Consider the following 72,089-nt stretch of genomic DNA (forward strand, 5'->3'; position numbering starts at 1 on the left):
TTATTCTAGCCATGCCAACAAGAATTATCATAGCCATGCCAACAAGAATTATTGTAGCCATGCCAACCATCTGGGCCTCAGTGTAGCAGTATGGTAATGAGATCGTTGAGGCGAGACAACGTGAATTCAAGCTCCCATTCAGCCACTTCCTGGGATGGGGTGATTTTTGTCCCATTCAAGTTCGTTCATCTGGGAAACGAGAAAGACCATCAGTACTTATTTTGGAGTTCAAATTCAAAAAGATAGCATGCATAAAGCATTAAGACAAGGACTCACAAACTGTGATATAAAAATGAATTTGAGTCCAATTTAACATCAGTTATCAAAGAAAGTATTTTCGGTTCGGAACAAAGAACACATCTCACTTTCTCTGCAAGATCTTCGGGCTCTGAATGTGAACACAACACTGAGAAATGGCAGGATGACTTGCAGGCATTTGGCACTGGAGACTAGTTTCCTGTCACAAAATACAGTTGGAATCCATAGTCATTCCCTTCACTGTGTGCTTGTGCAACTCTACTCACTTGACTTTCAAGCACCTGATCACAGCCAACTCCCAAATTAAACATTTCATTTCACCATTTTGCCATTTCAGTTTTTTCACTGAAGTTAACCCCACCCCTACAGAAACTCAGCTTCTTCATGTTTATGCTGCACCTACTTTGTACACGTCATGGCATTTATGAGTATATTCAGGTCACAAAAGTTTGAAAACCACCCACTGATTCATATATACCTTGGTGTAAAGACGACAGACAGCTTCTGGGAGCACCTGTTATTTACCAGGTGGGATGCTGACCAAACCATGAATCAATGAATAAGGCCATCGAGATCTTTAACATTTACTTCTGAAGACCAGCGGGCCCTGACTGCAGGAGCTCCACAGGAATGGGGAAAACAGAGACTTCACTCTTAACAGGTGCAGACGAAGCCTCACGCACCCTGAGACGAAGCTGAGATGAAGGGCAACACACAATCTTTTACTAGGATCCTGGATGGTGTGACCTGCCTGCTCGTCTTGAAGGATCTCTGGAGGGTGGGGGGTGGGCTGTTGCTCACTGTGGGGACGCAGATCCTGAGGGCAGAACTATGAGAGAGCACTCATCTGTGTGAGGTCTCCATCTTGGCCCAACACTGGATCCACACAGAACCTTAGGCTACAGCAATGAGGCCCCTAAGGCCAAAGGATGGAAGGGCCGGGTGCAGCCCTAACCATCAGCAGACAGGCTGTCCAAAGGCTTCCTGTACACATGCCTTTCGATGTAACTCTACCCAAAAAAAGGGTCAAGACCCAGTTCTAACCATCACTGTGCAGGCACAAGCCTCCAGACCAGCCTCACCCAGCAGGGTTGTTGGTCAGCCACTCAGCCGTGTGCGACTCTTTGTGACCCCTTGGACTGCAGCAAGGCAGGCTTCCCTGTCTTTCACCATCTCCTGAAGTTTGCTCAAACTCATATCCATTGAATTGGTGATGTCATCCAACCCTCTAGTCCTCTGTCGCCCCCTTTTCCTCCTGTCCTCAATCTTTCCCAGCATCAGGGTCTTTTCCAACGGGTTGGCTCTTCACATCAGGGGGCAGACACCAAAAGCAAGAAAAGTAGAGTCCCACAGCTTGCAAACCGAGTCCACAAATACCCGTGGGACACCACTGTGTGATCAGATGTCCTCTGGCCCTTGGATCAGGAGAAGGGTGCCTGGGATATCTCCTGCAGAGGGCCACTTCTCCAAGGTCAAGAAACGTAACTACGCTACCAGATAGATAAAAATACAAATAGTAATTTACACAAAACGAGGTGACAGAGGAATATGTTTCAGAGGGAGGAACAAGACAAAACCCCAGGAGAACTAAGTAACGTGGAGATAAACAATCTACCCGATAGAGTTCAGAGTAATGATAGTAAACATGATCAATGAACTCGGGAGAAGAATGCACGACCTGAGAACTGAGAAGTATTTAACGAAGACTTAGAAAATATAACAACCAACCAAATAGAACGGAGGAATATAGTAAGTGAAATTAAACAACAACAACAACAAAACAGAAACTAAAATGAATCAAAACAGGCTAAACGAGGCAGAAAACACATCAGTGAGCCAGAAGAAGGAGTACTGAAAATCCCCACTACTGAACAGAATAAAAAAGAACAAAAGGAGGAGTTTTAAAGAGACCTTTGGGACAATAAACCACTAATATTTGTCCTGTAGGAGTCCCAGAAGAAGACAGGAAAGATCTTCGGAGGAGAAAACAGCTGAAACCACACTAATCTGGGAAAGGAAACAGTCACCCAAGTCTAAGAAACACCAAGAGCCCATATCTAAATAAAAACTTCATAGTAAGGAGAAGCCAAAAATCTGTAACAGATACATAATCACAATACACATGAAAATACCCTCAACATCCTGAGACTGTCCACTGTGTCAGGCTCCTTGGAGCACCCACTTACCAGGTTGAATTCTGCCCAATGCATGAATCATTCAATAAAGCTAATGAGGGACTTCTCCAATGGTTCAGTGGTTAAGAATCCGCCTGTCAATGCAGAGCATACAGGTTCCATCCTTGGTCTGAGAAGATCCCACATGCCACAGGACAATTAACAGTGTGTGCTGCAGCTACTGAGTCCATGCTTTAGAGCCTGTGAGCTGCAACTACTGAGCCCTCGCATCTAGAGGCTGTGCTCCCCAACAAGAAAAGCCAACACACACAGCAACTAGACAAACCTTGCATGCAGCAACAAAGACCCAGCACAGCCAAAAATAAAAATAAAGCGGATGAGACCTTTAGGTTTATTTGATGCAATTTTTGTACAGTAATGGAAGTCGGTCTAAAATGCACTGCTGTGCTATTTGGATTACAGTCACATGAATGTCCTGGCATAGAGTGTACAGAGAGTAACTTTAGTTACAAATTATGACTATGTAACCCCCAAATTTTATGTTGTTTGATTCCATGGTGACAAGAAATTGTTCTAGACTATTTAAACCTGAGAGCCAAATGGTGCCTTCTTAGCTGCTGTTGTAAGTACTGAAGTAAGAGAAAACGGTGTTGATGGAATAAACACAATTCATCCAGGGTTGTGACACAAGGGTTTCTATTTTATTCATGGAAACAGGAAACCTTGATACATTCAGAATGTAGTTCTTTGAATACAATAGTAGCAAATGGTAATGATAGCTGTTAAATGTGATTCATACACATACACATAATATCCTGGTTCAGATCAAACTGATGCTCAAAATAATTGCTCTGTGTCACGGGACGTTCAACTTTAAGGGATCCAATATGTTGCATTTTCTTCTTTAGTGTGCTGTTTCTCAAGGAGTCTGTATTCCTTACCAGTTCCTGGAAAATAGGAACGAGCAGAGCTGCACGCAGGTCTCAGGACTGAGAACATGAGAAAGGGCACGTGCTTGGATTGCTTTCAGTGACTCCCTTCAGTGACCTTTTACTTAAAGGTAATCTATTCAGTTATGCCCCTGTTCCTCAGTATATGGAATGCTTTCTGGCCCTTTGAAGATTGTTATTTGCTTGGCTTTGTTTTTGCTCAATTTTTTACTGCCTAAAGCTGCCTTGTATGAAGATACATAAACATGCGTTTCTGCAAATAAAGCACCCTTGTTTCGAGATGTGGGTACCCTGCCTGCTTCCTTCTTCTCGTCCACTCCAGTCCCTGGGTCCCGGTCTACAAAGACTGTGACTAGTGGCGCAGGAACAAGGACCTGGTGAATGCCCTTGGCAAGCGGCCGGAGTCGACTGTCGACTGTTAGGACCTACGGAGGTCGGTAAGTTCGGGGTTATAGGACAAAAGGCTGGAAAGCCCCACCACTTTTCTACTTTACTTCATCATTTATTTAAGGTTCAAGGACTGTTGGTTTTGTGTCAGTGGATAGAGGCTTGTCTCCAAACAGTGGTTAAATATAATCCCTGGTTCCCTGATGAAAGTAGTTTCGATTTAGAAATTTGGAGCTGGGTTAAAGAAAATGTTGAACAAGCCGCAAGACGGGGAGAAAATATTCGAATAAATTTCTGGCCCTTGTGGGCCTCCATTTAAGCCGTGATCTTGCTATATCAAGGCCATTCTAGCCCCCTGATATTGGTCAACAAGCGGAACGCTCATTATACGAATATAAATTAGATGATAAGAATTTACAGAGGGCCCAATTACAGCAACATAAAATGTTTCAAAACTTTCCCACCATCCCTGCTCCGTCTGTCCCAAGTGCTCCTCCCCCTCCTCTTGTAATGGGCACAAAACCAAAGGTCCCCTCAATTAGAGGACAAAATTAATCTGATGATTCTTCTGACGCTCTCTTTGACACTAAAGCCAACAATACTTTTTTTGCTGACAATAAGCCCCTAACACACACTCATATTTATGAAAACAGACGATCCACTCATTGTCCTTCACGACGAAGCCTTTCTGATTTACTGGCTTTGCAATCGCGAGTCTCTGAGGCCGATGATCTTTTTGCCTTGTTTACACTGAAGGGCAACTAATACCACAATATGAACGCATTGATTTTTCACCCATGCAAGAGATGAAAAAGGCTGTAATTGTGTATGGCCCTCATTCACCTTTTACTAAAGAACTTCTAAACGCATGCTTGAAAGTGAAAGTGAAGTTGCTCAGGCATGTTCAACCTTTTGCCACCTCATGGACTGTAGCCTTCCAGGCTCCTCTGTCCATGGGATTTTCCAGGCAATAATATTGGAGTGGATTGCCATTTCTTTCTCCAGGGGATCTTCCCGACCCAGGGATCAAACCCGGGTCTCCCGCATTGTAGACAGACGCTTTTATACCTTTAATAAATTCATTACTCAGCCATTAAAAATGAAATTCCATCAGCTGCAACAAAATGGATAGTCCTGTAAGTAAAAGGTCACTGTAGGGAGTCACTGAAGGGAATCCAAGCAGGTGCCCTTTCCAATGATCTAAGTCCCGAGAACTGCATGCAGCTCTGCTCGTTCCTGTTTTCCAGGAACTGATAAGGAACAGAGTCTCTGAGAAATGGCACACAAAGGAAGAAAATGCAACATATTGGATCCCTTAAAGTTGAACGTCCCCTGACAATTCCCCCTTTTTTATTTTTTCATAATTGGGGGTGACTGTAGACACTTTCGGAGAAGGCAATGGCACCCAACTCCAGTACTCTTGCCTGGAAAATCCCATGGATGGAGGAGCCTGGAAGGCTGCAGTTCATGCGGTCGCTGAGGTTTGGACACGACTAAGCGACTTCACTTTCACTTTTCACTTTCTTGCACTGGAGAAGGAAATGGCAACCCACTCCAGTGTTCTTGCCTGGAGAATCCCAGGGACGGAGGAGCCTGGTGGGCTGCTGTCTATGGGGTCGACAGAGTTAGATACGACTGAAGCGACTTAGCAGCAGCAGCACCAGTAGATACTTTTTGTGAAAAAGGCCCGGACCAATTGAGTTTGTTTAGTTTGAACAATTTTAGTTGAAAGGCATCAGTATACTACAAATATAATCACCAGATTAATTATCAGTGTTATAGCTCCAGATCCATTACTATGTGTAATGCTTTGAAACCATCCTCGAGGGTCTAGCCCAGATAATTGATCAGCTAGCTGTTCAGTGAGGTTTCCAAATTGTTGGAAGAGGGTAGACTCTTAGAGAAGGTTTCAAAGATTTCCTTTTGTAATAATTGTACATTTAAGGAAGCATTATCACATATGTTTTACAAGTGAATTTTATTTGTTCCCAAGAGCAGGCACTACAGTTGAACTGGACAGGGGTAATACAAAATTGAGTAGAATTCCAGTCACATTTTAGCATAACTTGTTTTTGTAAATCTATTAAATGATCTCTGACTCATTGGATGGCTGTTTTTATTTCCTGATTTCATCTTGAACTTCCTCATTTACCTGAGCTGAGTGGTCCACATAGTATGAGCATCTTTGGCCCAATTTTGAATAAAGTTGTGTGTTTGAATTGAGGTTTGTAAAGCAATGCCTGCGACAGCGGCAGTAGTGCAAATGGCTATTAATCCCAAAATGCCAAGAATTAACCATCCAGTGAATCATTTAGATCATCAAAGTAATTGAGTATGTAGCCAGGAGGCAGGTCCTGCTATGGGACCCTCTTCGCAGGGTCGTTAAAGATCTACTGGCAACCATAGATAACGTCGAGATTTAAGAATCAAAAGGGATTCTCTTTTCAAAGAAACAGAGGAATTAAGACAAGTATACAATTTAAAGTCTTATTAAACTGCAAGTTCCCTATAGCTATAAAAAAAGGAAGGGGAACACAAGCTTGTATGAAATATGAATGATAAAAAAAGGAATAGTTATGTTTTATAACTATTATTAAAGTGTTTTGTATTATAGTATGTTTTATATTATCATTATATGTTTTATGTTTTATGATAAGCTGGACTATGTACTGAAGGTTTCCCTGATCCTACTGACCATGATGAGTCATGTCCTAGTTTTACATTATTTACCACCCTGCCTGTTGCTAATTCACACACACTGTTGAATTTCATAATTCAGGCTGTGTGTGTTTCCAGGAAACACGGATGTGAATGAATCATATCTAATAAAGTTGGCCCCTTCATCTCACTGATTCCTTCCCAGAGACCATCATGAAACGCATGTAGCAAATGCGTTTGATCAATGTATTACCAAAGCCAAGCTCTTAGAGCTCACCACACTACCGGGGTCCAGCCCCAGCAGGATCCAGGGATACCTTCGAGAGGAATGGCGTTGGCGAAACAGGAAAGGTAAAGGGGAGAAAAAGAGGCTTGATCTTCTTTGTTTTACACAGAAAGCCAATGAATCCGTGACACCATACTTGCTCTATTCACAGAGGCCACAGGCGCCCTCTCGGTGGGGTGAAGACACAGGGCGTCCCCTCCCCTGAAGACGCTAGGCACCTTCCTGATTGAGTCTTAGATACCCGGGCAAATAAGTGAACTCAGAGGGCCCCTGTGCTTCAGAGTCATCCTGAAAAAGAGAGAGAGAAAAAGAAAAAGAATGACACGGGGATGCCAGGAGGCAGCAGGGGAGATCCCACTCATGACAAGGTCATGTGGAAGAGACCTGACGAGCAAGGTGGATCAGGACTTGAGGGACCCCCTGGACCTGCTCGAGCATCTACCCCTAAACCAGAATCTGTCTGTCTTACTATTTTGTGCCTTTCACCAACTCTTCTGACATGAACAGGGGGCTATCCCCAACCACCTTTCTCTGGAAAAAGTCAACTTACAGCTTTAATTAATAAGTCTGCTGGGCATGACAGGAGTGTTTCAATTCAAACCCCTCTGATGGCTTTCTAGCTTGCCTGACAGGTTTATCCAGACTCTTGCAGCTATGCATGTGATTGTTCACAGCTTCCCAACCGTGAGAGACATGGGAAGCCAAAACATTCTAAAAGTCCTAATGGGCATAGAGCTTTTTAAGGGGTGAAAAATTGTTAGAAGAGCACTGTGCCAGGGTCCATTCCCGGTAGGATCCAGGGATTTCTTCAGGAGGACAACGTGGGCGATAAGGAAAGTAAAAGGGGAGAGAAAGAGGCTTGATCTACCTTGGTTTACACAGAAAGCCAATAAAGTTCCTGACACCAAACTTTCTCTGTTCACGGAGGGCACAGGCACCCTCTCGGTGGGGTGAGGATGCAGGATGCCCTCTCCCCGGTGAAGATGCAGGGTGCCTTCCATATCGGGTCTTACAACCCCAGGCAAAAAAGTGAACTCAAAGAGCCCCTGTGCCCTAAGGATTCATCCTGAAAGAAAAACAGAGAGAAAAGGAAAAAATGAATGACACGGGGAGACCAAGCTCTGATGAAGCCAGGTCCCTACCTTTATTTTAAAAGGGGCTTTAATACCCTAAGTTGTACATAGAGGATAATAGGGGGTGCAGAGTCATGCAAAGTCAGCAGTCCTTGACCCTTATGGAGACCAGGCTTTCTTTCTGCAAACTTATCATATACAAAGGCTTTAGGTGATTTACATCATCTTCTGGCCAGGAGGCCTGTTAACATTTTATGACTCTTTGTTCTGATAAAGGTTACTTAACCAGAAAACTTATTTTCTCTAAAAGTAATTTTTCTAAAATTTGGCGCCACTCTCCGAAAGCACTAGATAAAGTTGCATTCCCATAGGGCAAAGGTGCAGTGGGCTGTAGCAAGGAAAGAATTTATTACCTCAAGGGTCTACAGCTGTTAACACCAAAGCCACTACTTATTTTTTCTATATACCAACTATATTAATTAAGATACTCCCAGGGACATAGTGGGTAAGGGATATGGAAACTTGGCAGGAAGCATTGGCTCAACAAAGAATATCCTTCACCAGTTCTATTCTAATAATTCTTAACTCCTCAAAAGGCTCTATACTATTTGAATATATTAAGTTTCCCATGCCTCTCATGGTTGGGAGGCTGTAAACAATCATATGCGTAGCTGTAGGAGCCTGGATAAACCTGTCAGGCAAGTTAGAAAGCCATCTGAGGGGTTTGGATCGAAACACTCCTATTGTGCCCAGGAGGCTTATTAACTAGAGCTCTAAGTTGATTTCCTTCAGAGAAAGGTGGTCAGGGATAGCCTCCCGTTAATGTCAGAGGAGTTGGTGAAAGTCGTAAAATAGTAAAACAGACAGATTCTGGTTTTGGGGTAGATGCTCAAGCAGGTCCAGGGAGTCCTTCGAGTCCTGATTCGCCTTGCCCATCAGGCCTCTCCCACATGACCTTGTCATGGGTGGGTTCTCCTGTGCTGGCTCCCAGCAGTACTGGTAAAGGGCTTCATTGTTGGGCCAATGCTTGCTGCCAAGTGCCCATATCCCTTATCCATTGTGTATCTGGGAGTGCATTAGTTAACATAGTTGGAATGTAAGAAAAACAAGTAGTAGCCTAGGAATTAACCACATCAGACCTTTGAGCTAATTGGTTCTTTCTTCGTTGTAACTCACTGCACCTTTGCTCTGTGAGAATGTAACTCTGTTTAGCACTTTCTGAGGCTGACATAGATTAGAAATATAAAGAAAAAACACTTCAAGGGAAAATAAGTTTTCTGGTTGAGCAGCCTTTATCAAAAAAGGGTCATAAAATGTCCACAGGCCGCCAAGGCCAGAAGATAATGTACACAACACGGTCTATGGGAAAGGTATGCAGAAAAAATCCTGGTTTCGATAAAGACAAAACAGATGTAATGTTTGGGCTGACTCTGCATGACTTTGCATCTTTCATTTCCCTTTAGGTACAAGTCAAGGTATAAAAGTTCCTTTTGAAAATTAAGTTATGGGCCTCTAGAAGCTTGGTCTCCCTGTGTCATTCTTTCTTTCCTTTCCTTTCTTTCTCTCTCTCTTCTTCTTTCAGGAGGACTCCTTGGGGTACAGGGGCTCTCTGAGTTCACTTTTTTTTTGCCTGGGCTTCTAAGACCCGTTTGGAAAGGCACCCTGCGTCTTCACCGGGGATGCGTCCTCACCCCATTGAGAAGGCTCCTGCAGACTCTGTGAACAGAGCAAGTTCCGTGTCAGGAGCTTTATTGGCTTTCTGTGTAAACCAATGAAGATCAAGCCTCTTTCTTTCCCCTTTTACTTTCCTTATCGCTTACACCATCATCCTGAGGGACTTCCTGGATCCTGCCGGGGCTGGACCCCAGCACAGGGAGACCAAGCTTCGGTGAGCAAGGCCCATAGCTTTATTTTAAAAGGAGCTTTTATACCCTGTTGTACATAGAGGATAATGGAAGATACAGAATCATGCAGGGTCAGCAGTCCTTGACCCTTATCGAGACCAGGCTTTCTTTCTGCAAACTTATCGTATACAAAGGCTTTAGGTGATTTACATCATCTTCTCGCCAGGAGGCCTGTTAACATTTTTCTTTCGATAAAGGTTAGTCAACCGGAAAACTTATTTTCTCTAGGGGTGATTTTTCTAAGGTTTGGCACCACTCCCCGAAAGCACTAGATAAAGTTGCATTTCTACAGGGCAAAGGTGCAGTGGCCTATAACAAGGAAAGAATTTATTAACTCAAGGGTCTACAGTTGTTAACATCAAGGCTACTATTTATTTTTTCTATATTAAAACTATATTAATTAATATACTCCCAGGGACATAGTGGGTAAGGGATATGGAATCTTGGCAGCAAGCAGTGGCTCAACAATGAAATCCTTCACCAGTTCTGTTCTAATAATTTTGAACTCCCCGAAAAGCTCTATATTGTTACAATGTCTTAAGCTTTCGTGCCTATCGTGGTTGGGAGGCTGTAAACAATCACATATGTAGTTGTAAGTGTCCGAATAAACCTGTCAGGCAAGTTAGAAAGCCATCCAAGGGGTTTGGATATAAACACTCCTATTGTGCTCAGGAGACTTATTAACTAGAGCTCTAAGTTGATTTCTTTCAGAGAAAGGTGGTCGGGGATAGCCCCCCATTAATGTCAGAGGAGTTGGTGAGAGTCATAAAATAGTAAGACAGATAGATTCTGGTTTGGGGGTAGATGCTTGAGCAGGTCCAGGGGGTCCCTTGAGTCCTGATCCGCCTTTGCCTGTCAGGGCTTCTCTGCATGACCTTCATCATGGGTGGGATCTCCCATGGTGGCTCCTGGCATCTCCCCCTTTTTTATTTCTTAAGACAGCCAGATGCAATTCAGTTGCAAGCTTTTGAGTGCTTTGTCCGAGAGTTCTAACAATACAAGGAAGAATAATTACGAGAAGCAGAATTAGAGCGGCTACAGCAGCATAGCTGAAATTAGTAGACAGAATGTTCTTTCCTGAAATAAAGTTAGAGAATGTATGGAAAAAGCCACTTGTTACTCCTGAGGCAGTAAAATCTAATTGGGACTGTTCCATGGTCTTTATCTGATTATGAAGTTTCCCTAGATCTAAACTAGTGCTGTAGCTATTCCAGACACCTGAAATATGATTTTTAATCTTTTCCCAGTTATTATCTGTCTCGTTTACTTTCAGGGGCATTACACATATCCACCGGTAGTCGGCATGACAGGACAGTACCAACTTCACTTTTAATGCCTGTAATTCAGTCCCAATATGTATTAGGGGTAGGGGGAACAATAACTTTTATATACGGAGTTCTGATATCTGTCTGGTAGGTGGGTCCATTGTGACATCTGTCTGGTGGGTGGGTCCACTTCCTGTTCGAGGTCAGCTGGGCTTCCTGTATTGGCAGAAGGAGTGGAGGTAGAGGAGGTCCCTTCCTTTTTTGTGGTCGAGGCAATGGGGGGAACGGGTGCCTGGGGGGCTGCGACATGACGAATCAGTCTGTCCGGGATCCAAATCGGAGAATCTGCGTCCTGTGGAAAAATACAAGCATATCCTCGGCCGCTAGTTAATAATGGGTCAGGACCCCTCCATAGTCCGGAGAGGAGGTCCTTCCATTTTACCAACGGCTTTGTGTTTTGTTGCTCCGGACACCAATGACGAAGCATTGCAGCGGCTCGGGACGAGTGAGCATTCAGGTTATTTATTACAAAGAGAGCATGTTGCAGGATCTGATGGGGGGAACTATATTTGAATTCCCCTTCCTGTAATTTTTGAATTTGTATTTTAATGTTTGATGTGCTCTTTCTCCTATAGCTTGTCCCTGTGGATTATAGGGGATGCCTGTGTTATGTTTTATTTGAAACCTTATACAAAACTCTTGGAAAGACTTAGAAGTGTAAGTAGGGGCATTATCAGTTTTTAAAGCTTTTGGTAGGCCTAAATATGAAAAGCAAGTAAAGAGATGTTGTACTACATCCTTATATGCCTCTCCAGTGCGAGCAGTTGCAATGATGACACGAGAAAAAGTATCCACAGTTACATGAACAAAAGACAATTTTCCAAATGAGGAGACATGAGTTACATCCATCTGCCAGAGTATATTAGGTCTGAGACTGCGAGGGTTAACTGCCATAGGTAAATTATTTGCAGTAGTGGGACAATGTAAGCAGGAACGAACAATCTCTTGAGCAGATTCTCGAGGAATCTGAAACTGATATCTTAATGCAGTAGCATTTTGATGATGGAGTGAGTGAGAGGCTCGGGCTTCTTCAAAAGCAGAGGCCACTGTGACCTTGGTTAGCGAATCTACCAGATCATATAAGGCATTTAAAGGTCCAGGCAGTCCAGAATGAGCTCGAATGTGGCCAATAAAATATGCTCGGTTTCGTTTCCAAATTTGCTGCTGTAGTTTCGTTAACAAGTAAAATATTGTAGTTTTGTTTTTGGGCAGAACCGCAGTCTCAATGCGCGGAAACAGCCTGACCACATACTGAGAGTCAGAGTAAAGGTTAAATTCCCCCTCTGCAAGCATAACGAAAGCCTCTATAACAGCTATGACTTCAGCTCTTTGAGCTGAAGTTTTCCTGTGTTTGTAAAACCTTATGCTGATTTCTTGTAACTATAGAAGCTCTGCCATTAGCTGACCCGTCAGTAAAGGCCATTTGAGCGTCTGGGATGGGGAACTGTTTGCACCTAACAGGGAAGATGACTGGGCGTCATCTAGATATAAAATTTAACAAAGCATGGGAGGGTAAATGATGCAGAATCTGACCAAAATAGTTTCCTATAGCAATCTGCCAATTTTCATCAAACATTAGTGAGCATTAAGCTGTTCTTTGTTGTATGGAATTATAATTTCTGATGGCTCTTTACCAAATAATTCAATGCTTCGCCTTCTACCTTTTAATATCAACGTAGCTATCAACCCTGGATAAGAAGCCACTACCTTTTTAGCTTGAGCGGGAAGATGGACCCACTCTAGGGGGCCGTTTTGCCATAAAACCCCCATAGGTGCAGTTGGGGTAGCCAGGCAAAGGAATTGCCAGGCAGCTGCCAATTCAGTTCTTTTCTCATAACTATCAGATAAAGCCTCTTCTACTTTGTGTAGGGCCTCCTGAGCCTCAACAGTTAATTGCCTTTTTGAAGTTGGATCAAGATCCCCACTCAGAATGTTAAAAAGAGGCTTCGGCTCAGCAGTGGTTAATTTTAAACAGGGCCTTATCCAATTAATATCACCTAAAAGTTTTTGATAATCATTCAAAGTAACAAGATGGTCCTTTCTTAATTGTAGTGGGGCATGAGTCATTGTTTCCGAATTTATAACCCTTCCTAAATAAGTTATGGATGGACTGGTTTGAATTTTTTCCAGGTCAATTTTTAGGCCTCTAACTGACAGTGCCTGAGTCAAATCTTGGAGGATGGTTTGCAAATGAGCTCTATTGGGATGAGATATTAAAATATCATCCATTTAATGAATCATATATACTTGTTCATATTTAGCCCTAATATCTTCTAGAGCGGCATTGACAAATTTTTGACATAAGGTAGGGCTATTTTTCATCCCCTGGGGCAACACCTTCCATTGAAACCCTAAATAAGGTTGCTTAAAATTTTCTGATGGCAGACTAAAGGCAAATCGCTTTTTATCTTCAGCACTTAAGGGAATGGTGAAAAAGCAGTCTTGTAAATCAATTACAATTATATTATATTCCTCTGGAACGGCTACTGGGGAAGGGAGCCCAGGTTGTAAGGCCCCCATGTCTTCCATAGCGGCATTGATAGCTCTCAGATCTTGAAAAAGTCGCCCCTTGCCAGATTTTTTCTTAATGACAAAAATGGGTGTGTTCCAGGGCTATTGGAGGGTTCAATATGTCCCAATTGTAGTTGTTCAAAGATTAACATCTTAGCTGCCGGTAATTTTTCTTTAGGCAGAGGTCATTGTTCTACCCACACTGGATTTTGAGATTCCCATGTAATGGGGTCGGCAGCAAAAACAATGGCCTCCATTATATATTTGGATACCCCAATCCAGTACGCTGCTGTCGAGGAGTTGGGCAAATTGGCCCAATTATTCCTGTCTGTTGTTTGCCTAATCCTTTTGATGGATCATAGCCCATATGGAGCATTTGGGAGGTCACTTTATCATCGGGGCTGTAAAGTAGTACTCCCATTTGAGACAAAACATCTCTTCCCCACAGGGTAAAAGGAAGTGAGGGAACTATATAAGGTTGAAAAGTTCAATGGGTGTCTTCAATCTGCCAATCTAACATTTTTGCACTCTTAACTACTGCGGGGGCTCTCCCTAATCCCACCAACTCGTTTTCAGTAGTATGTGTTGGCCAGGAGCTGGACCAGTCCTTTCCTGCAATACAAGAAACATCTGCTCCTGTGTCTCACGGTCCCACAACAGACGTGCCACTAACCAAGATAGTTTTCATAGGGCGTTTCTGAGTAATTTCTGTCACCCAAAAAACCATATCACTGGACCCAAATCCTTTCTCTTGCCTCTCACTTTGAGTAGCAGTGTGCCCTATGGCAGTGTGATAAGGCAAAAGTAAAAGTTGAGCTACTCTTTGTCCTTGATGAATCTGTGTAGTTTTAGTTGGGGGTGAAATCGTTATCTGAATCTCTCCTGTATAATCTGAATCGATCACTCCAGGGATAATTGTAAGTCCTTGCAGGGCTGAGGAGCTTCTGCCTAATATATTTCCTACCAAGCCTGTCAGTAATGGGCCTTTATCCCCTGTAGGGATTTTTATAGTAGGACTATCTGGTGTTAATATTGTTGAGGTGGTGGAACTGAGGTCCAGTCCTGCACTGCCTGGGGTTGCACTGATGAGCACTTTGATGGGACAAAGGGTTTGAATGGGTTGTGTTGTTGCCCTAATCGTTGTCGGGGCCTGAGGCGGGCCCCTCAACCCGTTTCCCGACTGCTGGTCAGGAACTAGCAAGGTTCTGTTTTTATGGAACTTTGATCTGCAGTCCTTTGCCCAGTGATATCCCTTCTGACAACGAGGGCAAGGAACCTTAGGGAGTTAGGAGTCACAGCTGTGGAGGCAGGATTTGACAGAGAAGAAACAGCTGTTTTTTGGGGGCAAGTGTGCATAAAGTGCCCCTCCCGGCCACAAGAAAAGCAGGCTTTGGACAAGCCAGCATTCCAGCCCTGATTACTGGAATAATTCTTTGATGGGTTATTCTGGGCTGTAAAAAAGGATTGAACTGTCTGTTGATAAGAATCTCCTTTTATGGCTGCAGCTATGGCAACGCCCTGCATCATTGCTGGTCCTACATCTACACATTGCCTGATGTAATCTCCTATTTCCCCAGATTTTTTATAGGACGTAGGATGGCCTGGCAGGTAGAATTAGCATTTTCAAATGCCAGCTGTTTTATCAATATATTAGCTGCCTCATTACTAGAAATTACTGTGAACTCCCTCCATAAGTCGTGACATAAAGTCCTCATATGGCTCTTCTGGTTTTTGTTTAATGTTTGAAAAGAAGAGGTTGATTCTTTTCCTTGAGGCAATAATCGCCAGGCCCCAATGGCGCAGGCTGTTACCTGTTCTAAAGCCCTTTTGTCTAAACCCATCTGATCTCCAAGTGTTCCAAATTCACCAGTTCCTACCAACATTTCCTTTACAATATGTCTCGGGCCATATCTGTGGTTAGCATCAGCCTGCTTTGGGGCAAGATCTTCACATTCAGTTCTCCAGAGTATATATTGCCCTCCAGATAGACAAGCCTTAGCAACTGTTTTCCAGTCATGAGGTGTCATCCATCTGGCCGTCAAGGCTTCTAACAATGTTAAAGTATACGGGGCTGTAGCCCCATATAAGGCACAAGCCTGTTTAAGTTCTTTAATTAGTTTCATTGGAAGGGGTTCCCAGGAGGGGACCTCTCCCCCATCCCATTCCTCAAACATTGCGGGAAAACAAGCCTCAAGGTGGGGATCAAATTCATCATTGGGGCCAGAAAGAACCCTCCTCCAGGGAACTCCTAATGGAGGCCTCTTACCCCCATAACGGGGGGGAGGCATGGGGGGATGGGACCGTCCCAAGTTTCTCCTCTCCTATTCCGGAGATCCTTTAACTGTCTGATGATTAAACCTTACAGATGGTCTGATTGGGGATGTTTCTCTTAAGCTCTTAGGAGCATCCTTAGCTAAAAGGGGCCAATCCTCATCAGAATGGTATTGAGCTGCTGTTTCCTCTAAATCTTCCTCATCTTGAAGGGAAAGCTGATCTTTCTTTTCATCCCTATTTTCAGTATGACGATCAGTGTCCATGGCAGCTAACGTGGCCCTTAATTGTCGATAGCTAGGTATAGCCTCTTCATCTTCACTTTCCTCTTTAACATGTACCTTTTCAGATTCATGAGCTGGATCTAAAGCATCTCTAATCATATTCCATAGGGAAAAGGTGTCAGTAGGGACCTTTTCCGAGCCATGCAAAGTGTAATAAGTTTTTAACTGTTTCCCTACTTTTTCCCAGGTGTCTAGGTTAACAGAGCCCTCTTCTGGAAACCAAGGACATTGCTCTTGTGCAAATGTAAAAAAAGATTGAACATTAGCTTTCTTAACTTTAAGTCTTCTTTTATTTAACAGTTACAAGATTACTCCTACAAAAAGTTGTCGTTCATTTGACTCATGGTTACCCACGTCAGAAATTTCTCTTTTTAGCTTCTGTCTACGTGAAAAGATTCCACTTCCCACTCCATCCACCCTACCTATCTTATGCAGGGGGGTCCGCGACACCCTGTGAGGGGTCCTAGCCATCCGAAAAAGGGCACAATGAGGGAGACTTACCTTCGGGTGCTTGTTCCGGGTGCCACTTACCAGGGTCCAGCCCCAGTAGGATCCAGGGATACCTTCAGGACAAACGGCGTCGGCGAATGAGGAAAGATAAAGGGGAGAAAAAGAGACTTGATCTTCCTTGGTTTACACAGAAAGCCAATAAAGTCCATGACACCGGACTTGCTCTGTTCACGGAGGCCACAGGCACCCTATCGGTGGGGTGAAGACACAGAGCGTCCCCTCCCCCGAAGACGCTAGGCGCCTTCTCAATTGAATCTTAGAAGCCCGGGCAGTTAAGTGAACTCAGAGGGTCCCTGTGCTCCAAAGAGTCATCCTTAAAAAACAGAGAGAGAAAAAGAAAAAAAGAATGACACGGGGAGACCAAGCTTCAGTGAGCAAGGCCCGAAACTTTATTTTTAAAAGGAGCTTTTACACCCTCAGTTGTACATAGAGGATAATGGAAGATACAAAGTAATGCAGGATTAGCAGTCCTTGACCCTTACTGAGAGCAGACTTTCTTTCTGCAATCTTATCATATACATAGGCTTTAGGGGATTTACATCATCTTCTGAGCAGGAGGCCTGTTAACATTTTTCTTCTGATAAAGGTCAGTTAACCAGAAAACTTATTTTCTCTAAAGGTTATTTTTCTGAAGTTTGGCACCACTCCCTGAAAGCACTAGATAAAGTTGCATTTCTTTAGGGCAAAGGTGCAGTGGGCTATAACAAGGAAAGAATTTATTAACTCAAGGGTCTACAGTTAACATCAAGGCTACTACTTATTTTTTCTATATACGAACTATACTAATTAATATATTCCCAGGGACACAGTGGGTAAGGGATATGGAAACTTGGCAGCAAGCATTGGCTCAACAATGAAATCCTTCATCAGTTCTATTCTAATAATTTTTAACTCCCCGAAGAGCTATATACTGTTAGAATGTCTTAAGCTTTCCGTGCCTCTCATGGTTGGGAGGCTGTAAACAATCACATACGTAGTTGTAAGAGTCTGGATAAACCTCTCAGGCAAGTTAGAAAGCCATCCAAGGGGTTTGGATAGAAATACTCCTATTGTGTCCAGGAGACTTACTAACTAGAGCTCTAAGTTGATTTCTTTCAGAGAAAGGTGGTCGGGGATAGACCCAGTTAATGTCAGAGGAGTTGGTGAGAGTCATAAAATAGTAAGACAGAACAGATTCTGGTTTGGGGGTAGATGCTCGACCAGGTCTAGGAGGTCCCTCGAGTCCTGATTCACCTTTCCTGTCAGGTCTTCTCCGCATGACCTTTGTCATGGGTGGGATCTCCCGTGGTGGCTCCCGGCACTACACAACAGGCCAATCAACTGAGAGACTACTTGTTGGGTAAGGAATAGTGACTTTATTCAGAAAGCCAGGAGACCAAAAAGATGGTGGACTACTGTCCCAAAGAATCATCTCTGATGAGTTAGAATTCAGGTTTATTTTACACGAAAAGATCGCTATAGCTTCTTTTCAAATATGGACTCACTGCAGTTGCTGAGTACCTGAACTAAAGTCATCAGAGAATACATACAGTGAAAAAGGTAAAGGATTTGCCACAACCACTGAGTCTGGGAAGTATGGCTCCACTATGTTCCTGTCTTGTGACTTTTGGGTAATATCCTTGCCATACACAATACATTGCTGTGTGTTTTCTCCAGGATACATACTCTGATACTACTGGCGAGATGTTGAGCTGTGAGGACAGTTTTTTTTTTTTTTTTTCTTTTTTTACACTTGTGAAATTGGTGAGGAATCTTTCTAGAATGAATTCATGTTCTAAAGACCTAATAAATACATATATATTTGGCTTCTATCCAGTATGAATTTTATCATGAAGCCTAAGATGTTGCCACACTCATATTTGTATGGTTTCTCAGGAGTATGAATTTTCTGACCAACAGTAGGGTATGAATTTTGAAGACTTCTACCTTATACCACATTCACATACGTTTCTCTCATGTATGGATTTTTTGATGTTTAGTGAGTGCTGAGACCTAAGTAAAGGATTTTCCACACTTGAAACATTTCAAAGGTTTCTCTATATGTATTCTGCGATGACTTGTAAGGTGTGAATTCCGAATGAAGAACTTGCCACACTCATCACGTCTGAAAGGTCTCTTTCCAGTATGAATTCCCCAGTGAAGTTGAAGATGTGGTTTTTGACCGAAGACTTTTCCACACTCATCACATTTGTAAGGTTTCTTACCGGTATGAACTGTCTGATGAGTTAAAAGGGTTGACATTGCATGAAAGGCCTTGCCACACTCATCACATTTGTAAGGTTTCTCTCCAGTATGAATTGTCTGATGACTTAAAAGGATTGACTTTATACGAAAGGCCTTGCCACACTCGTCACATTTGGAAGGCTTCTCTCCAGATGTAATCTCTTATGACTTATGAACTATGAAGGTTGACGAAAATGCTTGCCATATTCATTACATTTGTAAGGTCTCTCTCCAAATGAATGCTCTGATGACCAGCAAGGTGTTAACTTCAGCTGAAGACTTTCTCACATATATCACATTTAAATAATTTCTGTCCTGTATGAATTTTCTGATGTCTCCCGAGGTTTGGGCTGTCAGTAAAGGCCTTGCCACACTCATCACATTTGTAAGGTTTCTCTCCAGTATGAACTGTCTGATGACTTAAAACAATTGACTTTACATGAAAGGCCTTGCCATACTCATCACATTGTAAGGTTTCTCTCCAGTATGTAATCTCTTATGACTTATGAACTGTGAAGGTTCACTAAAGTGCTTGCAATACATTATATTTGTAAGGTTTCTCTCCAGAATGAATGCTCTGATGACCAGCAAGCTGTTCATTTCGCCTGAAGACTTTGTCACATATATCACATTTAATTAATTTCTGTCCTATATGAATTTTCTGATGTCTCCTGAGTTGTGACTTGTCAGTAAAGGCCTTACTACACTCATCACATTTGTAAAGTTTCTCTCCAGTATGAACTGTCTGATGCCTTAAAAGGCTTGACTTTACACGAAAGGCCTTGCCACACTCATCACATTTGTAAGGTTTCTGTCCAGTATGAACTGTCTGATGAGTTAAAAGGAATGACTTTACACGAAAGGCCTTGCCACACTCATCACATTTGTAAGGTTTCTCTCCAGTATGTACTGTCAAATGCCTTGAAAGGATTGACTTTACATGAAAGGCCTTGCCACACTCATCACATTTGTAAGGCTTCTCTCCAGTATGTAATCTCTTATGACTTAAGAACTGTGAAGGTTGACTAAAATGCTTGCAATACTCATTACATTTGTAAGGTTTCTCTATAGAATGAACGCTCTGATGACCAGCAAGCTGTTCACTTCGCCTGAAGACTTTGTCACATATATCACCTTTAAATAAATTCTGTCCTGTATGAATTTTCTGATGTCTCCTGAGTTGTGACCTGTCAGTAAAGATCTTATCACACTCATCACATTTGTAAGGCTTCTCTACAGTATGAACTGTCTGATGCCTTAAAAGGCTTGACTTTACACGAAAGGCCTTGCCACACTCATCACATTTGTAAGGTTTCTGTCCAGTATGAATTGTCTGATGACTTAAAAGGAATGACTTTACACGAAAGGCCTTGCCACACTCATCACATTTGTAGGGTTTCTCTCCAGTATGAACTGTCTGATGCCTTAAAAGGATTGGCTTTACACGAAAGGCCTTGCCACACTCATCACATTTGTAAGGTTTCTCTCCAGTATGAACTGTCTGATGACTTAAAAGCATTGACTTTACACGAAAGGCCTTACCACACTCATCACATTTGTAAGGTTTCTCTCCAGTATGAACTGTCTGATGCCTTAAAAGGGTTGACTTTACATGAAAAGCCTTGCCACACTCATCACATTTGTAAGGTTTCTCTCCAGAATGAACACTCTGATGACCAGCAAGCTGTTTACTTCGCCTGAAGACTTTGTCACATATATCACATTTAAAGAATTTCTGTCCTGTATGAATTTTCTGATGTCTCCTGAGGTGTGACCTGTCAGTAAAGGCCTTGCCACACTCATCACATTTGTAAGGTTTCTCTCCAGTATGAACTGTCTGATGAATTAAAAGGATTGACTTTACACGAAAGGCCTTGCCACACTCATCACATTTGTAAGGTTTCTCTCCAGAATGAACCCTCTGATGACAAGCAAGATGTTCACTTCGGATGAAGACTTTGTCACATACATCACATTTAAATAATTTCTGTCCTGTATGAATTTTCTGATGTCTCCTGAGTTGTGACCTGTCAGTAAAGGCCTTGCCACACTCACCACATTTGTAAGGTTTCTCTCCAGTATGAACTCTCTGATGACTTAAAAGAATTGACTTTACAAGAAAGGCCTTGCCACACTCATCACATTTGTAAGGTTTCTCTCCAGAATGAACGCTTTGATGACCAGCAAGGTATGCTTTTCGGCTGAAGACTTTGTCACATATATCACATTTAAATAATTTCTGTCCTGTATGAATTTTCTGATGTTTCCTGAAATATGAGCTGTCAGCAAAGGCCTTGCCACACTCATCACATTTGTAACGTTTCTCTCCAGTATGAACTGTCTGATGACTTAAAAGGAATGACTTTAAACGAAAGGCCTTGCCACACTCATCACATTTGTAGGGTTTCTCTCCAGTATGAATTGTCTGATGAGTTAAAAGTTTTGACTTTGCATGAAAGGCCTTGCCACACTCATCACATTTGTAAGGTTTCTCTCCGGTATGAATTGTCTGATGAGTTAAAAGGGCTGACTTTGCATGAAAGGCCTTGCCACAGTCATCACATTTGTAAGGTTTCTGTCCAGTATGAATTGTTTGATGAGTTAAAAGTTTTGACTTTGCACGAAAGGACTTGCCACACTCATCACATTTGTAAGGTCTCTCTCCGGTATGAAGTGTTTGATGCCTTAAAAGGCTTGACTTTACACGAAAGGCCTTGCCACACTTGTCACATTTGTAAGGCTTCTGTCCAGTATGAATTGTCTGATGACTTAAAAGCATTGACTTTACACGAAAGGCCTTGCCACACTCATCACATTTGTAAGGTTTCTCTCCGGTATGAATGGTCTGATGAGTCAAAAGGGCTGACTTTGTATGAAAGGTCTTGCCACAGTCATCACATTTGTAAGGTTTCTGTCCTGTATGAATTGTCTGATGAGTTAAAAGTTTTGACTTTGCACGAAAGACCTTGCCACACTCATCACATTTGTAAGGTTTCTGTCCGGTATGAATTGTCTGATGCCTTAAAAGGCTTGACTTTGCATGAAAGGCCTTGCCACAGTCATCACATTTGTAAGGTTTCTCTCCAGTATGAACTGTCTGATGACTTAAAAGGCTTGACTTTACACGAAAGGCCTTGCCACACTCATCACATTTGTAAGGTTTCTCTCCAGTATGAACTGTATGATGCCTGAAAAGGATTGCCTTTACACGAAAGGCCTTGCCACACTCATCACATTTGTAAGGTTTTTCCCTGTGTGCTTTGAGGTCTTGCGTTACTACTGAAGGATTCATAAAGTCATTCCCATATATATTAGAAACACTGGTTTGGGCACAAGGAGGACTTGTTTGAAGTGGTGAAAATGAGAAACTGTTGTTGACAGACCTCTCAGCTTCATTATATTCAGAAATTATCCCGCCAGTTTGAAATATCTGCAGTTTATCCTGAAAGTTAAATCCAAGCCTACTTCCAAACGGCTTGATTCCTGCATCCTTTCCATCATGTGAATCTATTCCATCAGGCACATTTCCATTAAGGCTTACAGGTGTTCCTTTGTAATTTCTTTTGTCATCTCTCCCCTGACACTCAAAGTCACACGTATTTTCCTGACTTTCCCAAAGATGAAAATGTTTGATTTCACAGCTTTCAGGTCTTCCCAGGATCAATGTTTGGAATATTTCTAGTTTATCACTGTTCACTTTGGGTTGTAAATGCTTGATCACATGTGTAGGAGAGATATCTACAAGATAAAAAGAACGACAGGTATCCTGCTCACAATAATTCAAAAACAAATCTTTCATGTTGAATATATATTACACCAAAAGTAATACTTACAACAAGTTGTGAAACACCACAATGATGACCTTAAGTTTTTAGAAACACTAAAGGAATAGAATTCTTAACTTAAGAAAGCATGATAACATAAATTCACCGTTAAGGTAGCCTAGTTTTAAAAACCATATGTGAAACACACTCATGTTGGACAATTTTAGTCCAACTATCAAAAGCACGGTATTTTTCTACCAGGACCCCTAGGAACGTATCAAACAACAGTTGCCTCAAATTGAAAAGAAAAATATTACACTATCATTGTATTCTGCATATTTACTGTACATTAATAAATTCTAAACAATATATAATATATTGTAACAGTAAAGAATCCAAAACCAATCTTACCCAATTAATAATTAACTGTTCATAATTGTTTGTTTACAATTGAAAACAAATGAGAAAATGAAGAATATGACTAAAACAATTCTTTGGAAACAGCAGTTTTCTAAATCTGCTATAGAACTACGTACCCAAAAACAAAAGGCATTTTCCAATGTTAACAAGTAGTATGTGTCAGTTGTATTGCAGAATACAGGCTAAAAGACCATCATCTGTACATGACATATACATTAAGACATAAAATATTCACCAGTTTTCTAACAGTCAATAACCAAAGCAATCTCTACCTATGCTGTTGTTCAGTCACTCAGTTGTATTTTACTCTTTGCGACCCCGTGGACTGTAGCCCACTGGACTCCCCTGTCCATGGGATTTCCCAGGCAGGAATAATGGAGTGGGTTGCCATTTCCTTCTCTATGGAATCTTCCTGACTCAGGGATCAAACCTGCATCTTCTGCATTAGCAGGTGAATTCTTTACCACTGAGCCACGAAGGAAGGCTTGTCTCTAGCCGTACACTATTCTTAATTACCTGGTTTAATGGCACCAAAATATAATAAATAAAATGTGAGTGCTTTGTGTATTTATTGACTAGGGTCAGACACAATATTGCTGAAAAATGTTGCAAGTGAAAAGCATACAAGATGTAATGTAGTTGAGGTCTGATAGAAAACAAAATTTTGTAAAGCAATAATCCTTCAATTTAAAAATTAATAAAATTTTAAAAAGATATAATGTAGATAAAGTCATATCATAAAGAACATGACAGAATATAGATATTACCTTTTTTAAACAAAAGTAAATTTTGAGTATTTACTATAAAACATGCACTACTGTAAGCCAACTGACAGCACTAATTTGCTTTAAAAGGCTTGAGGTAAATTAACATGTTTTTCTCTAAGCAGAGCAGGAGACACACCAAATCGCACACAAAGTGGTAAGAGAAGCAGGATATGAATTTGAACCTACAGACTGAGAAAACTTATTTGTAAACATGACCACCCACCGAATGAATAGATTAGAAAATATAAAAAAAAAAAAATACAAGGAACTTAGAAAGAAAATATCAAGGAAGATACAAGACAGAAGTAGTCTGTTTAACTATTATTCAACCATCGTATCTCGAAATGGGTTGTGAGTCATCATGGATGCACAGAGTGATTTAGGTTATATCCTGAGAAACTTGTTCAATAAATGACCAGAAATCTTTACAGTGAGAGTATGTAAAAGGTGGAGGGATGCAGTAGGTGAGAACAGTGTTTCCATCCATATCAAGGTACTATGTGAGGAATGGTCAGGACTAAGAAAGGGCCTGTGTGGAGCATAGGGTACATAGGTTCACGTCAGATATCAGCTTGTGACCGCATGTCTTTGTGAAGGTAACTGAGAGTGCAAACTAATATACTGACCTTAAAAGAAAACAACTGATTTGGCAAGTTTATGGGCATTATATTATGGGTATGGGACAGAAACAAAAGAGATTTTAAAAAGTGACTGTGATATATGGAGAAAGCAGGATAATGCCTGTTATACTATTTACAATGTAATGTATCCAACCATGAATTTTGTAAGTTACAATGGAATGCTAATATTCAAGAAAAACATACACAATATTCCAGGATATTGTGTAAGAATCTTATCAGCAGAAATCAGAAGGAAAATCCAGGAAAAGGCTATCTAAAGCTGGGTTTCTCTGCCAAATATGATTAACCTCTCTTTTGGACATTTATTTCATTTCTTCTTCCACACACGTTCATCTCAAGATCGAGGAGTATCAAAGAAAAGAAGGGATTGAAACTGACTCTGGAGGATCTTCCCAGTTACAAAAGCCTTCCCGAGGCATCCAACTCCTTTTTGTAGAAAAAGGCTTCATTCTCCTAGACCTTCCCTGAGTTCAAAAGAGCAGATTCAAACAGTTACTAATACATAAAAGGATCATACCATGTTCAAGTGGGATTTATTGCAGGGATGCAAGATTTCTCAATAGCCATCAGTTAATCAGTGTGATACACCACATTAACAGTTGAAGACTAAAAACCATACGATCATCAATAGATGCACAAAAGGTTCTGACAAAATTCAAGTGCCATTTATGATAAAAACCCTTCAGAAAGTCAGCACAGATAGATCCTACCTCAACATAATTAAGACTCTTTATGTCAAACACACAGCTAACATCCTACTCAACAAGGAAAAACTGAAAGCGTTCCCCTAAACAAAATGAGTAAGACAAGAATGTTCACCATTGCCACTTTTACTGGACATATTTCTGGAAGTCCTAACCACAATAATCAGAAAAGAAAAAGAAATAAAAAGGAATTCAAGTTAAAAAAAATAAGAAAGAAGTAAAACTGTCACTATGATGCTACACACAGAAAATCCCCAAGATGACACCAGATGACTACTAGACCTCATCAATGAACAAAGTAAACTTGCTGGATACAAAATATATAGAAAACTGCTGCATTTCTATACACTAACAACGATATATCAAAAAGTGAAATTAATTAAATAATCCCATTCACCATCTCAGAGAAAAGAATAAAACTCTAAGGGATAAACCTACCTAAAAAGTCATAAGAACTGTACTCATAAAGTATAACATGCTGATGACTGATACCAAAGATGACACAAACAGATGGAAACATATACCATGTTCTTAGATTGAAAGAAGTAACACTGTCAAAATGACCATACTATCCAAGGCAATCGACATATTCAACGTAACCCTTATCAAATTAACAATGACATATTTCATAAAACAAGGAAAACCTTAATTTGTACCAAAATACAAAAGACTCTCATATCTAAAACGATCTTGAGAAGGAAGAACAGAGCTGGAGGAATCATGTTCCCTGAGTTGAGACTATACTACAACTGACAGTCATCAAAGTGAAAGTGAAGTCGCTCAGTTGTGTCTGACTCTTTGTGACCCCATGGACTGTAGCCTATCAGGTTCTTCTGTCCATGGGATTTTCCAGGCAAGAATACTGAAGTGGGTTGCCATTTCCTTCTCCAGGAGATCTTCCTGACCCAGGGATTGAACCTGGGTCTCCTGCATTGTAGGCAGACGCTTTATCGTCTGAGCCACCAGGGAAGTGGTATGATAATGGCACAAAACAGAAACATAGATCGGTAGAACAGGATAGAAAACCCAGAAATAAACCAATTTACTTAGAGTCAATTATTCTATAACAAAGGAGGAAAAAATACAGAATGAAGAGGTCTCTTTAATAAGTGATGCTGGGATAAATGGATAATTAAATGAAAAAGAATGAAATTACAACATTCTCTAACACCACATACAAAAATAAACTCAAAATGCATTAAACATATAAATGCTAAACCAGATACTGTAAAATTCATAGTGGAAAACAAATGCAAAACACTGACATAAATGTCAGCAAAAATTTTTTGGATCTTAGAGTCATGGTAATAAAAGCAAAATCAAACAAATGAGACCTAATTAAATTTAAAACCTTTTTGCAAAGCAAAGGAAACCAAGCAAAGAACAAAAACACAACTTTTGGACTAGGAGACTATAGATGCAAATGATGCTACCTATAAGGGATTTATTTCCAAAATATACAAACACTTCATACAGCTTAATATCAAAACAAACAACCCAATCAAAAACTGGGCAGAAGATCAAAACAGGTATTTCTCCAAAGGAGACAAACAGATGGCCAACAGTCACCTGAAAAGATGTTTGACGTCTCTACTTATGAGGAAACGCAAATCAAAACCACAAAACTGTATCACCTCACACTGGTCAGAATGACCGCCATCAAACAGTCTACAAACAATAAAGGCTTGAGAGGGTACGGAGAAAAGAGAACCCTCCTGCACTGTTGGAAGGCCCATAAATTGGTACTGCCACTTTGGAGACTAGCATGGAGGTTCCATCAAGAACTAAAAATAGAGCTATCACATGAACCAGCAATTCCAATCCTGGGCATATATCCAGAAAGGATGAAAACTAATTCAAAATGACACATGCACCCCAATGTTGTTAGCAGCACTATTTATACCAGGCAAAACATGGCAGCAACCTAAATGTTCACTGACAGATAAAGGGATAAAGAATGTGTGGTACATATACACAAAGGAATATTGTAAAGTGAAAGTAGCTCAGCCGTGTCCAACTCTTTAAGACCCCATGGCCTGCAGCCTGCCAGACTCCCCTGTCCATGAAATTCTTCAAGAAAGAACACTGGAGTGGGATGCCACCTCCACCGCATAAAACATAATGAGGTAATGCCTTTTGCAGCAATATAGACAGACTTAGGGATTATTCTAAGTGAAATAAGACAGAGAAAGACAAATATCATAAGATATGATATGTTGAACTGAAACAAATGATACAAATGAACTTATTCACAGAATAAACTCACCAGCATAAAAAACAAAATTATGGTTACCAAAGGGGATAGGGCAGGATGGTGATGGGGGCAGGAAAGGGAGAGATAAATTGGAGTCTGAATATAAACAAACTAATATATATATAAAATAGATAAACAACAAGAACCTACGATATAGCTCAGGGAACTGTATTAAGTATCTTGTAAACTGCTGTATACCTGAAACACAACACTGTAAATTAACTATACCTAAAAAGTGGAGAAGGAAATGGCAACCCACTCCAGTATTCTCGCCTGGAGAAACCCAGGGACAGACGAGCCTGGTGGGCTGCCATCTATGGGGTTGCACAGAGTCGGACACGGCTGAAGCGACTTGGCATGCATGCATGCAATGGAGAAGGAAATGGAAACCCACTCCAGTGTTCCTGCCTGGAGAATCACAGGGGCAGAGGAGCCTGGTGGGCTGCCGTCTGAGGGGTTGCACAGAGTCACATATGACTGACACGATTTAGCAGCAGCAGCAGCAGCAGCATACCTAAAAAGAATGGTTAAAACAAAAACAAAAACACCTCTTGTGGAAATGTTTAAACGATGTTCCAAGGGTGTAAAAACCATTAAATGGGGGAAGCAGTCTATGAAACAAGACATGTTGACAAAACTGAATATCCACCAGCAAAAGAAAATACTTACAATGCAGAGAACAACAGTGCAGCCAATAGCCTCATAGATAGAGAATGTGAACTTGGACAAACTTGTCCTGGGATAAATTCCCATACCATTTACAGACACTAAAATATATGGTCCTTGATATACATGAACGACACTGTCATGGTACACTTGACAGAGTCTCCAAAGGCAGAAAATGACCTGGAAAGATATATCAGGTTCTCGTGATACTTTCTCTCTCATAATCCTAGAACATGCTGACCACTCTACTAGATAGCTTCAAGTGGTGACTTTGTACAGAGCAAGAAAATAACATTAGGAATAGTGTCCCCATCACAGTTTTCTGTTACCTAGTAAATCCACTGCACAGAGACTCAGCAGAGGCTGCCAATTAAACACAGGTGGATTAACACTGCAAGGAAACTAGATAAAATTTCAGACCCTCAGGAATATATTTCAAAGAAATTTAAGAGGTAAAATGATACAAAGTAAGGAGAATGTAACATCAGGAACGGTTGACATTCCCAGACTGGGTAGAGCAGCACAAGAGTAAAAATAATACAGCATGAAGGTCAGACATCACAGCATCTTGACATGGGACCATGCGCTCGACCTACAGATGCTCAGCTAAGAGCCCGTGGGATTCACATATGCTCCCCTCATAGGATCTGGGATCAAAAAGACCATCTCTCTACCCACTCTCCTTACATTTTTCTAAGTAACAAGCACAGAGGATCCAATCCACCAGCTTGGCCCAATCCTAAACAGAAAGAAAAAGCCCTTTTGAGGTACTCGTTTATCTTTATATGTTGTATTATTGACTATTTTTACGTCACTCCCCACTGTCCAGAGCTTTTTCCCATGCTCCAATGTGGGATAATATTCAGATCTGAAAGAGAAATTCTGGGACTCCCTGGTGATCCAGTGGTTAAGACTCTGCATTTCCAATGCAGGGGGTGCAGGTTTGATCCTTAGCCAGTGACATAAAACAGACACAGCATCTGAAGAGGGTCAGTTTAACCTTGTGAAGCTGTGTCATGCCCGAGTCACCAGAACTCTCAGATGAAAGACATCAGGGCCTCCCAAGGGGCACACAGGGAAAATGCAGATACCCAAGGGCAGCTCTGGAAGGAAGTCATCCTCACCCACAGACAGCAGGTTCCTGTAGGTCTCCAGCATCACATCCCTGTACAAGGCCCTCTGAGCAGGGTCCAGGAATTCCCACTCCTCCTGAGTGAATTCGATGGCCACATCCTCAGAGGTCAGTCGTTTCTGAAATGAAACCACATGTCACCAAAACGGCCATGAAAACTTCTCATTTTCATGCAAAAGAGAAAGCGTAGTAAGGGGTAAGGATTGACTTGGTTGAAGTATGTGTTCTAACAGATCCATGCAAGGGTATCTGGAGAAATTATTCATCTCTAATTTTAATTTCTTATGCTTTTTCATAAGACCTTATGAGATCCTCCAATTAATATGGAGTTTTCATCACTGCTCAAAATCCATGAAATATATATAAATAAAACTCAACACTGTATTGGCTATGCAGAAGTGTCAGATATTATGTTCTACCCAGTGAGCGCAATTCATTATCTAGATGAGGTACAGCATGAGTGGTGTCTTCAGAGACGATGAAGTTCACGGCACTTTTAATGGAAAGGTCGAAAGTTTCAGCCATGACACTGATAACAGCAGCAAGGACCAAAAGTGTCTGAAGGCTTCCGGCTGCTCTAAATTACTGTATATTACTCTAAACATTAAACAAGTACTTTACAGGCAAGAACCTGTCATCAATATAATAGCTCATTAAAGAACGACCTGTTTCCACCTTACAGAAGAAAAACTGTGTCACAGACAGACACTCTGAGAAACTCAACTCAGATCAAGAAGGTAAGAAACGTTATACGAAGCACCTGAACTCACAGGCTTGGGCTCAGCAACTGAAGCTTAAGCATCTAACAGTTAAGTAATACGGAGAACATTAAAAGTCCTTTGACAGAGGGCTCCTAAAGAAAACTTGAAAGAAGTCCAAGGTGAGCCTCTTCCCTGCCCCTCTTGTCTGCACGGGGAGCAGTTCTCGGGCCTTGGGCCTTCATCCCCCAAAAATGGACCTCTGCGCCAAATTCTTCTCCACCCACTTCTTGATCAGGAGAACCTCCCTGCTGTTGAGTGATCACTGTCCAGAGTGGTGGTGAAGGACGGGAGACACTGACCGATGAGAGCCACAGCAGCTTGGGAGCCCCAGGTCCCCGGAACATCTCACTTATTCCTAGCCACAGCTTCCAAACCAGTGCCATTTCAAGGGACTCTGACACAGCAGCCAAGTTCCCTGGAGCTGGAGCTGCCACAGCAGGGGTTGCTGGCTCCGGGGCTGGAAGTGGGACTTGTTTGGGACCTTCATCACTGTTAGGCCAGGAACCCTTCTCTGAAACAGTAGCTCTTCTACACCATGGGCTTGGCCCTCTCAAAGGCCATGGGGCGCTTTTGCTTGATGGTGGTCTAGCTCATCTTCTTCACGATGTGAAGGAGCTGTTTCCACCTCCCATAGTTCTTTCTCCTGTGTCTGCCCTGTATATTCCCTTTCCCATAACTCCCCAGGCAGCCTGGGGAAAGTGGTGGGCTCACGGTTTGACAGAAGGAAAACAAATAAATATTGTATTAATATGAAAAAAACACAATGTTCAAGGCGAACAATGGGGAATAGCATGAAAGGTCATTACAGATGTGGATACAGAAACACAACTGATAGTAATTTACTACTTAAAACACCAATAGGATTGTTTAGAAATTTTCAAGGCCACAGATTATACTGATCACATAATTTCAACTCAAAAAAAAAACGGTGATATGTAGCTTTTAAATAATGATGACTTCTATCTAAACTACAGACTTGCACATGAATGTATACATATCTATAAAAAATTAACTGAAATGAGAGGATGCGTCTCTTGACAGAAGTTTTTGGACAATTTTATATCATCCATTTATTCACATGTATTTCAGCATCTTTCAGACAATAAAAATGTATCCTTTGTACTCAGCTGAGTTTGTCAACAGCATTCTATACTTGGCTACCAAAAGAAAACTGGTAAAAATTAAAAAAAAAAAAATACTTGAACTAAAATCATAATAAAATTACAATATACATGAAAACAAATACAATTTTATCTACTTAAATTTACATAGCAAGACATTAACAGAAGCCAAAGACTTTCTTTGCTTTTTTTCCCCATTAATAAAAGAGTGATTTGAAATTAGAAGAATAATTAGATCATGACAAAAAAAAATTACACCATTAGTAAAGTAAAAAAAACTTCTTGGAGAATTAAAAATCATGGCAAAAAAAGAATATGAAAAAAAATATAGTTATTAAGCAAGACTATCTCAAGAACCATCATGATGGGAAGGAAACATTCAAAATATTTCTTCTGAAATTACAGTGGCATGAAAGGAGCTGTCCAGGGTGTCTGTCCTTCACCACCATACGATGCGCATGAGCAGGGGCCACTAGAAAAAGTAACAGGAGGAAAAACACAGGGCAAGAGACACAGAGTTTGTCAGAGAGTTGAAACAGGTAGTACTCACAAACCTAAGGACATGGAAAGGTGAATAGTCAAAGGATGGGAAAAGTCCATCCTAAAGAGAGCAGGGGAGACTGTTATATCAGACAAAATAAACTGAAGAAAAAAAAAGTACAATGAGATAAATATTGTATAATGATAAAATGGTCAATTTACCCAAAAGCTGTAACAAGTAAAATATATGTATATATACATCTTATATTAGATATGTTAGAAAAATGAAGCAAACATTAAGGGAAAGGAAGACAGAAATAGTGGCACAGGCATAGTATGAGATTTCAATGTCCAAGCTGAACAGGCATGTACAGATCACACGGCCCAACAAAAGCATAAAACACGGGCATCTCAAGGACACACAAAACATTCTCTATGAGACACCACAGGTTAGGCCCAAATCAACAATTTTAAGGGACTGCTACCATGAAAGTATTGAGAGGGTAACAGGCAGGAAGGCCAGGGGTCTCCAAAAGGAGGAAGGAGCCTCCAAGTGTCAGACCTTTTTCTCTGTCTTAAGCGGCAGGAGGAAACAAACTAGCGATATTTTTTCCTTCTCCATACAAATTTAAAAAGAGGTTTCTCTTAAAATACTGTGTTGCCATAATGACACTTGGCTTCACCTGAAGTTAACTATTCTCAAACCTTGAGTGAACCAATGCCTTTCTCTTATGGAAGCGTTTATCTTAAGCTATGCTAATGTACTATATGCATTTACCCCAAACTGTCTTCAAGTCGGTTCTGCCTCTTGGCTCAGAACCTACTTGACAAACCACTATGTTATATTCCGATACTGCTCCCCTAATTTATGTAAACGAAACTATTTGTATGGTGATCTGCCCTTCTTCAAGATTCAAGTTAATCATTTTACGGCCCAGGATGAACCATTTGGTGCCAAGATTCTCCCCAAATGCATCTTATGGGTGAGGGGCCTGGTGCCATTCTGAGTTTTAAGACATTCCTTTCTTTCATTAACAGACTGCTAGTGACTATAGAACATCCAGCTGAAGACTAGCAGGGGGGTACTCTTTCTGCCCCCTTCTGATGCCTATGTCAGAAGCTTTCTCTATCTCCTTTATACTTTAATAAACCTTTATTACACAAAAGCTCTGAGCCATCAAGCCTCGTCTCTGGCCCCTGACTGAATTCTTCTCCTCCAGGGCCAAGAATCCCGGCGTCTTTGCGTGATTCAACAACCACCTTTCAGGATCTTCCCTAACAATGAAATAAACACAAGAAAAAAAGAAAATTCCCCAAATGTGGACATTAAACAACTCACTTTTACACCACAAATGGGTCTAAGAAAAAAATCACATGGAAATTTTTAAATACAGGGATGAAAACGAAAAGACAACATTAGAAAATTTATAACACACAGAGAAGACTGTACTAAAAGCAAAGTCTGAACCGTTAAATGCTTACAGTAAAGAAGAGACAAGATCTTAAATCTGAAATCTATTTTTAGACCTTTAGGAAGCAGAAAACAGAAAACAAACTAAACTCAAGTTTAGCAGAAGGAAACACGTAAATAAGAAAGATTAAACCAGAGATACAGCAGAAAGAAGAAAACTATAAAAATCAACAAACCAAGAGTTGATGTTTTGAAGAAAACTGTACAGGAAAACCCCCACCTAGACTAAGGAAAAGAGAAAAAAAGATTCAAATAACTAAAAACAGATATGAAACAGGACTGATTACACCTGAGGTCCAAGAAAGTTTCTAAAGATAAGGAAGTACTATGACCAATAATGCCGATAAATGACAGAATATAGGAGATACTGGCAAATTCTCAGAAACACACAAACTCTTTTACTTATTAAGAAATAAAAACATTGAGAAGTGTTGAAAGTGAAAGTGTTAGCCACTCAGTCGTGTCTGACTCTTTGTGACCTCATGGACTGTAGCCCACAAGGCTCCTCTGTCCATGGAATTTCTCCAGACAAGAATACTGGACTAGACAGCCATTCCTTTCTCCAGGGAATCTTCCGACCCAGGGATAGAACCTGGGTCTCCCTCACTGCAGGCAGATTCTTTATGATTCGAGTCACCAGGGAAGCCCATTATACCTAGAGAGATTTAAGAAATAGTCAGAAACCTCTAAGAAAAATACAGGACCAAATTCTATGAAACATTTACAAAAGAATTACCACTAAGCCTGCTAATTCTATGGAGCAAGCATGATTCGAATAGTTTGCTGATTTCCCAAAGACACAAGAAAACTAGAAACCAGTACCCCTGACGAATACTGATGCAAAATTAAAATACTTGCAAACCCTCTTCAACACATATTAAAAAGATCTGGAGAAACAAACATAGAGAACAGACAGAGGCGGGAGGGGAGGAAGGAGAGGGTGAGATGTATGGAGAGAGTAACACGGAAACTTACATTACCATATGTAAAGTAGAGAGCCAATGCGAATTTGCAGAATGACTCAGGGAACTCAAACAGGGGCTCTCTAACAACCTACAGGGGTGGGAGAGGGAGGAAGATGGGAGGGAGGGGACATAGGTATACCTATGGCTGATTCATGTTGGTATTTGGCAGAAAACAACAACTTCTGTAAAGCAATTATCCTTCAATTAAAATAGATAAATAAAAAGATCTGACACCATGACCAAGTGGAGTTTACTCATATAAGGCAAGGAGAAGTCAACATACAAAAATCAATTAATATGACACACTACATTAACAGATTTAAGGGAAAAAAAAATACAGGATCATCTCGATGCAGAAAAAAACCATTCGACAAAAATTTGACAACCTTTCAAGATGGAACACTCAACAAGCTACAAACAATAAACCATACCAACATCAACATAATAAATGCCATTATGAAAAGAGCACAGCAATGGGGAAAGAATGAAAGATCTTTTCCTCTAAGGTCAAGAAGAAGACCAGGATGCACACCCTGCACTACAGTTCAACAAAGCACTGAAACTCTTAGAGCAATTAGATGACAAAAAGAAATCAAAGGTCAGCAAATTGAAAAAGAAGTAAATTTATCTTCTTTCCCACGTGACAAAGTTTCATACGTAAAAGTCATAAAGATTACAAAAGAAACATGCTATATCAAAAAAGATTCTTTAATAACCGAACAAAGGATCAATCAACCAATTAACTCATTATCAAAACTGCCATGGCAATCTTTGTAGAAGCAGAATAAAACATGGTGAAAGTTATAAAACTATTCAAAGAGCAAACAGCAAAACTCCTGAAGAAGGAAGATGGAGGTCTCTCTATTCCAAAACCTATTACAAGGTAATCAAGGTGATGTGGTACTGGTATAAAAACAGACAAATAAACCAAATGAACAGAACACAGTACTCAGAAATAATTCTTTCTGTATATGTAAGGTATATCCACAAGGATGTATCTACAAGATACACAAAAGGGCAAGGACAATCTCAATAACCATGATGCTGAGAAAATAGATATCCACCAGCAAAAAAATGAAGCTGAAATCTTGCTTCCATTAAAAGTTAAAACATTTCTGTGTCAAAGGATTCAATCCACAGAGTGAAAGGACACCCTCTGAAGAATGGTGGTGATGAAAATTTCCACTTGCCAGAGACTTAGATTCATTTCATAGATTAAATCTGATGATCAACTAAAAAACCCTGTATCACTGATGTCTATTTCTGAACTGTCCATTCTATTAACAATAAGGATTTAAGGAGACTGACCCACATCTTTAGCTTGAACTGCCTTAACAAAGAACAAACTGCCCCTAATTGACCTGATTCCCAGATTTCACCAGCTATTGTGCATATTAATACCTGACTTCCAAGTGCAGTTTCCTTACCCTGGTTGACAGAGAGCAGACAGAGTGTCCAGGTGGGCCCTAAGCAATCCCTGCTGCCCAACAGCACTAAGACCCCATCTCCAACCCGTGGGTGAGAAGTCCTGCCCAGGACGGTGCCCAGGGGAGCCTCCTCACAAGGGCCAGGTCACCGGGTCATGGGGAGACGGGATCTAAGTGGAGACGACAGGCCCTGAGGGAAGGCCCCGGATGAGCGTCTGTATACAGGAGTCAGACAGGATACTCCAGAGTCAGACACGATTAACAAGTCCAGAGCAGGGCATTTCAGGAAGGACAGACTGAATATGACCTTACCTGAGAAAGAGCCATGCCTGACTCCTTTTCTTTCCTCTTCCTCAACTTCAGGGCTTCCTCAGGCAACACAAGTCTTCAGAGTTCTATCATGAAAGTTGAAAACAGGCCGCTTAATGCTTAGAGTCAGCACATCCCCTTTCTGAGCCCCAGTGACACACACAGGGCAGCCCTCACTGTGTGGAACAGACAGTCCTCTGTGGCCACCGTCTCAGGAGGGACTCAGGACAGTCAACTCCCGCAGAGAGACCAACATGGGACTTTCCCACACTTTCCCTCGGATCGCAATCCCCTCCTGGTGAGGCCTCATGTACACAGCAAGCAGGGGCCACCTCTGCTGACCCCACGACCCCTTTCAGGTCACACAGCAGGCCCTGGTCCAGACCCACTCGGAGCAGAGTGCCCCCTCCTCAGCTCAGATCTCAGCCCTCAGGACTGGGAGGACTCAGAGTCCTGATGCTCAGTGAGGGAACCAGACTGGAATCAACTGGGGCACCTTAAACATTCTCGAGCTGTGGACCAACACAAGCTACCTGAAGGGGAATCTCTGGTCAGAGGGTACAAAACATGGGTATGCAAAACGCCTCATCAATGAAACGTGAAGCCTGGACTGAGCACCATTCAGAGGAGCAAAGCACCTCCCAACTCTCTTTTTCATCCCAGCCTTACTAAGGTGTAACTAACAAAAATGGTATAAACGTACTGTGTACAAAGTGATCATGTGATAGATTCATACACTGAATAATTATTACAGTGGAGTAAGTTACACTTCCATCTATGAGTACACTGTATTATTTCTCTCTGGGTGAATTTCAAGTATACAGAAACACTACCAGCAGCATGCAGTACCTCAGATTCCCAAACTGAAAATCTCTACTCTTTGCCTAACAGTGCCCCATTTCCCCCTCCACCCGGCTCCTGGTAACAGCCTTATTACTCGATGGCTCTATCAGTTTGACAAGTCTAGTTCCCACATACAGTGTCTGTCCTCCTTTGTCAGGCTTCTTTAACTTGGCATAATGTTCTCTAGGTTCATTCAGTTCAGTTCAGATCCTTGATTTTTATATACAGAGAAAAAAGTTCATGAATATACAGTATATAATAAGTATTTCCATACAACAATTTGGTTACCTATTCTTTTGTCAAGAGACATCTGGGCTGTGTCTATGCCTTGGCTACTGCAAATCCAGTCACACATATGGGACTGCAGGCATATCCCTGAAAAACCAATTGCTTTCCCTTTGGATATCTGTCAGAAATGGGTTTGACAGACTGTAGGCCTGTTCTATCAGTTAAGGAACTTCCATTTTATTTTCCAACATACCAGTACCATTTACATTACCACCAACAGTGCAGTTAAGATTCCATGTTTTCTGTACTGTCTCTGTATGTGCTTATTTTGGGAGGGACAGGAGTGGATAACAGAGAACCCAGCACTGGCCTGGAAGCAAGAGAGTTGCAGCTGCATCTTCCAGAGGACGAGCCTCCAGGATGCAGATCACTGTGGTATCGCTGCCCTCTGATTCTCGGAGCCATCTTCCCCTACGTCACAGGACTTTATGACTCTTCACAGGTTGGGCCCAGAGATCCCTACTGAGCAGGACCACCTTATAACAAGCATTCTGTGATCTTAACCTTAGTACTCCTATTTTCCCAGAGGGACTCAAACAAACTTACAAACTTTCATGGTGTCCAACAGAGTGTCCACAGAGCCCATGATGAGCCTCTAACCCTCTTATACAAACACAAAGCATTCCAAGCCCTGATAACTCACGCATGAGGCAAAATACAAAAAAGGACAGCCAAGGATCCACAGACACAAGACACCATATTTTCATTTACAGTGAGTGATCCAGGTCAAACACTGAAATCTCCAAAGACTATGAAAAAGAGGGATCATTCCAATGATGCACATGGCCCACTGAGACCTCAGCATCTTCCAAGGAAACACTCCAGATTCTCTTGGTATCTTCCCAAATGCACATGAACCTTTCTTCACCGGCAACCCCAAGTACACAATGATACCAAAGTTGATGCAAAAAATGACCTGAGATTTTCCCTGTTACTCTATGGTGCCTGCCTGCTAAAAGAGCCAACAAAAGCCAGGGCGTGGAGTGGATGCTGGGGGCACCTGCTAGAACCAGCCCCTCAAGCCCAAGGCTCCCATCCTCCTGCACCCACAGGTGCCTGCGGGCTCAGCCCAGGCCACAGTTCTAACACTGGAAAAGACTTCTCCTGGCTGAATTCCACATCCTTCATTGCTGCTCACGTGTGGTCACGAGTTGTCAAATCAAACCTCTGCAGGCAAGTGTCAGCCTCAGCACTGCTGTCCCGGGAACACGAGCTAAGGCATTGGAACCTCAAACCATTCCATGCGGGCTCTCCAACAAACCCGCTCCCAGGTTCTCCAGCCTGAACTGAGACATTCTTTTCCAACAGATCCGCACCCGCCTTGTCCCTGAAACTACACATGGGATGGGCGCACGCTCCATTCACTGGGCTCACCTTGATGCCCCCAAGTACTGCCACAAGCCTCCTGCAGACCCCACCAGGCTCCCTCCGCTTTCCCCATTTGTCTACCTCTCCTCCCTGCATGACTGGACTAAGCAAGACTAAAGTGCACTGGGGTTTCTTGGCAAAGGGGATCACAAGAGGAGTGCCCACGAGCTACCACCCAAAGGACACTGCACGTGCAGTATGAAAATCAAGACACTGGCCCTCCTGGGAAAGTCTGCCACCACCTGGGGACACTATGGAGTCCACGTACAAAGGCATTTGAGATGAGGAAGTCTCAGAGCAAGGGTCTCCAGGTCTCACTCTCTCCTGTTTTCCCCACCCACACCTACTTGGAAAATATTCTAGCCCTTGGGAGGGGGGAGGCCGGGCAGCGTCTCCTTCCTGCCCTGTTAGGTTTAGCATTTCTGCTCATCCTCAGCGCACTGAAATCACAATCGCTGACACTGAGCACATGAACTCCTAGAAGGCAAAGCTGCTGTCCATGATGGTGACTGGTCCCTGGATGGACAGAGCTTAGATCTGGGGGCTGCAGAGGACGAAACACAGCAGACTAAACATGGGGACATCTTAGCCCACTGCTTGAGGACACCAGTTCTATAAGGCTTTGGGGGATTTTCTATATTTTTTGGCTCTTCTTTTGAGTAATTAAGTAGTCACATGGGGTAAAGATCAATTACAGCTGAAATGTCCAGAACATGGGAAACATCTTCATCAGCTGTCCTGTGCTCTTGGTCATCCCTGAGGATTAGTCAACCCAACCCATAGTCCTGTCATCTAAAGACATTTCCAGTATCAGGTACTGCAGCCACGATGGGAAGAAGAGGAACACTATGAGCCCTAAAAAGAGGGGAACCAGGAAGGACACAAAATAACCCTTGAAGAAGGGCATTAATTTCTGCTGATGGCAACTGATAGAGGCAAAAAACCTGGGTAACATGAGAGAGACTGTTAGGAGGCGATGAGGAGACCTCTCTGAGCCTAGACTTGAAGGGTGACAAAGGGCCTGAGACAGGGTGACCTGAAGGTGAGAAAAGGAACTACGATGTCAGACAGAAATGGTTTTGGTATTTGGAAACAGAGAAAAGGTAAATGAGACCAGGACAGGCTGAACCACGGGCAAACGGTCAGCTTGCAGGATGAGGCTGGAGACTCTTACAGGGCCCTGAGCTTGACAGAGGGCTGTGGAGCCACAGCGAGGAGTCAAGCTTTTGTCCCAAGAACAAATGAAAGCCAGTGGACATAAAAAAAATCTCCCTTCAGATTTAGCCTTATTCATAGAAGTCATCGAATTCTGAGCCTGTGATCCTGCCTCCATTCTACAGTTTTCCTTATCGTTTTTCATTGAGGGAGGACTGGGATCTATTTAAAATTCTAATTACCGCCAGACACTCCCTCCAAACCAGAACTGCCACACACAGACACACAGCCAATTTGGCTAATCATTTCAGGGGTCAGTGTTGCTCACACTCCGAGTTTCCAGTCTAGTCTCTCATCTCCATGTTACAAGTGTGCTCCCTCGGGCCCAGATTGAAGCCGTTTATGAGAAGGTCTAAGCTGAGTGAAGAGAACCAGGTATAACTGATTAATGAAATGGGAGGCTGAAGGGCAAGGGGGCCAAGTTTGTCCTTAATGCCCATCCTATTTAAGACCAGGAACATGTGTCATGTATCTGAGCAAAAGAAACTTTTCTTTCAAGATTGGGTCAAACTGATACCGAGCAGGTAATTCTTTATTAGAAGATTGCAGTAAAATATTTTAAAAATACAGAATTGCAAATATATATCCACTGGTACAAAAAACATTAGAAATAGGATCTGAGCAATCTTTTTCATCATGAATAGAGAGGCTCTGTTGGAAGGTTCCACGTCAATCCAGCCCATCCTTCCTCATTCGCACAGAAAAGTCAAAAAGGGATCTGAGGGAAACATCTTCATATCACCTCACAGCTCACGTGTTTCACTGATCATACAAAATGGAGAAAACAGACCATTACACCAACCAGTTAAATTAGGTGCTTTTTTTTTCTTTTTTTGAAAGGAAAGACTGAAGCATTTTATTTTGTTGGTTTTATCATGTTAAATGTTCTTTTATTTTCCACTTTCTCAAAGAAATGCCTTTAATTTTACAAGATCTAATGTCATACCTCCGTTAGTCTCTGGTAAAGAGCTGAGACCAGAAATATCCATTTGTGTGTGCACACATAAACACATACACACAATTCATGTGTTTGGTAAAACCACAGTTGAAAATATGTCTGTTTTATTACACGATGGCCCATACATAAAACCCTCCAAGATGTATTTCTCTGTGAATTCAGAGAAAGGGAGGCGAGGTCATCTTTGCTTATTAACTTTAAGTTTTTCATTTTCCTCATTTTTAAGTATTATAATTGGAGGATAATTACTTTATAATATTGTGATGGCTTTTGCCATACATCAACATGAATTGGACATGTGTCCCCCCCATCCTGAACCACCTTGCACCTCCCTCCTCACCCGATCTCTCTGGGTTGTTCCAGAGCACAGGCTTTGGGTGCCCTGCTTCGTGCATCGAACTTGCACTGATCATTCTATTTTACATATGGTAATATACATGTTTCTATGCTATTCTCTCAAATCATGCCACCCTCGCCTTCTCCCACTGAGTCCAAAAGTCTGTTCTTTACATTTGTGTCTCCCTTTGTTGTCCTGCATGTAGGATCGTTGGCACCCTCTTTCTAAATTCCATATATATGCAGTAATATACAGTATTTGTCTTTCTCTTCCTGACTTATTTCACTCTGTATAATAGGCTCTAGGTTCATCTACCTCATAAGAACTGATAAACGAGGTGACATTTTTGCTAAGTATGGCACAAAATAGTCTAAGATGATTTACTACTTACCAAAGAAAATTTCAAATGTACAAGACGAAGGGAAGGAAGCACCAGGCAAGGAATGAATCGGAAAAAAATTTTAAAAGAAAAAATTGTGAATTAGTTTTAATCTAAAAATCTGGTGTTAAAGTTTAAAAAAACACTGAGAATAATCATAATCAGAAAAGGATGATAAGAGTAGAATACTGGAAACTAAAAAAGCTTATTTCTGAAGTTAAAAATGATTACAGAAACTGAATGAATGAAGACCTATTCCAAGCCACAAAAAGCACCATATATATAGAAAGGAGAAAATGTGAATCCATTAAAAAAAAAAGTGTTCCTTTAAAAATGCTACCCAGTAGTGATACAGTGGATGAGAATCTGCCTGACAATGCAGGGGACATGGGTTCTACCCCTGGTTCAGGAAGGTCCCAAAAGTACAAGCAACTAAGCCTGTGCACAACTACTGAGCCTGTGCTTTAAAACCTGGGAGCCTCAACTCCTGAGCCCACGGCACAGAACCGAAGACAACACAGCCCAAAAAAATTAAAAAAAAAAAAAAAAAAAAGCTACCACAGAGTGACAGAGTCCATCATTTCTTGCTCCAGGTGTCTTCTTCCCTGACCTCTATCTTATGATAGACAAGGGAAGGGGTTCACTCACAACTCAGTGAATCAAGCCACTGCCCCAGGCTCAACAGGGTTTGCAAATGAAAAGTCATCTTCTGCCCCAAGTAATAAAATAAGACACAAGCCTTATATATAGACAGGAGTTTTGAAATTCTCAGCCTCCTCTGTATAACTAAAAAAATCATCTGTATCCAAACAACTGGCCACACCTGGATCGAGCTTACCCCTCTGTTCACCTATCTCCCTATTTCATCTGAGTCTCCGTGTCTCTTTCTCTCCCCCTCTGCTCTCCTGCTGTTCCTGTCCTATTTCCTGCCTCACGCGTGTCCTGTCTCAGGCTGCTGCAATTCGTTCCCCCTCGAAATGCTCTCTCTCCAACCTTCCTGAGTCTTTCAAAAATCCATACATATGTCTGCCTCTTTCTTCCCCCATTTCGGCTCCCTCTCTGCGCTCCAGATTACTCCCCTTCTCTCGCTGTGACTCTCCCTTCCTCCCCACTCTCTAGCAGGCCATGTGGCTACGCTTCCTTCCAGCCCTTTCTTCCTCTGCTCCTTACCCCTTGCTCTGCCAGCACCACGATAAAACCGGCCACCTCAGGCTGAGACCTGAACCCTTGTGGCGGGACCCCAACCGGATGAAAATACAACTCCGGACTCTAACCCAAGAGGCTGGATTCAAACCCGGCCAAAACCCAGTTAGGGACTCTCCACCTCTGACGTCCCTCATCGCCCTTCGCCTCCCCGCTCCCATCACTGATACAGGGCAGTTCTCCCTATGCTGGAGATCCGGTTTTATAATTTATTAATACTTCTCTATTTTACTCACTTGGCTATTTTCAAGACTTAATCTCTTTGACTTGACTATCCCTTTGCAAGTCCCTCAGCCATTCTCAGGGTTCCCATTGGTTCTCCCTGATGCTTTTCTCCTCAGTTTCAGTTATTTCTCTCAGTCCTTCTGACTCTGCTTCTCCTGATCCTCCTGCCTCCTGAATTTACTGAGTGGGCGACAGAACGAGACGCCCCCGGACCGGAAGATCACCTTTTCCGACCGAGTTGAATAGGGCATGGAACAGCACTGGCTGTCACATGGCTGGCCCAGGTCACCTACCCTACGCGGGGTGAGGGGACGGGCTGACAGGAAAGGAGGTGCCTGCGGGTAGAAGGACCGGCCTCAGGAGACGCGAGGACAGAGGGGCTGGGAAGGAGGGGGCTAGGAGCGGGGCGGGCTCTCCGGAATCCCGGGACCAGGGAGAGGGCGCGGCCTCTCCGGGAGCGGGGGCGACGGGCTCTGCCTCCAGCGGTCGAGAAGGCGACGCGGCGGGGCGCGACTCCAACTCGCGAGAGAGGGCTTTACTTGGCGAGGCCAGAGGTAAAAAAGGGTTTTAAGCAGGAAAATGTCGCCAGAGGCGGTGTCTACGCGGACCGAGGGCCGAAACCGCCTCAGCAACACTTCAAACCCAAACGAAAACATAACTGGGCCGCAACGGCAGCGGCAGCGTCTATTAGGGGCCGAGCACCGGGTGCCAGGGTTTTCAGGTCGCTGGCAATTCCCACACCATGAAGACGAGTGAGAGGGGGCGGAGGTGGGGGTTGGAGGGGTGGCGAGCTCTGCAAACTTACTCTAGAAGCAAGCTTAGACGCCGCTCGGGGACCTCGGCTCCGCGCTCTCCAACTTCCGGCTCTGGGTGAAAGGGCTTTTGGTATTAGAGCCGCGGCTTCCGACCAGGGGCGGGGCGAGCACCCGCTGTGCGCAGAGTTCGTGGGAAGGGCGGGCCGCGGAGGGGGCGGGGCCTGTTACCTTGACAGCACTAAGTTACCTTCTGTAACACTGCTAGGTAAAAGCTTCAAGTTATGTCGGAAGCCAAGATACTTCCTCTTAAGACTAAAAAGGGTTTATTCTCAATAAAAAGCTGTTTTTCACAGCATGGTGTGCTCAGATCCTGCTAGTGAGGCTGAAGCAATTCAGGGATCTCGGAACTTGGGCAGTTTGAATAAACAAGACAGAAAAGGCAATGGCACCCCACTCCAGTACTCTTGCCTGGAAAATCCCATGAACGGAGGAGCCTGGTAGGCTGCAGTCCATGGGGTCGCTGAGAGTCGGACACGACTGAGCGACTTCACTTTCACTTTCACTTTCATGTATTGGAGAAGGAAATGGCAACCCACTCCAGTGTTCTTGCCTGGAGAATCCCAGGGACGGGGGAGCCTGGTGGGCTGCTGTCTATGGGGTCACACAGAGTCGGACACGACTGAAGTGACTTAGCATAGCATAGCATAATAAACAAGAATGGGACTAGTCTCTATATTACAAACACAAAACTCTCCCTGGGTAGAAATGGGCTATTCCCTACTGACGCCCCGGAAAACAGCAAACTCAGCATAGTGCTGAGTTTAACCAACTGAGGGTCAGCACTTGGGTGTCTGAGATGGAGGACTTAGGGGATGTGATCATTTGGGTCACTAACCACAGCCTTAATATGAGCAAGACACTTTAAATGATTATAAACTGCGTTATTGTTTATTTTATCCAACGTGTTTTAATTATTTCCCTTTCTAAACCCAACTCTTTAAACAGTGACATAAAGAGGGTTGTATAAGCAGCTCTTACAATGACAAATATCATTGTGTAAGTTTAAGCTACAGAGAAAACTTAACTGATACATATACTGTGAAACGATTATCACAATATGTTTACCTAGCATCCATAATTTCATATTGATAACCTAAAAAGAGACAGCAAAATAGGAGAAAAAACCGTTTTTTTTCTTTTGATGAGAACTGCATTAAAAAACTGTATTCTGTACTTTGGAGGAAGTGCTTAGTCGCGCAGCTGTATCGGATTTTTCGCCACCCCATGGACGATAGCCTGCCAGGCTCCTCTGTCCATGGGACTCTCCAGGCAAGAATTCTTGAGTGGGTTGCCATGCCCTCCTCCAGGGGATCTTCCCAACCCAGGGATCGAAGACATGTCTTGTGCATTGCAGGCGAATTCTTTACTGTCTGAGCCACCAGGGAAGCCTAAACTGTTAAGTATCTTTCCCAAAAACTTGTTTAGGAAATTACACTAAATAATACCCATAATGTAATTTCAAGTTGATTATATATTCAGTGTGAACATAATTAGAATCTTTCACTTGCTATTTGCAAGTTCTAATATATTTTAGGTCTTTCTTTTCTTTACTTTTTCTTCTTTTTTTTTTAAATTTTATTTTATTTTTAAACTTCACAATATTGTATTGGTTTTGCCAAATATCGAAATGAATTCGCCACAGGTATACATGCGTTTGCCCATCCTGAACCCTCCTCCCTCCTCCCTCCCCACACCATCCCTCTGGGTCGTCCCAGTGCGCCAGCCCCAAGCATCCAGTATCGTGCATCAAACCTGGACTGGCAACTCGTTTCATATATGATATTATCCATATTTCAATGCCATTCTCCCAAATCATCCCGGCCTCTCCCTCTCCCTCTCCCACAGAGTCCAAAAGACTGTTCTATACATCAGTGTCTATGGATATGAGAGCTGGACCATAAAGAAGGCTAAGTGGTAAAGAATTGATGCTTTTGAACCGTGGTGTTGGAGAAGACTCTTGAGAGTCCCTTGGACTGCGAGGAGATCAAACCAATCAATGCTAAAGAAGATCAATCCTGAATATTCACTGGAAGGGTTGATGTTGAAGCTGAAGCTCCAATACACTGAGAAATCAGACAAGGTCTCTGTGAGGAAGAAACACTTAGGATTGGTAAGGCGGGAAATGGAAGAGTGTTGCAAGCAGAAAGAACAGCCTGAGAGCCAGCTCTGATGCAGGAAGATATTTACTGAACAGAAAATCAGCCAGTGTGACTGGCACACAGCGAATGTACATGGGGGGATGCCAGGCAGAGGCTAATTTATGCAAGATCTATGGATTTAGGACTTGATTCCAAAAGCTACAGGAGGTCACTGAAGAATCAGCAAGAGGAAAGTTGACGCTTAGATCTGTTTTTCAGAGCTCAGTCTGCTGTGGGCAGAAGTTGTTGTTTACCTGCTTACTCATGCCAGACTCTTTGCAACCCCCCTGATGGCAGCCCGGCCAGCTGCTCTATCCATGGAATTCTCCAGGCAAGAATATTGGAGTGGGTTTCCATTCTCTTCTTTCATTTTACTTCTTCATTCAGTAACTATGTCAACATTCTATTTCCTTTTCAAAGCTTATTTATTTTGCTTATGTTGGGTCTTCGTTGCTGTGAGTGGGCTTTCTCTAGTTAGAGCTGCAGTGCAGGGGCTTTTCATTGCAGTGGCTTCTCTTGTTTCAGAGCACACACTCTAGAGTGTGGGGGCTCCCGGGCTCTAGAGCACAGGCTCAGTAGTTGTGGCCCATGGGCTTAGTTGCTCTGAGGCATCTTCCCAGACCTGGGATGGAACCTGTGCACTCTACATTGGCAGGCACATTCTTAGTCACTGTACTACCAGAAACGCCTCAACATTATCTTACTCTAGTTCAAAAAAAAAAATAAAAAGTAATACAAGCAGAAAATAACATACAGAAGATTTCTTCCAATCTTTATAAAATACCTGTATTTAAAAATATGTGAAAAAAAAATATGTGGCCCTCCCTATGGGTAAGTGGTAAAGAATCCACTGGGTAATGCAAGAGATGTGGGTTGTTGCCTGGTCTGAGTACCCACATGCTGGGGGGCAACTAAGCCCGTGAGTCTCAATTCCTAAGCCAGAGATCTAGAGCCCAGAAAGTGAAACTACTGAAGCCAGCATGCTCTAGAGCCTGGGCTGCAAGACAAGAGAAGCCACCGCAATGAGAAGTGTGTGCACCGCTACCAGAGAGTGGCCACCATTTGCCAGAACTAGGGAAAAGACACTGAAGCAATAAAGATACAGTATAGAAAATAAATATATTCTAAAAATAATAATGTGATTTTTATCATTAATTTTAGGTATATTTAATTTTAATATTAACAAACTCCAAAATTTATCATTTTATTCCATTAGGAAAATACTGAATCAAGATTAGTAAAGTTGGAGAATTCCCTCATGGTGCAGTGGTTAAGATCCCTCACTTCCACTGCAGGGTTTCGGGTTCAATCTCTACTCAGCAAACTAAGACCCTGGAGAATGCATCATGTGGTCAAAAAAGAAAGAAAAAAATCTTCGTAGGCCTGATTTCACAGTTTAAATTAGATGGTGTAACGAAACACTCCCTAGCCCTGACAACTCTTTCTCAACGTTCCATTCCATTCCCAAACACTTAGGTTTTCAAGGAGGTGCTCATTTAGTTTTAAATGTACTATAAAAAGTCAGAACTGATTTCCACTCATTGGCCTCTTTTGCAGATTTTACCGTGTACTGTACATGTTAATACCTGAGGTCCACGTACAGCTTCTTTACCCTGGTTGACAGAGCACAGACAGCACATCCAGATGGGCCCTAAACAGTCCCTGCTGCCCAACAGCACCGAGACCCAGTCTCCAACCCGTGCGTGAGAAGCCCTGTCCAGGGTAGTGCTCAGGGGAGCTTCCTCACAAGCTCGCGTCAACGGGTCATGGGGAGACGGGATCTAAGTGGAAACGACAGGCTCTGAAGGAAGGCCCGGGGTGAGTGTGCGTGTACCGGAGTCAGAAAGGACACTCGAGAGTCAGACATGATTACCGATCCTGAGAAGGGCATTTCAGGAAGGCAGTGTGAGAATCCACTCAGAATATGACCCTACCTGTGAAAGACCATGCCTGACTCCTGTTCTTTCCTCTTCTGGGCCTCTTCGTCCATGAGTCTTCACAGTTCTATCATGAAAGTTGAAAACATGCTGCTTAATGCTTAGAGTCAACACCTCCCTTTCCTGAGCCCCAACCACAAACACAGGGAAGCCCTCACCCTGTGAAACAGACAGTCCTCTGTGGCCACTGTCTCAGGAGGGATTCAGGACAGTCAAGTGCCGCAGAGAGACCAACAGGGATCTTTCCCACACTTTCCTTGGCCACATTCCCCTCCTCATACACACAGCAGCAGGGGGCACCTCTGCTGACCCCACGATCCCCTTCAGGTCACACGGCAATCCCTGGTCCAGCCTCACTCACAGCAGAGCGCCCTCCCCTCCCCCAGGGCCCGATCTCGGTCTCAGACGTGGAGGCTAAGAGCCCTGGTGCGCAATGCAGGATCCAGATCGGAATCATCTGTGGCTCTGTGCACATTCCTGGGGCAAGGCCCCACACAAGATCCTCAGGAGCGTGTCTGATGGGGGAGAAGCGACTAACCAAAGGAATATGTGTATACACACCATACACCGTGTGAGCATGTGACACATGTGTACACTGTGAAACATTTATCACAATCCACGAACCAACACATCCATCACCTCCAAATCCCCATGTTCTGTGTGTGGTGACAACACTCATGACTACCCTCCTGACACATTCCCAGCAGGCAGTAACAGAACGGGATTAACCACGGTCAGCGTGCTGCACGCACCTCCCCAGGACGCACTCATTTCACAACTCAAAGTCTGTACCTTTTGTCCACCATCTCCCCATCTTCCCCACCTCCCAGCTCCAGATGACCACCGTCCTACCTTCTGGTACTAGTGAGTTTCATTTTTTTTTTACATTCCATATAATGGAAGGACATATAATACCAGTCTTTCGCTGTCTGTCTTAATTCACTTACCATAATATTCTCTACATTTATCCAAGTTGTCCCAAGTGAGACAAATCTCCAGAATTGTTTACAAGAAAGTCGCTATTGAATGAACAAATCTTTATCCCAAGCTACAAAAATAATTAAATGTAAAGAAAGCAGAAAGCCAAAAGTAAAACCATCACAAAGAACATGTTTAAAGTTCCTTGAAAAGGCATCATGTAGTAAGAGTCAGTCAGTTCTTTCCCCATTTCTTCTCTCACATAACCTCTACTCCTCACCAGGAATAGGGAAGGGGGTACCCACACCTGAGAGAACCAAGTTACTGCTGCAGCCCGCACCTCAACAGGCTCTACACATGCATGCTCTTTTAATACAAATACTTACAAAATACACATGCCTCACAGACAGAAGTTTTGCAATTCTCATTCTAATCTGTATAATTTAAAGAAGCAAGATTTGCATTAGATTTTAAAGCCAAAAATTAATGTATAATGACTTAATAATTCTTACCCAACTGATTCAGCACTCTTCTGGATCTAACCCCCACCATCACCTGCACACCAGCTGTTTCCACTCCATGTGGCTGATCTGTTTCCCTACTTCTTTCTACGTCTCCCTTTCTCTGCTCTCCTGCTGTGCCCGTCCTCCTCTCTACTACTTCCCTGCCTCCCATCCCACCTCTCTCTGCCATCTGTTCGCCTTCAAGTTGCTTTCTCTCCAACCTCCCTGGTGATTCTCAATCTCACTGTATTTCTGCCTTTCTTCTTCCATCTCTGCCCTCCCTCCCTCCCAACTCTCTGGCACTCCCAAGTGGCTATGCTTCCTTTCAGCTCACTCTTTTTCTCAGCTCTTTCAATCACTGCTGCTGCTGCCACTAAGTCGCTTCAGTCGTGTCCGACTCTGTGCGACCCCATAGACGGCAGCCCACTAGGCTCCTCTGTCCCTGGGATTTTCCAGGCAAGAATAGTGGAGTGGGTTACCACTGTCGTCTCCAAACCAAGTGTATGAGCCTCCGACAAAAATAATGATGACTGGATTTGAAGCAATTGATCAACTGTATAGCTCAATATGTGATCAGTGATTGTAATAATGCTACTCTAGATAAGGGAGTAACTTCCACTTTCAGATGTTCAAGCTGGCTTTAGAAAAGGCAGAGGAACCAGAGATCAAATTGCCAACATCTGCTGGATCATCAAAAAAGCAAGCATTTCAGAAAACATCTACTGCTGCTTTATTGACTAAACCAAAGCCTTTGACTGTGTGGATCACAACAGACTGGAAAATTCTTAAAGAGATGGGAATACCAGACTACCTGACCTGCCACCTGAGAAATCTGTATGCAGGTAAAGAAGCAAGTTAGAACCAGACATGGAACAACAAACTGGTTCCAAATAGGGAAAGGAGTACGTCAAGGCTGAGTGTTGTCACCCTGCTTGTTGAACTTATATGCATAGTACATCATGCCAAATGCTAGGTTGGATAAAGCACCAGCTGGAATTACGATTGCTGGGAGAAATATCAATAACTTCACATATGCAGATGACACCAGCCTTATGGTAGAAAGTGAAGAAGAACTAAAGAGCCTCTTGACGAAAGTGAAAGAGGAGAGTTAAAAGGCGGGTTTAAAACTCAACGTTCAGAAAACGAAGATCATGTCATCCGGTCCCGTCACTTCATGGCAAATAGTTGGGGAAACAATGGAAACAGTGAGAGACTTTTTTTTGAGGGTGGGGGCCTCCAAAATCACTGCAGGTGGTGACTGCAGCCATGAAATTAAAAAACACTTGCTCCTTGGAAGAAATGCTGTGACTAACCTATACAGCATATTAGAAAGCAGAGACTTTATCAAAAAAGGTCCATGTAGCCAAAGCTATGGTTTTTCCAGTAGTCACGTATGGATGTGAGAGTTGGACTATAAAGAAACCTGAGTGCCGAAGAATTGATGCTTTTGAACTGTCACGTTGGACAAGACTCTTGAGAGTCCCTTGGGCTGCAAGGAGATCAAATTAGTCAATCCTAAAAGAAATCAGCCCTGAATATTCTTTGGAAGGACTGATGCTAAAGCTGAAACTCCAATACTTTGGCCACTTGATGTGAAGAACTAACTCATTGGGAAAGACCCTGATGATGCAAGGACTGAAGGCAGGAGGAGAAGGGGACGATAGAGGATGAGATGGTTGGATCACATCACCGACACAATAGACATGAGTTTGAGTAAGCTCTGGGAGTTGGTGATGGACAGGGAGCCCTAGTGCCCTGCAGTCCATTGGGTCGCAAAGAGTCGGACACGACTGAGTGACTGAATTGAACTGAGATATGGGAAGATGCAACAAGAAGGAATACTTTCCTGGACCATAACTAGAAGACAGGTCTGCAGAGACCTTTGACTATGGAGACCTAATCCACTAATAGCACATTGAGTGACCTATCAGCAAAAGCCTTCTTCAGAACTGAGAACAAGCCTTCCCAGCAACGCGAGACAAAATGTTTATGAAATGCCCTCCAAAACATGATTGGATGTATGACCACAAGAGGGCCATGTCAACTACAAATTGTCACTTATCAAGGGCATTGCCAATGAGTGAATGGCAAAGGCATTTACCCTCTGCCTCCGTGGAGATTGAACCCCATTCTGCTAAAGCTATTGACTTTCAACTGCCCCGGAGGGACTTCAGAGTGGAGCAAGTCACTCTGCTACAGGGACTCTGGTAGGACTGGTCTGTAGAAAGTTGGATGTTTTTAGGAACAGATTTTATGATCTCAAACTTTGCAGCTCCTCTTATTCAGAGAAGCACTAAATCCCTTCATGGTGACATCAGATCCTCATGACTAACCAAAAACCTTTTCTGAAATGAGTGCTTCATGGTATTGAACTTCCCCTTCACCAAAACCTTATATATCGATCTTCCCCCACTGCTGTTTTGGAGCAGTCTCTTAGACTGCTCAGACTATTCTACTGATATGACCATTTAGCAAATATGACCATACTTTGCAGGGCATTTCATGACCATCTGTTCCCACGTTGCTGGGAAGGCTCATTCCCCATTCTGAAGAAGATTTTTGCTGATACGCTGCTCAATGTGCTATTACTGGACTAGGTCTTAGTAGTCAAAGATCTCTGGACACCTGTCAGAGCTATCTGAGATGCTGTCTTCCTGGCTGCTGTCCTCATTTTCCCCACATAAAACTTAACTTGCAACTCTCAAGTTGTACATCTCTTTTAGTTGACACACCCTATTCCAACAACATGAGATGGCTCTATACAAGGACATCACCAGATGGTCAATGCTGAAATCAGATTGATTATGTTCTTTGCAGCTGAAGATGGGGAACCTCTATACAGTCAGCAAAAACAAGACCAGGAGCTGACTGTGGCTCAGATCCTGAACTCCTTACTGCCAAATTCAGACTTAAATTGAAGAAAGGAGGGAAAATCACGAGACACCATTCAGGTATGACCTAAATCCAATCCCTTATGATTACACAGTGGAAGTGACAAATAGATTCAAGGGAGTAGATATGATAGACAGAATGCCTGAGAAATATAGACAGAGGTTCATGACATTGTACAAGAGGCAGTGATCAAGACCATCACAAAGAAAAAGAAATGCAAAAAGGCAAAAATGCTTGTCTGAGGAAGCCTTACAAAGAGCTGAGAAAAGAAGAGAAGTGAAAGGCAAAAGAGAAAAGGAAAGATAAACCCATTTGAATGAAATGTTCCACAGAATAGCCAGCAGAAATAAGAAAGCCTTCTTAAGTGGACAATGCAAAGAAATAGAGGAAAACAATAGAATGGGAAAGACTAGAGACCTCTTCAAGAAAATTAGAGATACCAAGGGAGCATTTCATGCAAAGATGGGCACAATAAAGGACAGAAATGGTATGGACCTAACAGAGGCAGAAGAGATTAAGAAAAGATGGCAAGAATATACAAAAGAACTATACAAAAAGGATCTCAATGACCCAGGTAACCATGATGGTGTGATCACGCACCTAGAGCCAGACATCCTGAAATGTGAAGTCAAGTGGGCTTTAAGAAGCATTACTATGAACAAAGCTAGTGGAGGTGATAGAATTCCAGCTGAGCTATTTCAAATCCTAAAGGATGATGCTGTGAAAGTGCTGCACTCAATATGCCAGCAAATCTGGAAAACTTAGCAATGGCCACAAGACTGGAAAAGGTGAGTTTTCATTCCAATCCCAAAGAAAGGCAATGCCAAAGAATGTTCAAACTATCGCACAATTGCATTCATCTCACCCTCTAGCAAAGTTATGCTCAAACTTCTTGATTAGAAGTCAGCTTTCATCATCAGCTCCTCCTCCTCATTGGGCGGGGGAATTTTCTTGTCCTTACAGGGTCAAGCTTGGACTCAAACGGCTCAATGGAAATGCACAAAATTTGGTAAATCATCTCAGGTTTGAGCATAATGTCACCTTTTCCTTATAATTTTCTTTTTAGTGCAGACAAAGAAGCATGTCCTAGGGGGTCATTAACTTCCTGAACCCACCGGGCAGGATGTGGGACTCATGCCACCGTTGTTTTATTCTTTGGGGGCAGGTCCTGTGCCTTTGCCACATGGTTTTGGGGCTGAGAAAACTGCTTTCTTGACTGATCCTTTAATGTACAGAGTCTCCCATACTTTTTTCTTTACTTACAATCCTGTATTGGGATTAACTATTTAGTCACCTACCCTGTCTCTTTTCTCTATCCTTATCAACTTGATTTACTTTAGTCTGCTTGCCAGTCCTGGGTGACCCAGGTTCCTGTGTTGGGTCCCCATCTGGGGAGGTCTGACAGCAGTCTTTATTTTTAGCACAAATCATGCAAGTCTGAGGGGCTCGCTGGATGATCTTCTGCAGGTTAGGCTCCATCATGAACTTGTGAATCCATTGTGGCTTCTCTCCTGGTGTGGGTCCTGTTACAGTGTGCTGTGGAATGGTGTGAAAGAGAGCCTCAGGAGACAGGACAGTTCCACATGCACACATGTCTCCCAGGTGTGGTGTGGTCCAGACTGAATCCCCACTCCTTTTCTGGATACACCACCTGGTATTTTGACAAGTTGATGTGTAGAGACCCTCTCATGGCTTGAGAATCACCTGCCTTTGCTGCTTGCATTTGCAGCTTGGTCAGCTAACTGGTTGCTTTGGATTATATGAATTTCACCCTTCTAGTGGCCTGGACAGTGCACTCCGGCCACCAGTGAGGGCTTGTGGATGGCTTCTCATAGTGACAGGATCTCAAAGCATGTTTTCTGTCTTTATTGTCCGAAGCAAGGAGCCCTCTTCTCCCCAGATGGTGCTGTGACCAGGCACCACAGAGAACGCAGAGGAGGAGCCTCTGTATGTATCACTCACGTGCCTTCAGTGAGCCGTAGGGCTCTTGTCAGAGCAGTGACTTCTGCCTCCTGAGCTGAGATCCCTAGGTGCAGGGCTTTTGCTTCTACCACCTTTTCAAGGGTTAGTGCCACAGGACTTCCCTGGCAGTCCAGTGGTTAAGACTGCACTTCCACTGCAGGGAGTCTGGGTTTGATCCCTGGTTGGGGAACTCAGATCTTGTAGGCTGTGTGGCAAAAACACAAAGGGTTTTCATTACATACTGAATATGTCCCCTGCCTTGGTCCAGAAAGCTGCTTTCATTCATGAACAGGTCCCCATCCGGCTCAGCCAAGGGTTGTGTCTTGAGCCCGGTCTGTTTGAGGCAGTCGTCCTCAGGGGGTTGTGCAGCAGCTGTTGGGAGCAGTGACACTGGACTTAGGGCCAAAGTAACCTGAGGTTTTAGAGTGGAATTGCCTAAGAGAATGGCTTGGTACTTCCCCATTCTCCCAGAAGACAGCCAATAGCCCCCTTTTTGTTCCAGTGAAGAAAGGACATGAAATGAAGTGAAAGTCGCTCAGTCATGTCTGACACTTTGCAACCGCATGGACTATACAGTCCATGGAATTCTCCAGGCCAGAATACTGCAGTGGGTAGACTATCCCTTCTCCAGGGGATCTTCCCGACCCAGAATTGAACCGGGGTCTCTTGCATTGCAGGCAAATTCTTTACCAACTGAGCTACCAGGGAAGCCTGAACAAAGGACATGGTGAGAGATGTACACAGTGGTGGGTCACCCCAGGGTGAACTGCTCGGTTTCCTGAAGTCTGGCAGGAGCTGCTACAGCTCGAAGGCTAGGGCGCCACCTTGAACAGTCTGTTTTAGTTGAGAAGTAAGTAGTGGGCCAAGGGATGTTCCCCAGAGATTGAATTAATATCTGAGACTCCTGCCTTGTCTCTCATGGACCTACAGTGTGAAAGGTTTAAGTCTGCTATTTCCAAAGCTAGAGTGGAGACTAACCTTGTTTTTCTCATTTCACAGGCTGTTTGGTGCTCTTTTGTCAAAGTAAAGAGCTCAAGATATGTCCTTTTAAAGCCTGAGTTCGAGATCCTAATTCAACAGAATCCTGCCTTTCCCAGAAGCCCCTCAGCTCTGTGTGTCTTGGGTGTTCCCAAGATGGCAGTTGCCTATTTTCTGTCAGGCAGAGGATGAAACCCAGGTACATGACTTGTTGCATTTTGCCTTCTTTCAGGATCCTTTCCATCCACAATCAGCCGAGTTCAGGGTTCCTATGGAATTTTGCAGACATTTCGCTTGTTGTGACCAAGTCATCGACAAACATTGGAGTAAGAGCCCGAGCCTACATTTCCCCAAACAAGGTAGGGGAAATCCTCAGTCCTTGAGGCAACACTGTCCAGCAGTACTGTTGGACTCCCTGCGTTTCTGGGTCCTGCCACCAGAGAGCAGACAGCTGCAGTGGTTCTTCTGCAGTAGGAATGCAGGGGAAAGTGTCCTTCAAGCCCAGAACTGAGAACCAGCAGTATTGTCCCACAGTAGTTGTGCGCAGAACATATATGGATTACTGTTAAGGCTGCAAATCTTGGGCTGTCTCACTAATGCCCCTCTAATCTTGGACAGTGATTCGTACACTGCGGAGTTCAGCTCTTTGGGAGGATAGGGGTTTTATAAAGGAATCTACAAGGTTTAATTCATCCCAGTTAAGCCAACTTTTCAAGAATTGTTTGAATTATCTTTGGGGTCTCTTGTGTCAGATGGTACTGTTTTAAATCAGGTGTCCCAGTGTCCTTTATTTTTTTCTGGCTGCCCCGCATAGTTTGCAGGATCCTAAGTTCCCCCACCAGGAATTGAACCCGGACCACTGTAGCGAAAGTGCCAACTTGTAACCACTGAACCACCAGGGAATCCCTCCAGTGTCCCTAATAACAGGATTTGTATTGGCCACGTGTTTGTCGGCCTTCCCTGGAGTGCTGTCAGCCCACACTTCCTGCCTTACCTTTTTGTATACTTGGGGAGGGGGAATCAGTCGCCTTCTCCAGAGTGTCCACGAGTGTCATCTGCCTGCTTCCCGGGTGCCCCGACAGGATGCAGATGTCAAGCTGTTCTGGTGAAAAAATGATTTGTGCCTTTAATTTACAAAACAAGGATTGGACATGTTGGCATATAAAAGAAACTGTGTTTCAGATTGAGGTCCCCTAATCGGCAATGCAGAGGTTATAAGAAAGAACAGCTTTGCACTTCTCCAGAAACTCTTGTGACCGGGATGGACTGAGTTGTTCTCTGCGCCATCTTGGTATCTACCAAGTATGCTGCACTGTAGCTGTCAGAAGGTCAGTCAGCTTGTCCCCACTTCCACAGTTACCTGGGGCTCCTGGGGCATCATCAGAGTGTTCATCTCTTTCTACTGCAACGACAGGCTCCTGTCTGTTACTGTTTTCCTTCTTACTCCTTAGCCAAGGACAGTCTGTTTTCCAGTGCCCTCCTTACACTAAGTGTGTTGTTCCCTCCCCCGCGGTGGCTCACCTCTCCTCAGGTTACTCGTGCTCTGGGAGTCCACTGCTGCCACCAGGTAATGTGCCTTTCAGTCTTGCATCTTCTTGCTTTGTTTGCTGCTCCCTGTTGCTGACCACTTTTAAAGCAACATCTGCCAGTTGAGAAGGGGTCATTCCAAATGGACCACCTAACTTTTGTGAGTTTCTTATGTCTGGGGAGCTTTGTCCAATAAAGGTTATGTTTACCATTCTCATTATTTTCAGATGCCTCAGGGTTTGCATCAGAGTAGTGCCTATAAGTATGATAAACTCTTTCTAGAAACTCTGATGGATCCTCATTGGGTTTTTGGTGTATCTCTTGAATTTATCTAAGCTCTTTTGCCCGGGTACTCCTTTTCAAACACCTGCTAATATACACCTACTGTAACGCTCTCAATTCAGTTCAGTCACTCAGTCATGTTCGACTGTCTGCAACTCAATGGATTACAGCATACCAGGCTTCCCAGTCCATTACCAACTCCCAGAGCTTACTCAAACTCATGTCCATTGAGTCAGTGATGCCGTCCAACCATCTCATCCTCCGTCGTCCCCTTTTCCTGCCGCCTTCAATCTTTCCCAGCATCAGGGTCTTTTCCAATGAGTCAGTTCTTTGCATCAGGTGGCCAAAGTATTGGAGTTTCAGCTTCAGCATCAGTCCTTCCGATGAATATTCAACACTGATTTCCTTTAAGATTGACTGGTTGGATCTCCTTGCAGCCCAAGGTACTCTCAAGAGTAATTTCTGACATCACAGTTCAAAAGCATTAGTTCTTCGGCACTCAGCTTTCTTTATAGTCCAAGTCTCACATCCATACGTGACTACTGCAACAACTATATCTTTGATTAGATGGACCTTTGTCGGCAAAGTAATGTCTCTGCTTTTTAATATGTTGTGTAGGTTGGTCATAGCTTTTCTTCCAAGATGCAAGTGTCTTTTAATTTCATGGCTGCAGTCACCATCTGCAGTGATTTTGGAGCCTCCAAAATAGTGTCTGTTTCCATTGTTTCCCCAACTATTTGCCATGAAGTGATGGGACAGAATGCTGTGATCTTAGTTTTTTGAATGTTGAGCTTTAAGCCAGCTTTTTCACTCTCCTGTTTCACTTTCATCCAGAGGCTCTTTAGTTCTTCACTTTATGCCATAAGGGTGGTGTCATAGGCATATCTGAAGTTACTGATATTTCTTCTAGCAATCTTGATTCCAGTTTGTGTTTCATCCAGCACAGCATTTTGAATGATGTACTCTGCATATAAGTTAGATAAGCAGGGTGACAATATGCAGCCTTGATGTACTCCTTTCCCTATTTGGAACCAGTCTGTTGTCCCACGTCCACTTCTAACTGTTGCTTCCTGACCTATAGATTTCTCAGGAGGCATGGCAGGTGGTCTGGTATTCCCATCTCTTGAAGAATTTTCCATAGTTTCTTGTGATCCACACAGTCAAAGACTATTCAATGAACCAAAAGTAGATGGGAAGAAGATTCTACTTAAGGAAGGGGCAGGGTTTCTGGGAATAGAGCCTCTGCCTGCTTTTTGATCTTTTATGGTTATCCTGTGAACTATCATTGTGCCTGTGGGTGTGTCGTTTAGGTGATGTGTTAGAGTGAGAGTGTAATGAGGCTTAAGGTCAACTGGAAGTAGACTCTTCTGCCATCTTGGGCCTCGTTGGGGTTCTAACTACTTTTTGTCATATCCTTTTTTTCTCAATGACTGTGTCATCCCCTGCCCCCACTTCTTTGAATGGTTGTGCCCAGCCCTCTTCCTTTTTTCTCATTGTGATCCTTTAGAATATTGAGAATGTTGTCTTCTAAGGAGTGATGTGGCTTGGTGCCAGAGGAAGAAAAATTGATCTTTATGTTTGAGCAGGTTCTTCCATCGGGGTCTGGTTAACAGAGGGCTCACGGGAGAGGAGGGAGGGGGCCAAAATGGGCAGAGGGAAAGTTTGCATTTAATTTTCCTGTCTTGCCTTAAACTGTTGAGTTTTGATTTCATCAGTGCTCTCTCACGAGGCAGACATCTTACTGCATCCCACCTACTCTGAATGTGTGGGCAAAAGGGATCAGGAGACAGAGTGACTGAGAGGAATAGAAACGTGAGGAAAACAGAAGAGTGGGTGAGATCAGAGGACAGTGTTGAGGATGGGTGTTTTGCAAAGATATGGTAAGAATGAAAGAATAAACAGTGAAAGTAGCAGATGGTAAAAAACAAAGTGAAAGAAAGTTGGGATCACTTGGGACATGAAGGAGTAAAGACAGAATAGGAGAGGAGCCCCTGATCAGTATGAAAAGGGAAGGTTAGTCAGTAGTGTCTGACTTTTTGAGATTCCCATGGACTATAGTCCACTAGGCTCTTCTGTCCATGGAATTCTCCAGGCGAGAATACTGGAGTGAGTTTCCATTTCCTGCTCCAAGGCTGATCAGTATAGTTAGGGTATAAAAGGGTGGAAGACATGGCCTAGGGAGAGACTTGATGTTGCGAGAGGAGAAGGGCTGGAACGGGAACAAAGCAAGCAGAGGAAGAGAGGGTGGAAATGTAGTTTGGCCACCAGAGGCGGGGCAGAGTGGGGATGAAGGGCATGTCATGGATTGAATGGTGGTAACCTGGAGGACTGAAAGGGAGGGACACAAGGAAACAGGTCAGAAAGGTTGAGGGGGAACAATGTGCAGAGAGGCAGGACAGCAGAGAGGGACAAATAGACAAACAAAATGAAAGGGAAACACCAAGTGAGGGGGTGGAGATCTGGACCCAGATGAGTGCTAAGCTGTTTGCTTATGCATGATTAAGTTGTGATGTATTTGATTTGTGGCTTTGGACTCCCAAAAATACCTTTTAAAATTATTCTGATAAGGGTGCAATTTGAAAATTTCCTGTCTGTGTGTGTGCATTTTGTAATATTTGCATTATAATAGAGCTTCCATTTGCCATCCTGTTTAGCCCAGGAGACAGTGACTTGACTCAGACAGCTATGGGTCACCCCTTCCGTTTCCTGGTGTGGAGTAGAGGACGGGGAGACTGTTGAAGCCAGAAATGACATCCGTCACCATTCCTCTCTCTCACTTTTAAGTAGGATGCAATGAATAGAGAACATTTCAAGATGAGTTCTTTATTATCCACTTTGATACTAGAATCAGAATATCTGTATTAAATTACAGAAATATTTTAGTGTGTTTAGATTCACACAGAGCAGAATGGAAACAAATTGGTCAATTAGAAAACACTAAGTGCTCTAATAATTTTTGCCTGTCACTGGACACACGTAGCAGAGTGGCCCTCTGTTTCATGAAACATTACACTCTCAGGATAAAGAACAAAATTCGATCCAGCCTTAACCCTGGACCCCAGAGAACTCTATCTACAGAGCCTAGTTAGTTAGTTAGTTCAGTTGCTCAGTTGTCTCCGACTCTTTGCGACCCCATGAATCACAGCACGCCAGGCCTCCCTGCACATCACCAACTCCCAGAGTTCACTGAGATTCACATCCATTGAGTCAGTGATGCCATCCAGCCAACTCATCCTCTGTCATCCCCTTCTCCTCCTGCCCCCAATCCCTCCCAGCATCAGAGTCTTTCCCAATGAGTCAACTCTTCGCATCAGGTGGCCAAAGTACTGGAGTTTCAGCTTTAGCATCATTTCTTCCAAAGAAATCCCAGGGCTGATATCCCTTAGAATGGACTGGATGGATCACCTTGCAGTCCAAGGAACTCTCAAGAGTCTTCTCCAACAGCACAGTTCAAAAGCATCAATTCTTCAGCACTCAGCTTTCTTCACAGTCCTACAGGGCCTAATGAAGGTACAAGCCCCAGGCCTTCCCTGCCCGGCTCTCTGCACCTTGCCCTGACTTCCTGCTTGAGCCCTTGATGTTTGCCTTGCAGCTCCTCCAGGATGTGTGAGTAAAACACACTTCCATTTCGCTTTCCCTTGCAGTCTTCTATTAAGTTGTTACATAACATCCAGCACTGAAGACCTTGACTTAACAAATGTTAGTGTAACAAAATCACAACAGTGGTAATAGACACATCTAATAAACATACAAAGAAGAACTAAAGAGCTTCTTGCTGAAAGTGAAAGAGTGACAAAGCTGGCTTAAAACTCAACATTCAGAAAACTAAGATCATGGCATCGGATCCCACCACTTCATGGCAAATAGATCTGGAAACAATGGGAATGGTGACAAACTTTACGTTTTTGGGCCCCAAAATCACTGCAGATGGTGACTGAAGCCATGAAATTAAAAGACGCTTGCTCCTTGGAAGCAAAGTTATGACCAACCTAGACAGCATACTAAAAACCAGACACATTACTTTGCCAACAAAGGCCCGTCTAGTCAAAGTTTTGGCTTTTCAGTAGTCATGTATAGATGTCAGAGTTGAACTATAAAGAAACCTGAAAGACAAAGAATTGAACTGTGGCATTGGAGGAGACTCTTGAGAGTCCTTTGGACTGCAAGAAGATCCAACCAGTCCATCCTAAAGGAAATCAGTCCTGAATATTCATTGGGAGGACTGATGCTAAAGCTGAAACTCCAATACCTCGGCCAACTGATGCAAAGCATTGCCTCATTGGAAAAGACCCTGATGCTGGGAATGACTGAAGGCGGGAGGAGAAGGGGACAACAGAGGATGACATGGTTGGATGGCACCACCAACTCGATGGACATGAGTTTGAATAAGCTCCGGGAGTTTGTGATGGACAGGGAAGCCTGGAGTACTGCAGTCCATGGGGTGGCAAAGAGTCGGACATGACTGAGCGGCTAACTGACTAACTGAACAAACATACAAAGAAGATTTAGCAGCAACTTGACATGATTTCTTTTAGACCAAAGAAAAGGAGGGAACACCTCCCAGCTCAATGTATGAGGCCAGTATTACCGTGAGACAATACGAGACAAAGGTATCAGAAGAAAAGAAAAGATAAAGATAACTACCAACTAAATCCCACATGAAGAAGCAAATATTGTTAACAAAATATTAGCAATAGAAATCAGCAAGACACAAAAATAATTGTATGCCGTGATCCAATGGGGCTATAGAATGAGGGATAGAAGGCTATCTCGAATTTCAATCAATGTCATCCAGACTGTTGACCCACAAAAGAAGGAAAATCAAACTGTCTTATCAATTGATTCAGAAACTGCATTTAACAAAAGTAAACAACCATTTATAATATAAACTTCAGAAAACAAAGAAGAGTGGGAACCTCCCTCAACTCAAGAAAGAACACCTGCAAAAACTTACAGCAAACACCATACTCAATGGTCAAAGACTGGATGCTTTTCCCCAGAGATTAGGAAGCAGACCAATATGTCCATTCTCAGCACTGCTATTGACATCGTTTTAGACATTCTAGCCAGTAAATTCAGGGAGTAAAGTAAATAAAAGCTATAAGGACTTCCTTGGTGGTCCATCCAGTGGATAAGACTCTGTGCTCCCAATGCAGAGGGTCTGGTTTTGATCACTTGTCGGGGAACTAGATTCCACATGCCACAACTAAGACTTCACATGCTGCAAGGAAAAGATGCTACAAGGAAGACTGAAGATCTCAGGTGCCACAACCAAAGCCCGACATAGCCAAATTAATAAATACAAATCAATGTTTTAACAAAGAGTGATAAAAGCTATATGGAGAGAAAAGGATGTTAAAATTGTACACCCATCAGGAGAAGACAGTCTGGCTGTGGTAGGCTGAATAATTCACTCTCGCTTGCCCCAATACTGCCCACATCCTCTTATCTAGAACATGTTGAGTACTACTTTAAATGTCCAAGGGGAGCCTGCAAATGTGATCTAGTTAAAATCTGGACACAGGAGATTAGATTGGATTAACTGGTAAAAGAAATATAATTCCAAAGGTCCTTCTAAGAAAAATACAGATGGAGATAGAATCATCTTGAAGCCGGTGATGTCATGGAAGGTAAAGAGATTTTAAGATACCTTGGGACTCCCCTGGTGGTCCAGTGGCTAAGACTCCACACTCCCAACATAGGGGACACTGGTTCAATCCCTGGTCAGGGAACTAGATGTCATATGACACAATTAAGGGCTTGAATGCTACAACTAAAGATCCCACGTGCTTAAAACAAGAACAGGTCAAAAAAATAAATATAAAAAAAAAATTTTAATGCCACCTTGCTGCCTTCAAAGGTAGAGTAAGGAAACAATGAGTCAAAGGAAGAAAATAACATGTAGGAACAGGAAAGGCAAGGAAAAGTATTCTGACCTGGAGAATCCAGATGCAGTACAGGGCTGTGGGTTCATTTTACAATCCTGGCGTTCAGAACTGCAAGAGAACAAATTTGTTGTTTTAATCCACTCGGTGGTGATTTGTCACATCAATAGGAAATTTAATGAAATGGAATATGTGAAAGGCAAAAGGATTTACAGGAATTTCTAGTAAACATTTTAGGTGTCAGGATACAAGAAAAACATACAAAACACTACTGCAATTTTACACATTAGCGATATATCTGTAATTTTTGAGTACCTCTTTCCTTTTTTTTTTTAATATTTATGTTGGATATTAGCTGCAGCACAGACTCTCTTGTTGCAGCACTTGGGCTTAGTTATTCTGCATGTGAGATCATAGTTCCCTGACCAGAGATAGAACTTGTGTCCCCTGCATTGCAAGGTGGATTCTTAACCACTGGACCAAAGGAAGTCCTCTCGTTCCATTGTTAATTGACATAACCTCTCATATAGTTGTGATTATGGTAACCTTCTAACAGTTTCTCTTTTCAGTTCAATTCAGTCGCTCAGTCACATCCGACACTTTGAGACCCCATGAATCGCAGCACAGGCCTCCGTGTCTATCACCAACTCCCGGAGTTCACCTAAACCCATGTCCATTGAGTTGGTGATGCCATCCAACCATCTCATCCTCTGTTGTCCCCTTGTCCTCCTGCCCTCAATCTCTCCCAGCATCAGGATCTTTTGCAATGAGTCAGTTCTTCACATCACGTGGCCAAAGTATTGCAGTTTCAGATTCAGCATCAGGCCATCCAATGAACACCCAGGACTAATCTCCTTTAGGATGGACTGGTTGGATCTCCTTGCTGTCCTAGGGACTCTCAAGAGTCTTCTTCAACACCACAGTTCAAAAGCATCCATTCTTCAGCACTCAGCTTTCTTTTTTTTCAGCTTTCTTTATAGTCCTACTCTCACATGCATACATGACCACTGGAAAAACCATAGCCTTGACTAGACAGACCTTTGTTGCCAAATAATGTCTGCTTTTTAATATGCTGTCTAGGTTGGTCATAACTTTCCTGCCAAGGAGTAAGCATTTTTTAATTTCATGGCTGCAATCACAAGCTGCAGTGATTTTGGAGCCCAGAAAAATAAAGCCAGCCCTATTTCCAGTTTCCCCATGAAGTGATGGGACTGGATGCCATGACCTTCGTTTTCTGAATGTTGAGCTTTAAGCCAACTTTTTCACTCTCCTCTTTCACTTTCATCAAGAGGCTCTTTAGTTCTTCTTCACTTTCTGCCATAAGGGTGCTATCATCTGCATATCTTAGGTTATTGATATTTCTCCCAGCAATCTTGATTACAGCTTGTGCTTCCTCCAGCCTAGCATTTCTCATGATGTACTCTGCATATAAGTTAAATAAGTAGGGTGACAAAATACAGCTTTGACGTACTTCTTTTTCTATTAGGGACCAGTCTGTTGTTCCATGTCCAGATCTCACTGTTGCTTCTTGACCTGCATACATGTTTCTCAAGAGGCAGGCCAGGTGGTCTGGTATTCCCATCTATTTTAGAATTTTCCACAGTTTATTGTGATGGACACAGTCAAAGGCTTTGGCATAGTCAATAAGCAGAAATAGAAATAGATGTTTTTCTATTTCTGCCTTCACAAGCTAAACAGGTTTATCACTTACTGGATCTGAAAATGCTACACACCAGTGTACCACTAACTGAGAATTCAGATTGATTTTTGTGGCCTTTAACAAGCCCGACCGAGGGGAGCTACTCTATGTCCAAGGTCGGGGCACCAGCTGAGAAGGGCTACCCCATGTCCAAGGTCAAGGGCAGCAGCTGAGAGGAGCTATCCCACGTCCAAGATCAGGGGTGGCAGCTGAGAGGAACTACCCCATGTCCAAGGTCAGGGGCAGTGGCTGATACGAGCTACCCCACGTCCAAGAGAAGGAGCAGTGGCTACACCTTCCTGGAGCAACTGTGAAGAGATACCCCACGTCCAAGGTAACAGAAACCCAAGTAAGATGGTAGGCGCTGAGAGAGGGTTCAGAGGGCAGACAGACTGAAACCACAATCAAAGACAACTAGCCAATGTTATCACATGGACCACAGCCTTGTTTAACTCAATGCAACTAAGCCATGCTGTGTGGGGCCACCCAAGATGGATGGGTCATAGTGGAGAGGTCTGACAGAATGTGCTCCACTAGAGAAGGGTATGGCAAACCACTTCAGTATTCTTGCCTTGAGAACCCCATGAACCATATGAAGAGGCAAAAAGATAGGACACTGAAAGATGAACTCCCCAGGTTGGTAGGTGCCCAATATGCTACTGGAGATCAGTGGAGAAATAACTCCAGAAAGAACTAAGGGGTGGAGCCAAAGAAAAAACAACTCCCAGTTGTGGATGGGACTGGTGATAGAAGCAAGGTTCAATGCTGTAAAGAGCAATATTGCATAGGAACCTGGAATGTTAGGTTCATGAATCAAGGCAAATTGGAAGTGGTCAAACAGGAGATGGCAAGAGTGAACGTCGACATTCAAGGAATCAGCAAACTAAGATGGACTGTAATGGGTTAATTTAACTCAGATGACCATTATATCTGCTACTGTGGGCAGGAATCCCTTAGAAGAAATGGAGTAGCCATCATAGTCAACAAGAGTCCAAAATGCAGTACTTGGATGCTATCTCTAAAATGACAGAATGATCTCTGTTCGTTTCCAAGGCAAACCATTCAATATCATGGTAATCCAAGTCTATGCCCCAAGAGTAATGCTGAAGAAGCTGAAGTTGAACAGGTCTATGAAGGCCTACAAGGCCTTCTAGAACTAACACCCAAAAAAGATGTCCTTTTCATTATAGGGGACTGGAATGCAAAAGTAGGAAGTCAAGAAACACCTGGAGTAAGAGGCAAATTTGGCCTTGGAGTACAGAACGAAGCAGGGCAAAGGCTAATAGAGTTCTGCCAAGTGTTTCTCTTTTAGTCCTCCATTAAAATGACATGATTTCTAATAGAAAATAAATTATTGTTACTCTAAAGTGTTTCATCTTTACTCATGTTTATCTTCTAAACCTCAGCAACCACAATCTTGTCCAATTATGTCAGTTCAGTTCAGTAGCTCAGTCGAGTCCGACTCTCTGCGACCCCTTGAATTGCAGCACACCAGGTCTCCCTGCCCATCACCAACTCCTGGAGTACTTTCAAATTCACGTCCATCGAGTCAGTGATGCCATTCAGCCATCTCATCCTCTGTCGTCCCCTTCTGCTCCTGCCCCCAGTCTCACCCAGCATCAGAGTCTTTTCCAATGAGTCAACTCTTCGCATGAGGCGGCCAAAGTATTGGAGTTTCAGCTTCAGCATCAGTCCTTCCATTGAACACCCAGGACTGATCTCCTTTAGGATGGACTGGTTGGATCTCCTTGCAGTCCAAGGGACTCGCAAGCATCTTCTCCAACACAATTCAAAAGCATTAATTCTTCAGCACTCAGCTTTCTTTATAATCCAACTCTCATATCCATACATGACTACTGGAAAAACCATAGCGCCTTAGCACACACACATGGTGCGTATAAAAGTTACATTTTCACTATTCTACAGGCTAAACTATGCAACAGAATTATGTCTTAAAAAAACAGTCTAAATACATGAATGAAATGTTTATTCCTGTCTTTTTCTTCTGGGAGGTGGCCCAGTGGACAGATATTTACTGGATTGGCCAAACCCTTTTGTTCAGGTTTTTCTGTTAAGTTCTTCCAACAGATCTTTGTAAACACACTGAGGTCATCCTAACTGACCACCAGCATTTGATTTTTGTGGGCACAGAGCTGGTGGATGGCCCTACTCTCTCAGAATTACTATATGCAGAGAGTCCACCTGCACTTGGTCTGCTGCCTGAGGTGCCACCGCAGGGAGCCTCCCCTCAGCTGTTCACCCAGAAATACAACTGGGACAAGGTGACTTGTCCCACGCTTTGTGCCTGCCTGCACCTCGGCAGGAATTATTCTAGCCATGCCAACAAGAATTATCATAGCCATGCCAACAAGAATTATTGTAGCCATGCCAACCATCTGGGCCTCAGTGTAGCAGTATGGTAATGAGATCGTTGAGGCGAGACAACGTGAATTCAAGCTCCCATTCAGCCACTTCCTGGGATGGGGTGATTTTTGTCCCATTCAAGTTCGTTCATCTGGGAAACGAGAAAGACCATCAGTACTTATTTTGGAGTTCAAATTCAAAAAGATAGCATGCATAAAGCATTAAGACAAGGACTCACAAACTGTGATATAAAAATGAATTTGAGTCCAATTTAACATCAGTTATCAAAGAAAGTATTTTCGGTTCGGAACAAAGAACACATCTCACTTTCTCTGCAAGATCTTCGGGCTCTGAATGTGAACACAACACTGAGAAATGGCAGGATGACTTGCAGGCATTTGGCACTGGAGACTAGTTTCCTGTCACAAAATACAGTTGGAATCCATAGTCATTCCCTTCACTGTGTGCTTGTGCAACTCTACTCACTTGACTTTCAAGCACCTGATCACAGCCAACTCCCAAATTAAACATTTCATTTCACCATTTTGCCATTTCAGTTTTTTCACTGAAGTTAACCCCACCCCTACAGAAACTCAGCTTCTTCATGTTTATGCTGCACCTACTTTGTACACGTCATGGCATTTATGAGTATATTCAGGTCACAAAAGTTTGAAAACCACCCACTGATTCATATATACCTTGGTGTAAAGACGACAGACAGCTTCTGGGAGCACCTGTTATTTACCAGGTGGGATGCTGACCAAACCATGAATCAATGAATAAGGCCATCGAGATCTTTAACATTTACTTCTGAAGACCAGCGGGCCCTGACTGCAGGAGCTCCACAGGAATGGGGAAAACAGAGACTTCACTCTTAACAGGTGCAGACGAAGCCTCACGCACCCTGAGACGAAGCTGAGATGAAGGGCAACACACAATCTTTTACTAGGATCCTGGATGGTGTGACCTGCCTGCTCGTCTTGAAGGATCTCTGGAGGGTGGGGGGTGGGCTGTTGCTCACTGTGGGGACGCAGATCCTGAGGGCAGAACTATGAGAGAGCACTCATCTGTGTGAGGTCTCCATCTTGGCCCAACACTGGATCCACACAGAACCTTAGGCTACAGCAATGAGGCCCCTAAGGCCAAAGGATGGAAGGGCCGGGTGCAGCCCTAACCATCAGCAGACAGGCTGTCCAAAGGCTTCCTGTACACATGCCTTTCGATGTAACTCTACCCAAAAAAAGGGTCAAGACCCAGTTCTAACCATCACTGTGCAGGCACAAGCCTCCAGACCAGCCTCACCCAGCAGGGTTGTTGGTCAGCCACTCAGCCGTGTGCGACTCTTTGTGACCCCTTGGACTGCAGCAAGGCAGGCTTCCCTGTCTTTCACCATCTCCTGAAGTTTGCTCAAACTCATATCCATTGAATTGGTGATGTCATCCAACCCTCTAGTCCTCTGTCGCCCCCTTTTCCTCCTGTCCTCAATCTTTCCCAGCATCAGGGTCTTTTCCAACGGGTTGGCTCTTCACATCAGGGGGCAGACACCAAAAGCAAGAAAAGTAGAGTCCCACAGCTTGCAAACCGAGTCCACAAATACCCGTGGGACACCACTGTGTGATCAGATGTCCTCTGGCCCTTGGATCAGGAGAAGGGTGCCTGGGATATCTCCTGCAGAGGGCCACTTCTCCAAGGTCAAGAAACGTAACTACGCTACCAGATAGATAAAAATACAAATAGTAATTTACACAAAACGAGGTGACAGAGGAATATGTTTCAGAGGGAGGAACAAGACAAAACCCCAGGAGAACTAAGTAACGTGGAGATAAACAATCTACCCGATAGAGTTCAGAGTAATGATAGTAAACATGATCAATGAACTCGGGAGAAGAATGCACGACCTGAGAACTGAGAAGTATTTAACGAAGACTTAGAAAATATAACAACCAACCAAATAGAACGGAGGAATATAGTAAGTGAAATTAAACAACAACAACAACAAAACAGAAACTAAAATGAATCAAAACAGGCTAAACGAGGCAGAAAACACATCAGTGAGCCAGAAGAAGGAGTACTGAAAATCCCCACTACTGAACAGAATAAAAAAGAACAAAAGGAGGAGTTTTAAAGAGACCTTTGGGACAATAAACCACTAATATTTGTCCTGTAGGAGTCCCAGAAGAAGACAGGAAAGATCTTCGGAGGAGAAAACAGCTGAAACCACACTAATCTGGGAAAGGAAACAGTCACCCAAGTCTAAGAAACACCAAGAGCCCATATCTAAATAAAAACTTCATAGTAAGGAGAAGCCAAAAATCTGTAACAGATACATAATCACAATACACATGAAAATACCCTCAACATCCTGAGACTGTCCACTGTGTCAGGCTCCTTGGAGCACCCACTTACCAGGTTGAATTCTGCCCAATGCATGAATCATTCAATAAAGCTAATGAGGGACTTCTCCAATGGTTCAGTGGTTAAGAATCCGCCTGTCAATGCAGAGCATACAGGTTCCATCCTTGGTCTGAGAAGATCCCACATGCCACAGGACAATTAACAGTGTGTGCTGCAGCTACTGAGTCCATGCTTTAGAGCCTGTGAGCTGCAACTACTGAGCCCTCGCATCTAGAGGCTGTGCTCCCCAACAAGAAAAGCCAACACACACAGCAACTAGACAAACCTTGCATGCAGCAACAAAGACCCAGCACAGCCAAAAATAAAAATAAAGCGGATGAGACCTTTAGGTTTATTTGATGCAATTTTTGTACAGTAATGGAAGTCGGTCTAAAATGCACTGCTGTGCTATTTGGATTACAGTCACATGAATGTCCTGGCATAGAGTGTACAGAGAGTAACTTTAGTTACAAATTATGACTATGTAACCCCCAAATTTTATGTTGTTTGATTCCATGGTGACAAGAAATTGTTCTAGACTATTTAAACCTGAGAGCCAAATGGTGCCTTCTTAGCTGCTGTTGTAAGTACTGAAGTAAGAGAAAACGGTGTTGATGGAATAAACACAATTCATCCAGGGTTGTGACACAAGGGTTTCTATTTTATTCATGGAAACAGGAAACCTTGATACATTCAGAATGTAGTTCTTTGAATACAATAGTAGCAAATGGTAATGATAGCTGTTAAATGTGATTCATACACATACACATAATATCCTGGTTCAGATCAAACTGATGCTCAAAATAATTGCTCTGTGTCACGGGACGTTCAACTTTAAGGGATCCAATATGTTGCATTTTCTTCTTTAGTGTGCTGTTTCTCAAGGAGTCTGTATTCCTTACCAGTTCCTGGAAAATAGGAACGAGCAGAGCTGCACGCAGGTCTCAGGACTGAGAACATGAGAAAGGGCACGTGCTTGGATTGCTTTCAGTGACTCCCTTCAGTGACCTTTTACTTAAAGGTAATCTATTCAGTTATGCCCCTGTTCCTCAGTATATGGAATGCTTTCTGGCCCTTTGAAGATTGTTATTTGCTTGGCTTTGTTTTTGCTCAATTTTTTACTGCCTAAAGCTGCCTTGTATGAAGATACATAAACATGCGTTTCTGCAAATAAAGCACCCTTGTTTCGAGATGTGGGTACCCTGCCTGCTTCCTTCTTCTCGTCCACTCCAGTCCCTGGGTCCCGGTCTACAAAGACTGTGACTAGTGGCGCAGGAACAAGGACCTGGTGAATGCCCTTGGCAAGCGGCCGGAGTCGACTGTCGACTGTTAGGACCTACGGAGGTCGGTAAGTTCGGGGTTATAGGACAAAAGGCTGGAAAGCCCCACCACTTTTCTACTTTACTTCATCATTTATTTAAGGTTCAAGGACTGTTGGTTTTGTGTCAGTGGATAGAGGCTTGTCTCCAAACAGTGGTTAAATATAATCCCTGGTTCCCTGATGAAAGTAGTTTCGATTTAGAAATTTGGAGCTGGGTTAAAGAAAATGTTGAACAAGCCGCAAGACGGGGAGAAAATATTCGAATAAATTTCTGGCCCTTGTGGGCCTCCATTTAAGCCGTGATCTTGCTATATCAAGGCCATTCTAGCCCCCTGATATTGGTCAACAAGCGGAACGCTCATTATACGAATATAAATTAGATGATAAGAATTTACAGAGGGCCCAATTACAGCAACATAAAATGTTTCAAAACTTTCCCACCATCCCTGCTCCGTCTGTCCCAAGTGCTCCTCCCCCTCCTCTTGTAATGGGCACAAAACCAAAGGTCCCCTCAATTAGAGGACAAAATTAATCTGATGATTCTTCTGACGCTCTCTTTGACACTAAAGCCAACAATACTTTTTTTGCTGACAATAAGCCCCTAACACACACTCATATTTATGAAAACAGACGATCCACTCATTGTCCTTCACGACGAAGCCTTTCTGATTTACTGGCTTTGCAATCGCGAGTCTCTGAGGCCGATGATCTTTTTGCCTTGTTTACACTGAAGGGCAACTAATACCACAATATGAACGCATTGATTTTTCACCCATGCAAGAGATGAAAAAGGCTGTAATTGTGTATGGCCCTCATTCACCTTTTACTAAAGAACTTCTAAACGCATGCTTGAAAGTGAAAGTGAAGTTGCTCAGGCATGTTCAACCTTTTGCCACCTCATGGACTGTAGCCTTCCAGGCTCCTCTGTCCATGGGATTTTCCAGGCAATAATATTGGAGTGGATTGCCATTTCTTTCTCCAGGGGATCTTCCCGACCCAGGGATCAAACCCGGGTCTCCCGCATTGTAGACAGACGCTTTTATACCTTTAATAAATTCATTACTCAGCCATTAAAAATGAAATTCCATCAGCTGCAACAAAATGGATAGTCCTGTAAGTAAAAGGTCACTGTAGGGAGTCACTGAAGGGAATCCAAGCAGGTGCCCTTTCCAATGATCTAAGTCCCGAGAACTGCATGCAGCTCTGCTCGTTCCTGTTTTCCAGGAACTGATAAGGAACAGAGTCTCTGAGAAATGGCACACAAAGGAAGAAAATGCAACATATTGGATCCCTTAAAGTTGAACGTCCCCTGACAATTCCCCCTTTTTTATTTTTTCATAATTGGGGGTGACTGTAGACACTTTCGGAGAAGGCAATGGCACCCAACTCCAGTACTCTTGCCTGGAAAATCCCATGGATGGAGGAGCCTGGAAGGCTGCAGTTCATGCGGTCGCTGAGGTTTGGACACGACTAAGCGACTTCACTTTCACTTTTCACTTTCTTGCACTGGAGAAGGAAATGGCAACCCACTCCAGTGTTCTTGCCTGGAGAATCCCAGGGACGGAGGAGCCTGGTGGGCTGCTGTCTATGGGGTCGACAGAGTTAGATACGACTGAAGCGACTTAGCAGCAGCAGCACCAGTAGATACTTTTTGTGAAAAAGGCCCGGACCAATTGAGTTTGTTTAGTTTGAACAATTTTAGTTGAAAGGCATCAGTATACTACAAATATAATCACCAGATTAATTATCAGTGTTATAGCTCCAGATCCATTACTATGTGTAATGCTTTGAAACCATCCTCGAGGGTCTAGCCCAGATAATTGATCAGCTAGCTGTTCAGTGAGGTTTCCAAATTGTTGGAAGAGGGTAGACTCTTAGAGAAGGTTTCAAAGATTTCCTTTTGTAATAATTGTACATTTAAGGAAGCATTATCACATATGTTTTACAAGTGAATTTTATTTGTTCCCAAGAGCAGGCACTACAGTTGAACTGGACAGGGGT

At 43.0% G+C, this 72,089-nt stretch overlaps 1 protein-coding gene, 1 long non-coding RNA gene and 1 pseudogene across 3 annotated transcripts; 1 reads left to right on the forward strand and 2 right to left on the reverse strand.

The window, feature by feature from the left end:
* Positions 1-16,918: 16,918 nt before the first annotated feature.
* On the reverse strand, positions 16,919-43,419 carry LOC129631908 (zinc finger protein 665-like). Of its 2 annotated transcripts, XM_055553203.1 has the most exons (4): positions 43,279-43,419; positions 35,661-35,743; positions 29,116-29,242; positions 16,919-22,513 (listed from the first exon to the last, which is right to left on the reverse strand). In XM_055553203.1, exons 2-4 carry the CDS (start codon positions 35,673-35,675, stop codon positions 19,299-19,301), a joined length of 3,357 nt encoding a protein of 1,118 aa, XP_055409178.1. In that variant the 5' UTR covers positions 35,676-35,743; positions 43,279-43,419; the 3' UTR covers positions 16,919-19,298. The 2 variants fall into 2 exon arrangements, with proteins under 2 accessions (XP_055409178.1, XP_055409179.1); XM_055553204.1 differs by lacking the exon at positions 35,661-35,743.
* Positions 30,076-30,473, forward strand: LOC129632070 (ATP synthase F(0) complex subunit C2, mitochondrial-like; annotated as a pseudogene).
* Positions 43,420-45,291: 1,872 nt separating the features above from the next.
* Positions 45,292-48,909, reverse strand: LOC129631923 (uncharacterized). The gene is made up of 4 exons (XR_008704233.1): positions 48,794-48,909; positions 48,668-48,715; positions 47,361-47,430; positions 45,292-45,372 (listed from the first exon to the last, which is right to left on the reverse strand). It is a non-coding gene; the product is annotated as an uncharacterized LOC129631923 (long non-coding RNA).
* Between the last annotated feature and the right edge of the window lie 23,180 nt (positions 48,910-72,089).

The sequence above is a fragment of the Bubalus kerabau genome, chromosome 17 (genome assembly GCF_029407905.1).
Source record: "Bubalus kerabau isolate K-KA32 ecotype Philippines breed swamp buffalo chromosome 17, PCC_UOA_SB_1v2, whole genome shotgun sequence".
NCBI classification, from domain to species: domain Eukaryota; kingdom Metazoa; phylum Chordata; class Mammalia; order Artiodactyla; family Bovidae; genus Bubalus; species Bubalus kerabau.

Bases quoted from the DNA above. Each gene is read 5' to 3' on its own strand.
- LOC129631908 (XM_055553203.1), bottom strand. The intron at 22,514-29,115 runs GTGAGGATGACT...TTTATCTTGTAG, and splicing joins CAGGAACCTGCTGTCTGTGG to ATATCTCTCCTACACATGTG.